Source organism: Halictus rubicundus, chromosome 10, assembly GCF_050948215.1.
Source record: "Halictus rubicundus isolate RS-2024b chromosome 10, iyHalRubi1_principal, whole genome shotgun sequence".
NCBI classification, from domain to species: Eukaryota; Metazoa; Arthropoda; class Insecta; order Hymenoptera; family Halictidae; genus Halictus; species Halictus rubicundus.
In genome coordinates this window covers 4888338-4960426 of record NC_135158.1, presented here as the reverse complement: position 1 = coordinate 4960426, position 72089 = coordinate 4888338, and the positions used below count along the sequence as shown (strand labels likewise).

General features: G+C 48.6%; 1 protein-coding gene across 1 annotated transcript; it reads right to left on the bottom strand.

The window, feature by feature from the left end:
- Positions 1 to 42874: 42874 nt before the first annotated feature.
- LOC143357667 (uncharacterized) lies at positions 42875 to 57080 on the bottom strand. Its single transcript, XM_076794193.1, has 2 exons — positions 56078 to 57080; positions 42875 to 45662 (listed from the first exon to the last, which is right to left on the bottom strand). The coding sequence occupies exons 1-2, from the start codon at positions 57006 to 57008 to the stop codon at positions 44809 to 44811; spliced, it is 1785 nt and encodes a 594-aa protein (XP_076650308.1). The 5' UTR covers positions 57009 to 57080; the 3' UTR covers positions 42875 to 44808.
- Between the last annotated feature and the right edge of the window lie 15009 nt (positions 57081 to 72089).

Genomic DNA, 72089 nt, shown 5'->3' with positions numbered 1-72089 from the left:
TACGCTCTCGTAATACTTGTGCCGGAACCGGCCGGGCCGCCTTGTGTTGTCCGTATTTTACTTTGTGCCCGGTGCGTAAGAGGATTATATCCTCGGCGTGCTAGGGGATGGTCGGGGAAGGGTGTCGGGGGTGAGAGAAACCTAGAGAGAAAGACAGAGAAGGAGACAGAGTTGGTCGGGCTCGCGGCAACGATCTTTCCGAGACGAAGAGAGCGAGAGAGAGAGAGAGAGAGAGAGAGAGAGAGAGAGAGAGAGAGGGAGAGGGAGAGAGAAACGGCATCTGGCTAGCGAGAGAGGGGGTAAGAAGATACCGGAGGAAGACAGAGACGAGCGCAAAAGGGAGGTAAGTGGTGGGTATGCTTCACTTTTCACGGGGGCGCCATTGTTCCCTATTATCCGGCGTGATTAGTCGATGATGCAGGTAAGCTACCGCAGGGGGTCCCATTATACTGCTGAGAGAACTACTCACTCATCCGCGAACTGCGTGAGTTTCGCCGGAATATTGCGACCATCCTCTTGCAGCTTGTGCTCCCTCTCTCTTCATCGTCGTCGCTTTATCCCTCTCGGGTACACGGGAGATCGGTATCCCTGTCGGTTCGTCTCTTTTCGACCAGCCTCCTTTCTCTGTTCAACCTGGACCGGCTGCCGGCGAGTCGGTTGCCTGTATCGCCGACCTGCTGTGAAATTTATACTCTTACCGTGAGCCGCAACAATGATCGCGGCCGTTTTTGCACGGCCGATTTGTATTATCGTTTCGGCCGGCCTTTATGCCCCCGGGGAACGCGAATCTGCTTTGCCGAGTAATTAGACCGTGCGCCGAGCCGAGCCGAGCCGAGCCGGGCCGGGCTGCGCCGCGTCGGCCCGCACCTGGAGATCGATTCCAGAATCGATCTCTCGCACGAATGCCCCGCGAGTCTTCTGGGAGGGTGGTTTTTAAGTCCTCGCGGTCGCTGGATACTTGAAACCGGAGAGTCGGCCGTTTTACACAGTTTTCGAGTCTTTCCCTTTGATCGGTGATTCTCTGAAAAATCGGCGAAAGATACGAAGGGGTAGGTTTTTCATCGATCGGAGACTCTGAGGAATCGATCAGCGATTGGTGTTTTTTTCTACGATCGCAGACCTTGAGGAATCAGTAAGAGCAACGGAGGGGTGGTTTTTCAAATAATGTACGGACTAACGTGTCCACAAGTACCTTCAAAAATTCACCGTTCGAAGGTTAGTAGGATTGTCAATCATTTTGCTGGATCAACAGAAAGCATAGTGTTAGATGTTCTTGTCAGATTTCCCTTCAAATAGAATAAAAACTTTTAAGCATTGTCCCACGGATTAATCGAACAAAAAATTCAATAATTATGTTTCCGCCTTAAAAAAATTCATCCCTGAACACAGTTTAATTCGATCACGCATCAGCAACACCGTGCCGAGTGGCGTTACTATAGAGAACAGTGACTCTATTGTTGTTCCATTGACTAGTCGCTCGCTTTCTTCTCGTTCCCCGTCCTCCGGAGCCCTTTTATCGCCAGCGTTACAAAATAAAGGGTCTCCCCAAAAATAATGTAATTACAAAGGGATCAACAAGAGACCTTGTCTAATTAGCGTTACTGCTTATGGCAAACGATCCACGCCAGGAATATGTGGAGGAAGGGGTGGGTAATGTGGCCCTCCAGTTTTATATTTCCTCGTATAATCTGGACCTCAGTCATTTCTGCATCACCTTCCAAAGTGAGGGTAATATAACCCCCCGAAAGAAATCGTACAAAATCATTATTTCCGATAAAATTTTAACCTCGCCAAGAAACATCACACGAGGACCTTACCGGGGATGACTTGTTGGTTCACAATCGAAATTGCGCATACCGTTGAAAGATCCATTACAAGGCCAAAAATGACGAAATAATCGACGGTGGGTGAGATGTGCGTTAGCAGTGCAAAAGAATCGAGGCAAGGAAGAGCGTCGCGTGATCGAACACTCATAACGCGACGCCCCCGCAGCGTAAACAGCTAAGGCACCGGTGACCGAGGAGGATCGATCAGCTGAACAGCCGTGACATAATACCCGTTTAATGAGGGATACACGCCGGAACAAGTAGAAATAAAGAACCATCGCGAGAAAGAGGGACAAGAGCGAGAGAGACGAAGAGTGAGGAGAGAGGGACGAGCCGAGGGGAGAGGAAAGAAAGTGGAATCGGAGGAGGAGCGGTTAGATAACAAGCGATTAACGGCGGTCGCAGCTTAAAACCGTGGAGGAAGGGCCGGGACATAATGGCGACGAAGGTAAACGAGGAGCCCCCGAAGGTCGTGGAACAAGGCAGCGAGAAGAAAAGCCTCGGGTGAGCCTGGTTGGCTGCCGGCTTTTAATACCTTACATTAAACCCGGCGAGTAAGCGACTAATTACTTGACGCCGTTCACAGTAAACGCGAATTAAAAGAACCCGTGGCTCATTTTCGTGGACGCTTTGTCTCCGTCGCTCGTCGCCCACTCCCAACCCCCGTTTTGGCACAGGGATGCAACCCCTCTCCCCCTCATCTCCTCGGTTCCCGCGCCACTTTCGCCGGGCTAATCTTCATGCGAAGACCGATCGAAGCCCGAAGCCCGGATCCGGCCGGGAAAAGGAACCCGAGCTTCCAATTTCCCGTGAAAGCTGCGCAAATTTTTCCCGTGGCCCGCGCTCCGCGGCTCCCGAGCAAATTAAATGCCCGGATCGAATCGATTCGACGATCGACCGCGCCGATTCGCCCTCCAAATGACGATGATTACTACGGTTTTGCTCTTAACTCTCCTCGGATCGAATTTTCATGTTCTGAATATAAACAAATTTATCGAGCCTGGAAAGAGCAGATATTACCGTCCAGATAAAAATTCACGATGAATTCACTGGGCAACTCTTCAGGATCGTCTGTGCACTGACTTAGCGTGTTCGTTACACAAGATCGGATTATTAAGTGCGATACACTTTCAAGCATTTTAGCAGCCTAAATCTGCAGCAAACTATGAATTACGAACTAGTCTTCATCTACCGATTTTCTTTCACATATTTCTTAATCTTCTGCATTGAAATCAATATTGATCCTCTTGTCGGATTTGATATAAATGGCCAATAATTTAAGCTTTATTCAAATTAGAATATGGTCCAAGGATAGAATGAAAATTTATTTCCTTGCTTAACATACTTAGCATTCTGAATGCCAGCTGTGCTTAATAAAATATAAAAGACGTAATGTGTATACATAAGTTCATATCAAAGGGATGAGATCTACCGTCTCCAATTCGCAACAGTCTTGAACTTAATTCCATGCAGTCTGACTTTAATTACCGTGTTGTTGGATGAAACTGTGGAAATTCTTCTCCACTGCGAACAGTTAATAATCTTAAAGACAGTGCAGCAGTAACCGCAAAGATATTATAAACCATCCTGTTATTAAGAGCAGCTAAATTTATTAAAAACGTAAGACGATTAATGTGAACATTTGAAAAGTTGACATTAATTTTTAGCATAAATGAAAAATCCAAAGTCTCTGTCAATCCCTAACTTACTTACCCTAAACGTCATTAGCAACAAAATCAGCTACATTAAAATAAAATTACAGTTGAAAAAAATTCTTACATTTCAATATATTCTCATTAAAAAATTTTAGATCGTATAATATATGAATAAATACTTTAATAGTTGATACTGCTTCAATTCCTTGCAATACATGTTATTGCACAGGAGATAATATGAATATTTACAATGGCCGACGCGTTTTGTGCTCTAGGCAGTATTCCGATTTACCCCTGGCCACCCCTAAGCCCACGGTCAACACAAAGTTATTGTGCATTATTGCGAAAGTTACTCGGCGGGCGTTTCGCGTCAACAAATAATATCAACCCGTCGATATCCCTCCGCGACACTAGCAGTTTCCGAAAGTTATCAGTATTTATCGGTGCTCGTCTCTGCGGCCACAAAAGGGGCGAGGGGTGGGTGTCCGAGGGATGATTCGCAAAGAGCCAACGACGTACATACAGTGGGGAGGCACGGCCATGCTCGAAGGAGTATAAATTAAAATCGTGGCTACGACACCGATGCGCGAGAGGGGTGATGTTGCGGTCAATAATGGCGTTTTCACGTTTTGACTGGCGACGCGGGGGATGCGATCTAAATTTCGGGGACGCGCGCCGGGGGTAGTGTTAATGGACGAGGGCGAGTGTATCCCCCAAGGACAATCGTGCCGGTCAAATTAGGTAACTTTCGTAAATAGCCCCGGCATGGTGCTTTGCCAACGGGGCGCGGGACAGTCGTGAGCTAAAGGACTGCTCTTCTGCGATCCTTCCTGTTCACCAAGGTGTCTTTGTTCCGGAAAGTGGCATAATTGTGGTAATCCCTGAACGGCTAAACGTCAATTACGTACCGCAAAAACTTAAGCGAACTTTTACAATTTTTGGTCATTTTCCATCCCCTCGCAGTCTTATTTCTGCGTACTGGGTTGTTGTAGTTCATGCAGTTTTTCTTTTTTAGGTCCTTGTGTTTTAACACACTCAGAAAAATTTTTAAATATTCCCGCATCTTTCTAGCTTAACTTTTCTGGGCGAAGCAAAATTTAAGGTATGAGAAATTACTTTTGGACATTTATAATCAATTACCAAATAGACATGTAGATGTGCACTTGTGGATTTGTACACTACTAGGCATTCATTTTCTTCTCAATGGTTCTTTTTAAAATTAATACTGCAGTTAGGGGATGGTAGAATTAACGTGGCTACATTACACCATTTATTTATTTATACCATTTGCCGTAATTCCTGTCAATATTGTCGCTGATTATTTCGCGATCCTTTTATTTCATTCACCAAATACTTTTCCATTTATTCAGCAAGCAGGCAAAGCCGGCCTAATGGTTACAGGTCGGCGAAACAAAAATGCATTGTGAAGATTCGGACAGGCTTGTTATCATCCGGAGGATTTACTAATTAATGCAACTGTTTGTTGATTAATATTAATAAACCCCTGTCGAGTCTTGGAATTTGATATTCCCGGGAGAGGCGGCGGAGGAGGATGGAATGAATAAAAAAAAAAGAAAACAAAACACGGGAAAAAGAAGGAAAAAAGAGAAACAAAAAAGACATTGTTATTCCGTCCGGAGGGTATAATGTACGCGGATTTATTTGCAGTCCTGGGATGCATTATGATTATTTTAATAAACGTCCGGCGGCCGGCGGGCCGTTCGATGAAAAAAGACGTATTTAATTAAAAACACGCGGCGGGTCCGTTTATGAGCGTGCAATTAAGTAAACAATACTTTGCGCGAAATAGGCCGGGCGAACGGGAGCGGCGCGCGTGCGCTCGCGCTTTCGGGCTCGTTACGATACGCAACAGTAATGTTAATACAAAAGGAAACAGAAATTGGCCGACATATTATGAACGCGATATCATTCCGCACGTAAAAGCGAGCCCCGCGTCCCTATCATCGAAATTCTCAATATCCCGGTGTACACGCGATTCCATTTGAAACACACAATGCCCCTCTGACCGTTGGTTCGGTATCCTCGACCGCTCCTTATTCGTCAATATAAACACGTAATAATTATTCGCGATCCCTTCCCCGGAACCGGTAACGAACGACGTATCTCACAATTAATTAAAAAGCCATTTAAACGGAAAATCCCTACTGGCTATCGAACGGTTGAAAAAGCACGGACCGAGATTTGTTCGCGTTTCGGCGCGCACACACATACACATACACGCAGAAAAACCAGCCAGAAAAGATAGGGAAAACTCGATCTTCGATATTCGTTCAGCGAGGAGGGAAAACATTACTACGCATCCATAATAGAGCACCTGCATTTCCTAAAACCAATAAAAAACGCGGAATAAAAGCAGCACGCATACACGACGCCGCCGATACAGCCGAGGCGCAATGGCGCAGATTGATCTGCTTCATACAAAATGATCTCGTTTTTTCTTTCCTTTTGATTCTTTCGCATGGGAAACGTTCGGGAATTTTCGTTCGAGCCCCACGCATTATTATTAATTCGAGATCGTTAATGAAACGCGCCAGAATGTTTCTCGTTGTTTGATAGCGTTCTTTTCACCCTTCGGTCTTTCGAAATGTCAAAAAGTAGAATTGTACAGGTAGTTCCTGAATTTTTAAATTTTGGACTTCGTTGGTTGAAATGTTACCTCTCTTCCATAGTTTTCTAGTTATGTTTAATGCACAGCAGAATATGATTATTATTTGTTGTGCTCGTCTGTAGCCTCTGAATACAATACCGATTTTTATCAGCACAAATTATACCGCATGAATTACTCCATAAATTACACCCAATTATTACAAAGCGATGGACCTCAAATCTCCTTTAATTTTCTCTAATTAAACATTGAAAAAATGTATCATTTTCTAACAAGCAATTCCCACATTTAATTACTCACATTTTTATTTCATTGAACTTTTTTTTGTCATTCTATCGATTCGATAAACTGAGTTTCGAACATGGAGAACACACGAGGGTTAAAAAAGTTATGGAATTAGGGGATGGACCCTTTCATCAATTTTACCAGTATTAAATTTTTATTTTCGGAGCCAGTGTTGCCTGGGTTCTCGGTGTGTTTGTAGCCTGGTGTCTGTGAAATTTGGAATCCTGTTCGAGGTAATAATTGCGGAGGGAAGTCGCTGGAACGATTTCCAGCAAATTAACCGCGTCTGTGAAGTTGCCACGCGTCCCCAGGCTCCCTCCCAGCCATTGTCTTTTTCCGCATACATTTTCCAGGTGTATTTTCGGCTGTTCTTGAGCCGGACCCGGCGGAAGCCGGAAAAATTCCTCGGACCGAGCGTTGGCCCACGAGAGATCCCACCGAAAAGTCGTAGTTTCGACCCGCGAGACTTGAGGCTTCGACGCACACCCCCGAAATGCGTTTCCGTCTCGCTGTTTCTGTTTGTGCCGGGAACACGCACACTTCTCCATGTATATCCACGCAAACGTTCCTAAATTTTAGATTTGTGATGGTCCCAAAAAATTAGTCTTTTATATGGAAATTATTTTTCAAGATTTTAGGGGTCGCATGTCACGTGGACGTTCCTAAATTTTAAACTTCTAATGTTCTTAGGAAATTAAAATTACAAATCTTTCGTACAAAAATTACAATACTTTAGGGGATGAGAAACAATCACCGTAGCATGAAAAGAAATTCTGTACATAAGGGATGAATTTATTTCGAAATCCAGCTCGGTATACTACCGATAAAATCTCTTTCCCGATGTGCAATATCAACTCAGTACTTCCGCGTAATTAGTCATGAAAAATCGATGAAGTTTTAAGCGAACTCGGGGGAGGAATCGAGCTAATTGATCCCTTCGTCTGGGACATTTCAGCGGTCCGTGAACTTTGAGGAAGGATAACCGACATAACTTCCAATACACAACTTCCATTTAGCATCTACTATATTTTCGAAACATCACACTAAAAATTTGATCTGGATAAGCTTCCTTTTAACATTTCTTTCTTCAATTTCGTTTTGAAACCTTAATATTTTCGTTGAAAATATTAAAATTATTCCAGATATTTATGTTCTCTTATGTTCATTTACATTTGACACGTAAAAATGAGAGATAAAAGTCCAAGATTACTCGTTGCAAGGATAAGGGTTGACAACCGTCTCTAACCTAAAATTCTTTCAACCCCGAAGTGCCCCGCGCAGATGCGCGGATAGAAAGCAATGATCTCTCGCTGTACAAAAGCAAAATTCACTCTGCTACAACGGGAGCAAGAAAATCTGGTGCTCGACGGCCGATTTCGTGATCAAGCGACGCCAACAGAGAGACATTAACAAGACGCGTAGCTCGGGTAGATGAAAAAGGAAAAATGTCGAGGTCGTCGCGGTCTCCTCCATTTCTTCAGCGGTCAAATGTTCCCGGTTCCATTACGTATTAATCCGCGGAACTGCGGGAGCCAGCGTTGGTCGTGCGGAAACTTTTGAACGGCGTTGTCTGTGTATGTAACTGTATGCATGTGTGCGGGACCGTGCGCGCGCGAAAGACAGTCCCCGGTGGATTTGAGTTTCGGGCCGTTTCTGGCAAACCGAGCAAGAAACAGGGACGTCGTGGGGTTGTTCGGGGGTGGCACGTCGCAGAAAGGGGGTTGCCGGGGGGGGGCAGGAGGGGTGGGCGACTTCTTTGGGAGGGTTGAAATGGAGTCTTGCGCTCGCGATGATTACGCGCGCGAAAGAAAGAAAGAGTGGAACAAAGAGGAGGCATGAAAGGAAGGAGGAGACGGAAGAACCGGGGGGGTTGGGACGGAGGGGTGAAGGGGTGGCAGGCGGGGGTGGTTGGGCTACACGAAGCTACGACTGGGTCTCCGTGATATTGCCGCCCGGCTAAATGAAACCGCACGTGAAAAAAACGCCGGGAGAGAAAGGTGCAAGAGCGCTTCGTCGACGAATCGTCGTCCCGACGCCTACCCGTTCGATTTTCTACGGCCCTGCCCCCTTACCCGCCTTTACCCGCTCTCGGCGCCCGCACGATTCGGAAAATCTCAGCCCACGGACCGGTCTGAACGGCTAAATCGAGCTCGAGGTTTCTGCCGATTAACGGACGATTCCATTTTCGCAATGCTATCTCCAGGAGCATGGTCTTTTCAAACCATTCATCTGCGGATCCTGTGGTCCTCCTCCATTTTAGCGGAGGAGCAATGAAATTCGTTAGTGGATCTTTGGGGAATGTTGCTTGAACACGGGCAGAGAGTTCTGGGGATTTTATTGACGCTGAGTGGCGCAGCGGCCAATGACAGAGCGCCACGTGGAGGGGCGGGGCTTTGCGGACGGTCAGGTGACCTGCGCAGGCGTGCTGCGGACTCTCGTTCCCTAGACCACACTGTAGAGTCATGTGTAACGCGTGTATAAAATAATTTTAACAATATATTTATCAGCGATGACTTAACAGGCTTTCCAAAGTCAAAGCGTAACAATTTAATTTTTTCCCCGTTTTTCTGAGATTAGACAAAATAAAAATTGTTTACATCAATTGCAAGAAAATGGAGCCAAGAAGTGGTTCCCCCTTTTTTAATTTTTAACCATTCATTTTCTCAAACTCATTTTTCCAAACCAAACGATACGTCCGTCTTCCCAAAACCATTTTTTGAGAACAAACGATGCATCCAGCTGCCGGAAAGCATTTCGCCGAAAGCAAACGATACATTCGCAAAACTGATTACCGTTCTCCAACGCAGAGGACGGACGTCAGAACGGGATTCCGCAAGAGACAGGGCAGTAGAGCCATCATGGTTCCGTCTGGCCGTTTGCGATGGTCGGCCGGTTAAAAGGCAGGCGATCAAATTTTCTCCTTTCCAGGGGCGGCTTTTTCCGGACGTTGCCGCGCGAGATAAAGACATTCTCGATGGCGGTCAGTGGCCGGTCTATTCTGGCGGCGAGCACGGTTGACCGTTGCCAAAGGACCGTTCATTGCGGAAACGAAAACGCGGATCGCCCGAGCAGAAGCGGGGAGGATAGGTTCTCTCTCGCAAAAACGGGCGTACAGTCTCGCGCGTCCGAAGAGAGGAAAAAAGGGACGGACCGAGAAGGAACGAGAGAAAGAGAGAGAGAGAGAGAGAACCGGGAGGAGACAAACGTGGAGGGACACGGCGCTAGAGAGAGAGAGAGAGAGAGTGAGAGAGAGAGAGAGAGAGAGAGAGTGAGAGAGAGCAAACGAAAGAGAACCGGAGCAAGAGAGACAGAGCGCAGAAGGGGGTGAGAGACGGTCGGGTAGGGGGTTGGTTCGTGCTTTGGAGGGGTGGGAGCGCGGGGGAGTGACGCGATCGATCGGATGGCTCTCTGGTTGCCTCCGGTTCAAAGAAAAGCCGGCGCGCGGAATCGGGTGCGGTAGGTAAAGCGTGTATACGCGCGACATCCGGCTAATCAGAAAATGTAGGAGCGCGGCCGACTAATAGAGAGTGAAAAGGCATCGGATAAACAAACAGCGGGCGGCTACGGAGGTATCGAAGGGGGTTCGCTGAGGGTGAGACACCGAGGAAGGAAGAAGGACACCCCAGAAGCGTGGCCAGAAAAGGGGTTGGAGAATCAAAGGGGGTAAGACGAGAGAAAACGGACCGGAAGAAGAGAAGAGGACGACGACGCCGGAGAAAATTACAGAAGGGTGGAGAAAGATGACTGAGAGAAAGAAAAAGAAGAAGAGAGACAGAGAGAGGGAGAGAGAGATGGGACGAGAGATAGAACGAGAGACTCGAAGAGGAACGAGCCTCGAGGAGGGAGAGAGGGACAGGAGAGACAGAGACGAGGGCGAGATAGGGCTATTAGGGTTGGGTATAGGCGCCGCCCCGGCTATTAGAGGGTTGTTTCACCCCTACCAGGAACGGTGAAACGCCGCGCTAACATACATGCACGTTGCGGGCCAGATTGTGTGCGCGTCGTTGTCCTCCTCCCTCTTCTCCGGCGTCGTCTGTTCCTCCGTTCGGCTCCTCGACGTGTGATCACGCTCTCGCAAACTCGCAAGCACGGGAGCGCGCATATACACACATACGGGCGCGCGCGCGCGCCCACACAACAACTGGCTCCACCACGTGTCTAGGCTCACGGTCGCGTCATATCGTGCGCACACGCTCGCACCGGTTGGGGCGCTTGTACACGTACACGCGTGGTCGAGTCAGGTTTCCACGGCAACGGGCGTGCTTGCCGCAGAGATGCCTTTAATAAGTATCTTCTGGATGGAGATGGACCCGCCGGCTTTCGTCCGCGAGCAGCCGCCGGCCGACCAAACCGAATCGGCATGGTGCAGGACACTATGATACGCTGTGATCTGCTTTGCTTCGCTCAGCTCTACTCTACTCTGTTCTGCGACGCTCTATTCTCGTCTACTCAGTTCTATTCAGCTTTGCTCTGTCCCATTATGCTCAGCGCTTTCCAGATCTACTCAGCTCTGCTACACTCTACTCAACGCTACCTTTGCTCTGATGCTCACCTCTGATCAGCTCTCCTACGCTCTGCGTAGCTCTACTTAGCTACTCCGATGCTGTAAAATCATATTGTTAATCTCGATCGTGGTAAGATTCGTTATTGTTCCTCGTCATAGTCTTCGGCCAATAGCGATAACGCGCGTGGTAGTAGGGGATCCTAGCCATCATTCGACGGACGAACAGTACACGCGCCCAAACCCGAACCCGAACCCGAACCTGGCCCGGACCGGCTCTCGCAGCCCGCTACAACCAGCGCACCACCTTCCTCCATGCCAGAGGATGGTTGCCGCGATAAACCATCCTCTCCCTGACCGTCCTGCCTCCTGTTCCTCAGCCACGTTTCCCCTCTTCCGTCCCCCAGCCGGGTTTCTTTCCCTCTTTTTCTAGCATTTACCAGCCGCGATCCGCCGGTAATAGAAGGTGGTGGAGTCACTGCTCTGCGGTTCCTCGTGTGCGAGGCACTAACACCGAGTGGCTGCGGGGCTGTGCGCGAGATCGTGTGTGCGCGCGTGTGCGTACACGCGAGCGGATCTCGAGGGCCCACGGAGGGTGGAACGGCGGGGGGACGGTGATACATCGGTATGCATTTCAGCTGCCGCGCCGCGCCACGCCACGCCGCGCCGAGCCGCGCCGGTCGGGAAAAGAGGGAAAGAGGACGCGGGAAAAAGGGCGGAGAGAAAGTAGGGGAACCTGCGGCGTGGCGGGCGCAAAAGAGGGGCCACCCTGTTGGAGGGACACCCGGTGCACAAACCGGGTATAGTTCGGTTGTCGGGGAGGGGCGGAGGAGGGCTGCGGGAGGGTGAAACGACGCCGGCGACAGCTCGTCTAAATGCTAATAGCCTTATCGACTGGATCTCAAAGTCCTCGAGTTTCGATTCTTGCTCCACCTTCTCTCTGCAATCCACATTCCCATCTGCGTCGCGTTCCCGGGCCTCTTTATAACGCGAGCCGAGCGAGAGAGCATCTCTCCACCATCCCCACCCCCCTACGTGCTCTCTTTCTTTCTTTCTTTTTTTCTTTCTTTTCCTCTATCTCCTGATGCTGAATTTTTCTGCTCCACCCTTTTCGCCTATTTTCCACCTTTTGTTCCGCTGGTGTTACCCGGTGATATCCGCGATTTTTTGGATAAACATGGCCGCGCCATCCCCACTGGTTCCGGGTCACCACTCCGGTGTTTCCCTTTTCTTTAAACTTTCTAGCGTAATACCGGAGCCGGAGCCGTGTGAACGCTTCCGGCGGAGCTGCGATCGGAATTCGGAGGGCTTTATGTTTCGGTCTTGAATCAAAAGGACCGTTTTTCTGGGCGAGCTACTGCGACGAAGGCGGATTTTCACTGCGGAGAATGGATGGGAAACATGGGCGGAGTGTTGGTAAATTTTGTAAGCGAGTGCGATTCGGGAATTGTAAACGGCGCGGCGGTGTGGTTGAGAGAGGAAGAGAGGGAGAGATTGAGAGGGACCATTTTTGCGTTCCGCGGTGTACTTTTAGCTGGCACATTTCATTGAGCAGTGCTTCGAGCAGTGTGTATCTTTAATTGATCAATGGATTGCAGATTTTTATGCGATTGTTCACTTTTGTAACGCATTTGGTTGGAAAGAAAGAAAATAAAATAGAAATAAAATGTGCGAAAGAAGCGTGCCATTTTATCAGTAGCTAAAACAAGGAACGCAGTGTTGTCCTCCACTAAATAACAACGTAACATTAAATGCCAACAAATGAAATTTTGATATTCACTTGGAGGATGAAAAACGAGCAACATCGTCCGCCACCAAAGACGGAACAGTACAAGAACAAACGACATTAGATCAAATTGTACATAGTTTCCATTCGGAGGACGAGCGAAGGCTCAAAATGGCGCTAGAATCGCGGGCACTCCGCGTGTCACGAAAGGAGCCGGTAAAGTTCGTATCGGCGAACGCTTTCGTTCTTGCTCGGCTCGCAGGCATCCGCGGGGGTTGATTCAGTGGCATAACGGAGAATGCAATTGCGATAAGTGCATCGAGGCCAGGAGACCTGGTTCATTAAAGGAGGGCGGAGGGACACTTTGCAATTTTCCGCTTTGACTCTCGGCCCCGCGGCGGGGAACGGCGGCGGCGGTGGAAGAGAAGGAACGAGGAGGAGAGGGGTGGGGCACGGGGGCCGAACGAGCGCAAAGTAGAGGCGAGTTAAGGCAGAAAACCCGAGGCCCGATAACTAGTTAGCCTGATATCGGATCGGGAAAGGTTTCTCGTGCCTACTATCAGAGAGATTGGCTGGCGCATTGTGACCGGGGCTCCGCATCCCGCGGAACGTTAATATTCGTACTCTCCGCGCCGCCACCGCCGCGCGTTTCTGATCGCAATAGCAAGTAATACCGACGCGGAACGCGGGCCACAATGGAGCAACCAATCCTTTTGATAGATCCTGATCAAAGACTCGCTGCTGCTGCTTCAAAGTATTCCTGCCCTTTGCCGCGGCCGGACCAGCTGCGCCGCCGATAACACAACACATCGAGCGTATTTGCGGGATACACCGCCGGACCTACGCTCCAATCCGCTCCGCGATTCCGCGAGCACACGCCCGAAAAACGCTCCGCGACTCTTTGCTTCGCGATTCGACGGCCCCGCATCTCGAATATTAACGCACTCGCGAGAATCGAATTTTCGGATGGACGGCTTGCCGTTGCTGCTCTTTGCGCTGCGGGCTTTTTAGCTCGGCGTCGGTTACGGGGGTCGATGCTGGCGAAACAGGGGAATTTACCCTAGAAATTAATCTAGTGACGTCTGGAAGTTTTTTCTGGATTTTTATCTTAATATTCGTCCGTGGGCAATCAGAATTTTTTATTTCACTGGAAGAGGGTATCGCTATTTCTGGCTGTGGAGCCTCAATTAAATTTCCCCGCAATCGCAACTCGTAAAAAATGTTTGCCAGTCCGGGAATGAAGTCAGAAAGTATTGAAAACGTAACGCATGCACTTCAATTATCCCGTGACGAGCGGACGACGGTCAAACTAGATCACATATCGATAATAACTTCGCTGTCACGCAATTAAGCCGGGCGAATGTACTAATGCAATTCGCGGATAATCGTCGCGTGACACTCGCCCGGGCAGCCTTTCGTATTCTTCGGGGGAAACCTGTCGAGCTTTCATCTCGAATATTAACGTTCCCCGGCTATAGAAACGGAAATTTTTTTTCCCCAGTAAGGGAATTTCATGACTGACGTATTGTGTACGATTCGGTATGGTAACCCTTTGTACGCGGAAGCTTTTTCGAACCAGAATGTAATATCGGATAGAATCGCGGCCGAATCGGTATTAATCGAGTTTCGATCGGAGATAGTAAAAAAGTTGTATAAAAAATTTCTCTTTCCCTGTGCCAGTGGACACGGATAAACCGGCGTTCCCTTCAATTAATTAATCCGGAGAACCGAGAAGTCTGGCAATCGAACCAGTTGATGAACTCTCTATAACTTTCCAATAAAGATCCGAAGAAAATTTCGCTTAATCTTTTGAGACATATTTTTAGGAGTGAAAACACTGATCGTTCGAAGCAGTCGATCTGTTTATCTTTAATAAAGTTTGATAAAATAGGATATAATTGGGGATTCTTTTCTCTTGTACATTGAACTCGTATTATTCTTCAGATAATTTTCCGAATTTTCTACGTTGCGAAAAACCCAGAAAAATGATAATTCTTTAAGACTCCCACAGACCAACTCCAATCTTCAACCATTGACTGTCAACAACGATCTCGCCATAATCGCGCAGCAAGCTCCACCATGCCGACCATAATGGTCAACAATGATCTATTCCAGCTTCAGTGCGGCAACAACGAAAATCCCCGAGCCAATACGAAGCAAGACAGAACCTCGAAGTGAACGAAAGCTAGAATCGTGACCGGTGCTCTTTATAGTCGCGTCGCCAGTCCCGAGCAAGCAACTATACCAAGAGAACGCTGTCTATCTACCAATAGCGAGCTCGGGAGTCCAGGAAAACTGTGTTCTCCCTTTTTCCCGAAAGAATCGTCCTTCTGCAACCTGCGTGCACCACGTATTAAACCCTTTGTCAGTGATTTCCGCTCGGAAGTGGTTGGACGTTCGGGATCGATATGCGGGCTCCGGATGATAGAGATATCCGGACGTTTCGCAATCGGGCGAAAGAGCCACGAGGTGTAACTCGCGGTTCCAAGGAGCTTTGCCAACCGTATAAGGTTTCGAACATTCGAACGGAACAAAGCGGAGGGAACGGACCTCTGTCGCGGCAGTAAACACCGAACAGTTATCGCACGGAACTAACGACGCACAAAGTTGGCGTTGGGTTTCATGAAAACCCCACCACACACCCGCGCCGATGGTGTCTCTTGTTTAACGAACAACCGACGCGGCGACAAATAAATAATCCGCAGTGAGACGCGCGCCCGTAGAAAAACGCGGCGGAGGAGCCGAGCGACGGGGTAATCAGTTCGCGTTGCGACGCCGCGACGTTTCATTTTTCATCCCCGCGGCGGCGACGACGCCCGGTCCATTGTTCCGAAGATCCGCCTTGGATCGCTCTGAACCCCTGAACCTCTGTTACTCCCTGTTGTCTACACCCCAGCTCGATTTAAAACCGGTTAGAAAACGAATTTTACCTTTCGAGACGCGCGTTTTCGTACGGGGGTGGGTTTTCGCGATCCTTTGATTGGATTGCGTTCAAACGGCAGAGTTAAACTTTAACTAATTAGGACGGCCAACTAGTCGTTGACTAGTTAAATCTAGTCCAGAAAATTTTTCAGAAGTCTAATCACGTGAGAGACAAACTCATATAATACAAATAACTTGTGATTATCCTCAGCTTCCCAAATAGCTCGTTCTACGTATTAAGCCAGACAGTTTTGCTTCTTTTAATCTCACCGGAAACGAACCCTCCACGAGACTGCACCTCGGGAATCATCTCCTACATCCCGAAATCCAGGTCCTTCATTTTACCCACAAAACTCTACAGAATTAAAGAAACCGCGAATTAAAAGTACTTTAATCCTACGCACACACAAGGTTGCAGCCCTTTTCCAGTCCCACGAGAAGCAAGCCTCCCGCAGACAACTCCCCAGTTATGATCCAGATCTTCCGAAAAAGCTGGTCGAAGGGCCGTGGAAGCTGGGTCCGAAACGGCGCCGTTCCGGCGGAAATCAATGCAAACCGAGCGTGTTGCATGACGCTCTCGGCCCGGACAAAAGGAGTCGTATGAAAGGAAGACAGTAGGGAGATGATCGCGCGAGTACGTTGAATGAGCGGCGAGCAGTTGGCGTAGGAGGACGTTGGAGTCGGAGGATGAGAGCGGAGAGAGAAAAAAAAAGAAAACAAGAGAAAGAGAGAGGAGGGGGGGGGGGGGGGTGGGGAGAAGAAGAAGAAAAAAATGGTAGCGCGACGATCGTTAGAAGCGTCGTTGGTAGAGGGGCAAGGGGATCGGGGACGTTTAGCGTCGGGTGTACACGGAACAATCTCCGCGGCGCAAAGTAACTCGGCGAGGAGGACGTCGACGGAGCGGAGCGGAGAAGCGGGCTCGAGCGGCGCGGAGCGGAGATGAGCGGAGAAAACGTACGCTTCGGCCGTCAAGTCGAGAGACCGGAGGTGTAGGTGGCTGTTGGTAGGTGTGTGTTTGTTTCCTTCTGTGTCGGTGGCGCGGAAACCGAGCGGAGGCGATGGAGAAGACGAGTGCCAGCCCCGGGCGGTGGTCGTTTCCCGGGCAAGTAGCCGGAGTGGATGGATAACTTGGCCATTGTGACGAGCGATGGCCTCCAGCAAGAGTAAATGATTGCCGGGGAAGCGGATACGGTAGAGAGGGTGCCGGCGGGTCTTTGTTGTTTCGAATAACTGAAGGGTTCTTCGATGGGCCCCATCGAAACCACCCCCGTCCACGCGCCGCACCCTCAACCCCCTTCGTTTCTCTGTCTTTCTCCCACCTTGCCGCAGCGCTCGTTCCGTCTTCCTCCAACCACCCTGTTTTCTGACCCTTTGCTGCCGTGTTCTCTGTCTTCCTCCGTCGACCTTTCTCTTGCTCCGACTAACCACCCCCTATCACACTTTGACCGTTCTCTTTACCGCTATTATCGGTAATTAGAAGTACCCTTCTCGCCACGCGACCATTCCGGCCTGATGAGAACCCCGGGTTTGGCCACGCGATCGGTAACTACTTCGCTAATTCGGCGCAGGAAATTTCGATGAAACATCCACCAATTAATTGGGGAACATTGTGATTTGTTTGCGGCTCTTGTTATGGAACCTGCCCTCCGCGATTCTCTGCGGACCGTCCTTTCTGTATTTTAAGCGATATTGTGCTGCGATTCTGCAGACAATGCGCTCTGCTTATTTAAGAAAAATTGCGTAGTTTATTTTATGACATCTTGATTCTCAATTCTTAGAATGTTTGTCTTCGAGCAAACTTGAAAATACAATGCTTTCTTGATAGTTAAGAGCGACGTAATGTTGCCACAGCAATGAAAACATCGTACTTCAGAAAATCAGAAAACACCCTCTTGATCTCTACACTAACAGCAGGGGATGAAACGACAATAAAGGACGTGTCTATCCAAACATCACTTTTACACCAATAACGCACACACCGATATTGTTTGTTTAAGGATAAATCAAATAGAACTGACCCCCTTGTATAGACTACCCCCTTGTACGAGTGACAAATACGCTAACATCTGCCACCCCTATTTAGACAGTCCTACAGCAAGCCTTACAGAATGTTCCTTTGCAAGTCAAGAGGATGAATAGATCAATCATCAGTTCCAAAAAAAAAAAAAATAAACACATAAAACTACCCCCCCAAATTCAAACTACTTTACAGCAGGAAGGAAGGGAACTATAAATTTTTAGGAGTGTGTTCATGGCACTTGTTAGGTTTGTTCGAATAAAATTGTATAAAAAATGGTTGAAACTGGAAAAATCGAGAATCTTTTTACATGGTCCACCATTTTCACCGATATATAAAATTTATTGAATTTGAGCCGAACATTTTGATATCCTTGGAAGCTCCAACGTCCAAGGGGAAAATCCGGGGAGCTTCTTGCATTTTCCCCAGCGTCGTGTCCACCATCTTCCGTTTCTTTCCGTGGAAAGGGGCGGCATTTGTAATTTACCTCGTCCCGCAAAAAGGAGTATCGTTCCAGAGAGACTGCCGCTTAAAAATTTAGCATCCGCCTTGCCGGGCAATTCCACCCTCTTATCAAAAGACACAACCTTCCCTTCCTCTAGCCATCCCTTCTCCTCCTCCTCTCTCTCTCTCTCTCTCTCTCCCTTTCTCCCTCTGTACGGTTGCGGTAACGAGCGATACGGAAGCGAGAGAAAAATATCTGGCGAGTGGATGCGCGGGTAATGCGATCCGCGGATAAAAAACATTTTCCGGTGGCGTTGGCCGGCGCTTCCAGAGACGCTTTATCCAAACTATCCGCCGGTTGGCCGAGCGAGGAAGACCTCGCCTCCCCTTTTCACTCCTTTACGAGATGCACTTATTAGACAGTGGCCGTATAAAGCCCGGAACGCAGTTTACGTCGGTCTGGGTTAGTTGGCAACAAGAACGGCCGAAACCACCACGTACACCAGCCGCAGACGGTCTACAGGCTGATCCATCGAAAATACACCCCTCAGTTGCCATAACGCGAACAAGATTCTCAAGTCAATATCCTGTGACCTGTCCGGTTATAGCCTGTCTGGCTACGACCGACTGTTTCTACTTTTTCTAATGCAGTAGTAGTGCTTGACGAATTCTCAGACACAACAAAATTGCGTCCATCATTTCTCACATAGTTGTTTAGACAGATTCGTCCCGTTGTACTACTTTACTGGGAACACCCTGTACATCAACACGATTTTTAATCATTGCTTAATCCATCTGCTGATACAATGACCCTTGTTTCAATTAATAAAATCCGAGCAAAGTTGAACCATTTCAAAGTTACCGTTCAAAATCACTTGTGAACCAACCTAATGCCGAACAGGAATGTTATTAACTTTTTTTTATCTAACTTCAACCTAACTCGAAATAACTTCCATTTTAAATTAATACAATAAAGTTTGAACAATATTGTCGGACAAAATCGATGAAAAATTTTGTACGAGACTAGTGTCATCCACGAACGTAATTTATTTCTGTTCGACAAATAAATTTTAGGCTAGTTGACCTCGCGGATGCAGCAGCCTGTACAAGCATTGGTGTGCACATTGCTACACAGAAGAGGAAGAGAGAGGAAAGCGGTTAGTTCCAGCGTGAAACTGACCTCTCTATGCGCGCACAAGCCAGACTGCAGCGGTAAACTGCACTTTAGTACTATGGGCCGGCTTAAACGATATTGAAGCGAGACCCTTTACACACTTAAAACATTTACCGTCATTACCCGGCGATCGTTCACCCAACGAGCCGCGAGGCGATATAATTTCGGAATTTTGCACCGGGAACGCTTTTCCCAGGGACGCCGGGCTCGTTATCGTCCGGACACCGGCGGAGGATGTAAAACGCGTTTTTCGGGATACGTTCCCGATTCCCTGCGTCGATTCCCGTTGGATATCGTTTACACGGGCCAGAAATTTTCATAATTCCTGTCCCCGTATCGACAGGTTATTATCGCTGGTAATGGATACCAGCCGCGCTTCACTTCTTCCATTACGGAGAACTGGAACTCGCGTTGCACCGGGAAATGGCGGAAACGCGACAATTTCCGGTACCGGTCGCTGATTTTGGCAAATTATACTTCGGGTTGCTGTGGCTAAAATCACCACACCGTGGGCTTGAACATTCTCGCTGGGGTAGGGTGAATTTGTGGCACCCGTGTTTGATTTCGTTTCGGATTCGAAAGGTTTGTTGGAGGGAAGTGAGGCTCACTCTCAGTATCTACTAAAATGTTTTACTAAATTGTCCTACTAAATAGTCAATCTAAATTATTCCACTATCACAATAGTATAGTTCCACTCCAAATTTCGTTTCAGGTACTATGACCACCTACGTCACGCCCACTCAGATCCCTCGACTAAGCAGCTTCCAGAAAAATCCGAAAATACAAAAAGCGCCAGTCACAAAGTCCCAAGCGAAAAAAAAAAGATAGGTTCATTGTGGCACGAAGTGGCCTAGTCAAAACAGGGGGCGCAGAAAGGGCCTGGTGATCGTACGATAAAAATCAAGGTGCCCATAGTTGATCGATCGTCGGAGTCGTCGAGTGATCATCGTCTGGCGTCGAAAAAGCGGCGGACCGCGTAATACGGGGGTGGATATCGAGAGGAGGATACCCACGGGTGAGCCATTAAAAGGACGAAAAGAAGTCCCCGAAGGGATATTGTACCGGGCTTTACGCCGGGTTGCGGATAGATGGATGGATGCTGTCGCACCTACGACACCCACGGTTCCCGTGGTGGTTTTGCTTCGGTGAGCCCACATGTCGTCGTACAACGTTGCCCTAAGAGATGGGACCATGAGTCGCGCCCCAAATGGACCATACTGGAAATGTATAGAGACGCCTCTAATAGGAAGCAACCGAGCGCCAAGTGGTTTCCTGCCCGGGGGGACGGAGAACAGAGAGAAAGAGAGAGAGAAAGAGAGAGAGAGAGAGAGAGAGAGAGAGAGAGAGAGAGAAAGAGAGTAGGGAGCCGACTATCTGTCGGCATTTATCATCGATTAAATTGTAACCGCCGCTATCCGAGTCCATCGGGGCCACCGGCAGAATGGACTTTCGAGTAAATGGCGGTCGGCCTCGCAAATCGCTTGCCAATTCGCTCGTTAATGCAACGCTGACTTCTTTATCTGGCTCTCGGGCGTTCACGGTGAAATGCGGCGGAACCACTGTGGTTTAGCTACTTTCTCTGCGATAACACTGCCTGCTGCTTGCTTTTGATGTCGAAACTGCGGGGATCCGCTCCGCTGAAGTCGCGGAACCTGCTCGATGAAACGTTTCCCAACGATTCGTTTAATTGTCCCCGAGTCGAACTGGTTGTGTTTGCTATCAATTCAATTTTAGCGACTTTGCCATAATTGGACTGTGAACTTGTAGTTGCAAAAATTTTGTTTCAAATTTTCCTAGTTTTTTTTTGCGCCCCCAAGATTGGAAGCTACGATCCGGGGCCCCTTTGAGTAGACTGTCTTTACCGTGCAATTAAAAATCTTGCCTACTTCTGCGTGCGATACTTGATTTTTAGAAAGACTAGAATATAAAGGCAATATACGAATCAAGTCCAAACTGAAATCTCAAATTTTTGTAATTGTTTTCAGCGCCCTCGAGTTCGGAAGCTACAATCCAGCGCCCCTTCGAGTAGACTGTCTTTACTGTATAACTAAAAATCTAGCCTTCTTGTGCGTGCGATACTGGATTTTTAGGAAGACTAGAATATAAAGGAAATATACGAATCAAGTCCAAATTGAAATCTTAAATTTTTCGAGTTCTTTCCAGCGCCCCCAAGTTCAGAAGCTGCTATCCAGCCTACGCTAAAGTCGAACGTTAATTTGGGGCCATCGATCGGCCATGTTTTCGGCCGGGAATGTTTCGCGGGCAATCCAGAACCGCTTCGCATATTAACGTCCTCTTCGTCGAGATTAATTGTCGGATGACAGCCGTTGATATTCCGTGGCCGACATCCCATTTCCGGGTATGCGCGCGATCGCTCGCGGAATCCCCGCGCGTGAAACATTTTACCGTGTGATAGTGGCGCAATAATTGCTGGTCGGTGCGGCCAGTTTAACGTTTCCGACCAATCGTCAATAACAAGGTCACTCTACAATACTTCACGTTTTTAAAAACAGAGGAAAGAGTGCCGCGCGAGTTACATGATCGCTCGTTGGACGGTTTGTAAATCGTGCAACCGAAAACGCGTGCGATGTTATAAAGCACCTATGCACGCACACCAGCGCGAACAACACGAAAAAAAAAACAACGCCGCCACTTCGATCTACATTTACCCGAATGCGAAAACAAAACAACGTTTATTTTCGCTACGGCATAATAAATAGACTCGGGGCCGGTGCGCGCATTTGCACTCCCTAATTATCCCCGGAATCAATAAACTGGAAAAATCTGCCCTCTGGGCTTCCAGGATTTTTCATCAAAGCGACAATTTTTTTAGGATTGCGTGACTGTGTTTTACGAATTGCTGGAAATTGCGACCAATCTTTTAGGTGGATATATTTTGTGTATTTCATTTTAATGTTTCCTGCTCGCAGACGGTTTTAAATGTAAAAGGTTAAGCCATTAGGTAAGACGTAAAACAATTTTATCTTGAATCGTGGAGATTCATTTTGTATTTCTATATAGCGCATGGTGTATCTACTATTATAATGTAATTTTTATACATTGTAAAAATAATTCTACAAGTTATTTCATTTACGTTTTTTGCCACATTAGAATGGATTTTATTTATCTTTATCCGTTTTGCTTCACTATATGTACCCAATCAAAAATTGTTTCAGCAGCATTTATGATCTTTGTTGAATAATTTTATTGATAATAAACAATAGTAGGCGTAAGGTTATTGTAAAGGTCTTTCGGTGGGCACTGCAACTTCGAACTCTGCTTTCTCGAGTCTAGAATTTTGCAATTAGAAGTCTCCATAAGACTAACAACATCAGGCTTGAATTTGGTGATTAACCAGACAATCATATAAAACCAAAATTATATTGCCGAGTAACCAATAATATTTATCAGTGACGCTGACGTCGATTATGATCGAAGCGAGTGATATTTACGCGAAATGCTTAAAATTCGGTGCTCGGCGTGTTAGCGGGGGAAACTAATTTCCCTTTGATTCGAGCTTTCCAAAATCGATCCGGCACTAGCAGAGTCGAGTAATAAAGGTCTGAAAAAGTCGCTGGTAATTGTCTGTCAAACGGTCGGCGAGCGATTCCCATCGACGCGAGTATCTATCCGCGCGGCGCTGTCGTTCTTTTTCGATTTTGATTAACGCAGCTTACGTATGAGGAATTTTGAACAGAAAATTACTCGAAATCGCCGATACCGACGGTGCTCCAGATACGCTTCAGACGTTTCCTGCTGGGATACGGTCGATCCCGGGGCTCGGGGCTGTAATTTTTATTTAGTGCGCGTTTATTTACGAAGCTCGTCGACGTGTGGCTGAAACAGCGCCAAGGGGGAACAGAGGGAGAGAAAAAGAGAGACAACTAGAGAGTAAGAGGGAAAGAGAAAGAGAGAGAGAGAGAGAGAGAGACCCGGTGATATCCATCCGTTGATGGTCGGTGATTTTGCACGTGAGGGAAGAGGGCTGGGGATCAGACCCGGTGTAAAGCAGAGAAAGATATCGGCATGGATGGCAAAGGCACGGCCGGAACGAACGGGAACGGCGACGTATCCGTCGTATCGGCTCTATTTATGGCGCTACTTGTCACCGGGCTGGCTTTTGGTCGCTCTGAAATTTCCCTGGGAATGTTTTCCGCGGAGAATGGAAAGTCGCCGGGATAGAAGTTCGATAGATTGGAGGAACTCCGAGGGAAACGAGCAGCGCGAGGCTACATTGTACCTGTATCGACATAAACAGCGCCCCGTGCACGCTCTCTCCGTCCCGCGGAATGCTTTGAGACGCTCCGTCGCCTCCGTTCCTCGCGAAAATGCCGCGGATTTTTTTCCCGCGAATCCGCGAAAATGCACACATTTTTATGCCAAGCAGCTCGCTCCTCTACAAAAATTTTAGGGCGAGCCGAAAAACGTAATAGGCTAAGCTACTGGCGCTGCGCGCCCGGAAATTTCGAAGGAAGCAGAGAAACTTTGAAACAGAAAAATGTTGGGGGTTGTTAAAAGCGGTGTTAAAAAATATACCACCGCAGCTTGTCCAGATATTCAGAAGAGAGCGGAGGTATTATAAACACAAACATTTCACGGGTGATTAAACTTGTGCAGTGTACCTGAAAATTGAACAACAAGTAAAGGATGGAAGGAATATTTGCACATTAAAAAGCCACCTCTCTAAACGCCAACATCAAATCGAAGGAACCAGAATATTAAACTCATCCCCATATTTTTCGTTCGCTCCAGCCACCTCATTTCGGAAAAACGAATCAACCCTCACAAAGATGTTTCCATGCCCCTTGAACTTCGAATTCCAGCTAGCGTTCTCCAGAGGACCAGGTCCGGTGTTTCCCGTAATCGAATCGGCAGCCACGTTGTCGGGACGCTGCGTCGTCTGCGACAAGATGGCGGGGCGAAAATTCATAAGAATCCTCCGGCAAAGCCCCTCGGATAGAAATCCAGCCGAACGAGCATAGACGCGGGTTAGGCTCTGGTGTGTGCGGAGCATCATCGCGCGATTCCCCCTTTCCGTCAGTCGTTCTCGGGAATAGAAGTCCCGGGGATTCTTTCGCAGCCATATCGCCGGTAAACCAACAGATTGGAGCTTGCCGCCTTAATGCTTCTGTCCGGAGGCTATGGAGTAGGATAGGAGTGGGGTGGAGGGGGATGGTGGAGGACGTGTGACAGGGCAAACAAATTTATAGGTCTCTTATCCGAAAGATACACGGGATTATCCCTCGGGTCGCGCAGCAGTGGCGGCTCGCCTCGAGGACGAGGTCGGTGGTTGGCGGGTAGGCCCGTGGGGTGGCTCCGTGGCTGGTTAGGGGACGGGTGACTCTTGAGGCAGAGCTCGAAAAATCGTAAAAACTTTATATAACTCGGCTGAAGGAGCAAGATATTCAGCGGATGCCCGGAGAAGGGGGACACGAAGAAAGAGAGAGCGAGAGAGAGAGAGAGAGAGACTTGGTAAGGTATGGGAGGGGGTTTGAAGGAGAAGAAGAAATAGCGATGGGGGTTGGCCTGAGCGAGGGGGGTGTTGGGTGGCTGGTTGGAAGAAGGAAGGAAAGACAGTTACCAGAAGAAGCCAGCCGACGGAGTTTGTAGCGAGGGTGGTGCTGAAGCGTTTCAGAAAGAACGGGAAGGAAGGAGTCTGAAGGAAGAAGAAGGGAGGAGAGGGCCTGATTTGGGAAGGAGAAACGAAGATTATCGGGCTGGAAAAGGGGGTAGGGAGGAGACGACGCCGGCGAAAGAGGTCGGTCGACGTCGACGTCGACGTGGTGCGGTGTGCCGTGGAGGTGGAGGAGGTGGAGGAGGATGAGGATGAGCAGCGGGGGTGGAGAAGAGGGTGGCGGTGGTGGGCAGGGTAAAAGCGGCGCGTAAAGAGAATAAAACCGCGGGAGAGAAGGCCGAGAAGGGAGACGGAGGCAAGGGTCGATTCATTCTAATTCGGTTGTGAAGGCTACAGCTTGTCCAACAGCTCTGTAGTATCTGTGGGGTGGCTGCCTGCCGGCTGCCACTGTTGCTGCCAATGTGGCCGGTGTACTCACTGTTCCTCCACCCCCTCCGGCCCTTTCGCTCCGTTCCTCCCTTATTTCGCTTCCCTCTCTGGTCCCCTCTGGTCCTGCATCAGGCCGTCTCGCCTCTTCCCTTGGCTACCGGACGACTATCTGTCTCCCGGACCCGTTGACTTCTCGCCCATCGGGGAGCGAATATTTTTCAGGAAATTTCCCTGCCCTGCCCTGCCCTGCTCTGCTCTCTGCTCTCTGTTCTGTGCTTCATGCCCTGGCTCTCTGCTACGAGCTCTCGGATGGATACGCCGGCGATATCATACTTGCCCGCGACACGTTCCGCTGACTTTTGCGACTTGACAAATTGGGGGCGACGTTGTCGGCCCCATTAGCCGTCCGCGAATGAGGATTTCTGGCGGAGGATGTCCTCTTCGACGCGGTCCTTTCCAACCCCCAACCCGAAACCACCCACTCTTCCAACAGAGAGAGAGAGAGCGAGAGAGAGAGGGAGAGGCGTACACATTCCACCGGGGCGGTTTCACGACGAGTATCGACTTTCGTCAGCTCTCGCACCAGCGAAACCGCGGCGTTTCATTTTTTTTTTTGGTTTTACTCCCCGCACCAACCCCCTGGTTTTTGTAATCGAGCGTCGATACAGACGCGATTCCCGATCGCGCGACAATTGAACACTGTTAGGAACCAACTATGCGATTGTGTTTATGGGAACAGGACACCGGCGCTACTGCTGGTGCACGGATATTGTAAAGTAGCTTCTCTTCTCGCGCCAACTGGTTCACTACAATGTTGGTCCATGCTGTGTACGGATCATACAAGTTTTTGGTACTTTTTGAAAATTCGTTTTTGTGTCGTAACCAATTTGCTTTAAGCAGGTTTGCCTCGGGATTTTATTCGAAGACTGCGGATCTTATGCATTTACGATAGAAATGAGTTGGAAACGGTTACAACATTTGAAGAATTTAATGTAATTCAATTTGTGATTAAGATTTACATAACAAATTGTGGTGCAAGGTGTTAGGAATACTGCGGCACTGCTTTCGCCCCTAGAAAATTATTAAGAAAAGAAATGCATGTCTATGTAGCTTTTATATCTCGGAGTTAATACAGAAAATTTTTATTTCGCATGAAAGTACGCAGTCTCTTCAGTCTAAAAGATTTAATATACGTTATAATTCAAGGGCGACAACATTCCAAAACGCGAAGAAACGTTTTCCGACCCTAACCCAGACCTGACTGTTTCCCTTTATTCTGTAACAGCCACAGTAATCGGATCTTTGTCTTTTTGATATTCCGAATGAAATAGTACTCAATTTTCAGCTTGGAAAAGTAGTGCACACATATTCGGTGGATGTTCTAATTCAAGGGATCAACATTCGAAAAGCGAAGAAGCGTTTTCATTTAAAATCCGAGGACATTCGAGGGACCCGCGGCGGCGATATTACTATCGGGCCAATTTCAATGACGCATTCACGATCGTCGACTGAGGAAACGGCGACAATGACGGGACCGAGGCATGCGAAAACCGGCTTTGACGCAGATTACTTGTTCGGGAAGCGGCGTGCGCGGGGGTGCGGGTTAGGTGCTCGTTCGGAGGTCGAAAAGGGCGGGCGCGCGATTTTCCTTTTCTCCGCGCATCGATCCGCCGCCGATGAGGAAGCTAATTGCACGTGAAAACGGTGCGCCTTTAATGCGCTCACTTTGCCGGGGCTTGTGTGTGCACTTCTAGCGACGCAATGCACCAATTCCACCGTTTTCCCCACCCCCCCTCGTTCCCGCACCCCCGTGAAACCGCCCCCTTCAACGCGTGTGTTGCACCGTTGGTGGCGTCCGTCCTCCCCCCCGGTCGCCCCCTCGATTCATTAATACGGTCCTCCAGAGACCGACGAGGAGAGCCCGTGTGCTAAACGACCTCATTAGGAGGCACGCCAAATGCATTTGTTGTTCCCATTCGTGATTTTCCGTGATACTGGTCTCTTGTTATGCAACTCTATACGGTTTCCCGTTGTCCCGTTTCATTCTTTTATTATCGGAGACATCGCCTATTCACGACGGTATTGCGCGGAACGGGAAAATTCTCTCGTATAATAGAAACTTTTTCAATGATAAAGAAAAGAATGCCGAAGCCAATTTGCGGGACTAAGAACCGAGAGAGGGCAGAACTCGGGGGAAGGGGTGGAGGGGTTTCGCGGGAGCCGCTCTCAAACGGACGCATTAGAATAAAGCGGAAGATTGAAGCTAACGCGTCCCGAATCGAGAGATACACCCCGGCAAGCAGGCGGTCTTTCTCTGTTCTCGATTTCGATCGAATGGGTTATACGTTGTCGGGCTGCGTGGAATTTACGGCAATTTCTCAACCCCCTGCAAAGCTACTCTCGCGAACAGTTTATTTTTCGGAAGCTGCCGCTGCCGCGGATTTTCCCAGACAGCTTGAAATTCCACCCCCCTCGCCCCGCGTAATTTATTGGAGGGAATAAATCCTCGCGGCGGCAAGTGTCGCCGAAAAATTTGTCTCCGTGACGCGTGTCTACGCTCAAAATTTAACGCTCACAGGGATTTTTACGTTCCCGACTGCACCACTTTTTTTGGGGGGTGAGTTGGGAGCGCATGTCGGAACGTCTGCTAACGCCGCTGCACGGCGAGGTTGGCAACTGAGGCAGGAAATCGAAGGGGATGCTGTTGGAGGGGTTGTTACCCTTGCTCGGTGGGTTGCTTGCTGGTGGTCAGCTACCTTCGGAGGGTAAAATGTTGGAAGGTTCATGTGACAGGATAATCCTTGTATATATTCATTTCAATTTAAATTTGAATTTAATTTCAATTTAAATTTGGTACCTTATATTGAAATCTAAATTTAGCGCCAATGTACGTAATGGCAAAATGCTCAAACCGTTGGCCAAATGTTACCGACAGATAAACTTTTTCTTTTCATTGATAAATAGCTTCGAATCGTCTCTGATCCATATCTCTGAACATACCAAACCTATAACATAACCCATAACATTTTGTAATGCTAGCCACCTTCCCAATAAAATATGTTATTCAATTTGGCTCATTTGATTTTTGATTTCTTCGAGTAATTACTGTCACTTTTCTTACGGTTGGTGGCATTTTTTGTTGAAAATAAATATGGAAGTAAGTTGGGAAATGCACAAAACTGTACCGTCAGATGGGCCAAAGTTGATTCGATTTTGAGGGGATTCCTCGGATTGATTTTATCATATAATCATCCCTTATCTTGTGTCGGTAAGCTTCCATCGATTGTTGGTAGTTACCCGCAACCAGTGAAACAGCATATTTCCTCATCATCTGCTAATATCCTTTAGATTTAGGAAACTATATTTGTTACAGTAGGTACCTATCTTTCTTCACACAACCTATCATGTGAAAGTAAAACCGAATGCAACATTATCTATCGCAGAAGGCACTATGAAAGAATGTCACACAGTTCGTCCCCTTTCAGCAGCTGTGTCTCCAGATATCCTTTAGATATCATTCTAGTTTTCTATTTAAACATTCTCCGAAAAACTAAATGCAATCTCTAATCAGCGATCGTTCTCAAGTCTTTCGTTCAACTACCGGAGACTGGCTCTCAAAATTTGTCTATAAAATCAAGGATCGACGGGTACAATAGCGTTCAACGCCTGCAACGGGGTCTAAATCGTAGGACAAGCATGTTATCGCGAGCAGACGGTTCCAGGGATCGCCATCGACACGAAAAGTTTCGATGGCGTCCTGGCCGGGTCACGCTCGATTGAAGCTCCCTCGACTGCGAACTGTCCGGACATAATTTCTCTGAGTTAGGGGCCCCCGGTAAGAAAGGAGAAGAGAATAGAAGAGAAGTCAGCCCATAAGGAAGGATCTCTGCCGTACTCTGTTCTCCCCCTCTCGTTCACGGTATCTCGAAAGGGTTCTCCACGGTGTAAAGCCGAGAATCCCCGATATAAATGTCAAGTTCGCCTTTCGGCTTTCCACTCGAGCCTCGCTCGCTCCTCTCATCCCGTTCGGAGTCGTTCTCTTTCGTCACCGGGGGTGGTTTCGGCTCTGGTTGCCCTTGACGTGGGCCGTATCTCTTCCCTCACCCTCGTTCTGTCGTTACTTCCACCCCCGGTTCCTTCCTTCCGAATTTCCACCCCCGTCTCTCGGCCTATCTCTCTCTTTCACGCGCACTCTTACACTTTGCCTCTCTGCCCCCGTTGTCAGGACCAACCCCCGATCTTTCTCTCTCTCTCTCTCTCTCTCTCCCCTCTGGTACTCTCCGGTTGTTTCTCTCCTCCCCTCTCGGCCCCTCGCAACCCCTCGGAGATCCGCTCTCGGTTCGTTCGATCCTCCTCCGGCCGCTCCTCAGCCGGCGAAACAACAAACAAAGTGCAGAGAAGAGAAACAACGGGCCGATCCGGCGTAATCGCGGCGATCTTCGCCCAGGAAGTGAGAAGGCAATTTAGGCGAACCGCACACCGCTGGCCAGAGGGTAGGTCCGACGGATAACGAACGGCCCACCGGGAGGTAATTAACGGTGTTTTCCATCCCCCGGAGTAATGCTCCTCGTTACGACGGTTTCTACTCGCGCCGCCGCCGGGGGTGGGCTCTCTGCGAGAACGAGGAAACGGGACGGATGCCTCAGACCTAAGGAACTCTCCACGGTTCTACTCAATTTTGGAACTACTACAGAGGTTTCCAGGTAGTTACTGTGTTGGAAGCACGTTCAACGTGAACATTTGATTTGTGAAATTATTTCGAGTTTTTTTACCGGAATTTTCTATGTGGGATTGCACTGTGTTCCTCATCCTTCTCTTTTTTTTTTTTAAATTAAAGATAGTGAATTCTTTCTTTTATTATCTCCTTCATCAAATATAGTTTGTAAATGTGTTTACAAATCATGAAGAGGGAAGTAACACAACGAAAAGATCGAAAGAGTATAAATGTCGGAGTAATTATGTGAGACTTTTACTGTTAAAGAAAATGTTTCTAATATTCTTTATTAAAGAAAATACATGTATCTCCTTTCTAAAACATACTGGAAAGAGTAATGTACAATAGAATGCCTATTAATAAGATCCTCAATGATTGCACTACAACAAAAAGAAGCATAAAGGTAAATTGAGCATACACGAAATTGTCGACCATCGAAAAATTTATTTAGAAACGCTTACGCATAAATTACAGATTCTTAGAGACCATTAAACAATCGCAGACACATAATGATGGAACAGGCCAAGATCGTTTCGTTCAAGAGCACGAATCCTGAGGATCGTTCACGTGCTCAGACAACACCGTACACACGGGCGTCATCAAATCGCATAATGAATCCCGCAGTCCCACAGACCCAGCAATTACTCCCGAAACCGTGCCTTCACGCCGGAGCTGATCTACAATTCATAGGAATTAGAGCACAGTCCCAACTATCATCACCTCCGATAATCCCGAAGGACACCGATACCCTCTAAACCCAGCTCTAACCCCTTCGCTTCAGTTAGCGAAACGATCCGAAAAAGTGACATTCTCATTAGCCTGACCAATAACCATCCTTCCAAAAAATCGTCGCTCATCGACTGATGCGATTAGAGTCCAAACTTTGAACCCAATGAGCAAATGCTTATTCGAAAAAATTCTCAAATTAATCATAGTTCGTTTCCGATCAGCGTGTGCTACGAGCACGGATTTGTTTAAGCATTTATTTCAATAGAAGTACATCCTCTGTCTAGCAAGAGTCAAATACTTGATCAATAAAATCAGAGGTACAGAGACAAAGTTTATCACATGGATTTTTTTATTGAAGTCTTTTATGTGCTACAAATCCTAATGGTATTCGGGGAACATAAATTCAGTTGCACGACAGAAATTAATTTTCAAAGGTGAACAAAGAATCGTGTCATAAATATGTGCGGTGATGTGACCAGCGCGGCAATCAACGTGTTAACGTGACAATCCACATACGGTCAACGTGGCAAACAACGTTTTAATAGCAAGACTATGTTGATGCTTCGCTGTCCTGCTAATGAACGAACGTTGGCTAATTACTTGCGGATTTTATGCATTTGTTGCAAAAATGGGTAGGTGCAATTTGAAGGAGTACAAAGATTTAAATGATTCAAAGGCACAGCGACATATTATTTCTGAAGTGGTTCAAGAAGGAAAGAAATTTCAACAGGGTTCCAACTTCTTGCAATTAATACATACAATTTTTATGTTGCTCAAAGTTCCGCAGTCTACAAATTGCCGCGCGGTACAGTGCCAGTTTTCCACTTTGTTACCCCTTGAACGACCTAGCCTCGAGACATTTACATTGAAACATGAGCATCCCACCTCTGGCTCCGTATTTTTAAGAATGCTGAGTACCCGGCCACGAAGTAAGCTCGATCGCGTCTCGCAGCAATTTCCGATCGGATTTTCGCAAACCGGCACGAACTCGAAGAGACGTAGAAATGGTTAGAGCGTCAGTTCACGCATCGGGACGGCGATCGTCCGGCGAAATCAACGATCAGGAGCCGTTACAAATGATCTTGGGCGGCCATCCGGGGGCCGATCGAGCCTCCTGCCCCGATTCTTACAGCGTGTAACCAAGACGACGGGTCGTTGTGGATGAACCCGGCGGGTACGCTTCTGCATACACACCATTCGAGCCTGGGTACTCTTGCACACAGCCTTCCCGTTGAACGTGTACACACGTCGGACACGACACGCCTACCTAACGCCGCGACTGCGGCGGAACGCGGCCAGAGAGTTGCCTCGCACCGGTAAATAATGCAAGCCGGGGTAATGGCGCTATCTCTGCGCATCTTTTATTAAACGTTCGCTTCGCCGACCCCCTCCCCGGCACCCGCGCACCCCCTACCCCCTCGACCGACACCCTCCTACGCCTCTTTCTCCGCCGACCTACCCGCCATCACCCGGTACACCCCCGCAGCCGGGTTATTGCCACCCTGACTGCTCTCTTCTTCGCGGAACGCGAGCCTCCGGTTGGTTACAAGGCCGACGCGATGCCTGGCCGTCGCTCATCGCACCCCCGGTTAGGCTTGTCGACATCCCTGATCCCCGTGTACACGCCGTTCGCCTTTTTAACCCCTTGCCTTGCGATTTATCGCGTGCTCGTGGCGATTAGAACTTATTTTCCGGTCCTACGAGAGCCAAGAAATTGGTGGCTCTTGCGTTCAGATGCAATGCGGTCCCTTTCATCCCCAAATTCGCAACCCTTGACCGGCAGTCTTCAGCGTTACTGAATTTATGTTACCGCTGCGGCGATTAGAACTTCCTCGCCGTTCCTAAAATAGAAAGAAAATTGCAACGTGTTTCCTTTAAACCAAATTACCACCCCTACAGTTTAGATTTTTGTGGGAGTTTCTCTTCGGTGAGCAGTCTTCATCTTACGAATGCGGTGATTAGAATTTCCTTGCCGTACCTGGAAAAGAGGAAAATTTATGAATTTCCATTCACCCCCAAAATTGGCACCCATAACGTTTAGATTTTTATGGGAGTTCGGTAGTCAGTCTTCGGTATCCCCTCGGCCACTGAAAATCTATAATTGTATCAATCGCCATAGAGAGAGAGTTAAATTACATGCGTAGAGATTATTGCTGCAATGGAAATTGCACTGTAAAAGGTTAATTGGAAGTCTGCAGGTCTCAGTGCACCGCGTAATAAGAGATTATTTTTGTAGCCGTGGTAATGAGGAAATGGAGGATACGGGTTCCGCGAAGGCACGTCGGAAAGAGGCTTCTTCACAGAAATGAAATAGGTGCTTGTGCTTTAATGTCCCGCGGTTTGCATTCATTCTTAAGAGAACGATGCGTAGATCACCAGCGAAGGAGTGAAGGGGTGTTCTTCCTCGATGAAGAAGTTATCCGGCGATTCATAACGCGGAGACAGTGCGTCATTTTAGGGGAGGTTAACCTCAATCAACGGAACAGTCGTATTTTTTCTAAACTTTGTGCTAGAATCATTTATTTACCGTTAGATAGATTGTATTATCAAGCCGAGGATATTATGTATTCATAGCATTTTTAATCTTCTAACACCGGGCACGGTAAAATGTTTATAAAAGTCCAATGAGATTTTTATCTTCTTGGAGTGCGCCACTCGACCCGCGGTGGAATAACAAAATCTTTGTCGGATTCCAGTTTTTATAAACTAGACTGTATAAAGTTTTATGGGATTTTTAGCCCGCGGAGAACGCCGCGCCGCCCATAATATGATACAGACATTAGTTTCGGCTTCAATCTCTGTCAGACTGTCTGAAAAATTACATAGAGACCCGCAGCTCCGTTATTGTTGACAGGGTTGGACCCCTGGAACGGTAAATAAAATATGATTCTCCAACATCCCTACTCGCCATTAATAATTTTAATATGTCGAAAATAGTTTATAGACATTCTCAAATTCTTTTGATCTTCCTACTGCCTCGAATTCCACCTACTCCTGTTCATGTGCACTAAAGAATAGTGGAAAACTCTAGTTTTGTTAAAAACACATTTTAATCAAATTGTCGAAATTGCCTAAGAAATCATACAGAAAAAGAGATCAGTCTACATTGCGTTGATCCTATACAAGGGGGGTCTGAAAATCTTTTGAGTGCTTGGGGCCTCTGAAGGTCTCACTCCGGCACTGATTTCAAAGATCTGAACACGATAAGAAATTCCTAAAGATCCGTTATTTTCGATGCTCCGTCTACCACGAGCAAAACTAGGAGCGTCGCAATAAGCATCGAACGAATCGTGATTTATTCGCAAGCTCGCGTCTACGCGCCGCTCACTGTAGTTTCTTAGTGCGATAGCGGGGCAACGGTAGGGGCCGCCTTCCATTACCTTAATTCGCGCATTAAATCCTCGGGAAATTTTCGTTCGGCGACTCGTGTCAGGCTTAGATGGAGAGAAGACGGCAACGTGATCCGAGTCGGCAGCTACTCGAGCGTGGAAACCCGAAGGGCTGGCGCCGTCGATTTTCGCGGGCGTGCTGATTTCAATTAGCATTATTATTAGAACCGCATCGGCGACAAGGAGAGAAAGCGAGAGACCGAGAGACAGTGAGAGAGGGGGGCGGGAGAGAGGAACGAAGAGAAACGATGGCTATCCTCGTCGTCGGTTCACGAGCACACACCGAACCTGTGGGCCGCGTTTGAACGCGCAGGTCCCTCACGCACACCTACAACGGGGACAGGGACCACCCCGAGCGACTGACGCTTTGCTAGGGGGTGTTTGAAAGCGGTGAAATCAATGCTTCTGTTTGCACTGTTGAGGTCGAACCGAATTCCGTTCCTGCCTGCCTCTGCCTCTGCCTGACGATGATCGCGAGCTGTGTGTGCGTGCAGCCAGATATGGGAGAACGTTCACCGACATAGTCCCCCGATCCTGGCTAAGGTGAAAGTGCACGTAGATGGTTGCAACCGAGCTCAACGGTTCTACCAATTTCGGTCAAATTCGTATCAACGCCGATCAATTATCCCCGAATCACCTCGCCCATTCGTTCTCCGGTTGTCTGGACAGAGGACACGGGACGGGGACACACTTTCGAGCGTATGATCGAGACTGTCTGTTTCTACTGGACGCTAAAGAGGACTGCTAACTTTTCTAGGAACTGAGAGGAACTGAATTCGATGACAGTGGTACTGGACGGGTTAACATGGCAGGTTTCAATTTATTTTATAATTGTGGAGGTTGTAAAGGTGGTTTCATGGTAAATTATTTTTCTTTATTTCTTTATTTTTAGGTACATGTGGTGCGTCTAGGTAGATGTAGACTACCCCCAGAAGAAATGTTAATATGTGCACGCTTAACCCTTGGACGGCGGTGTCTGGGTCCATTCTGACCCAGTGGTTTAAAAGCATCATCTCCTTAAGGCCTATATAAATATTTTAAATTGTTACTAGTTTAGAGTTAAATAACAAGATCAAGGTGTATGGAAGAAGTATCCTCACAAGTACTGTAATAATGATTGCGGATTTTATACACGTATGATAACAATGAACAGCTGCAACTTGAAATCGAAGGAAGCTTAAAAGAATGGAAGAGCGTCGATAAAATTGTACCTCGGAGTGACAGTTCGCACTCGAGTAATCACAGACGATACATCACCCTCGACAGACTTTTTAACAAGTCCATCTTTTCGTTGAAAAGCACACCGAGGGTGCCTGGCGGCGCAATCAGAAATTCTCCAATTAAAGAGCCGCAGCCCGTTTCAACCAAATAATCGAACAGGCATACAATTACCGCTTAATTGGTCCGACTCCGTCCCTCCGGCTGTCCAGATAATCGGCGTTCTACGGTAATTGCTCGCCGGGTCGGACGTTTGCGCTCAAAGTCCAGGTTGCCATTAACGCTTCACGCCGAATATCACCGACGATTAAATCGGGCACCGGCGATTTGCGACGTATCGCGGCGAGTCTGTGCCCTCGGCTCGAGCATGGGCCGAAGATGCAAGACGGGCTCTCCAATAATCCTCCGTGATCTCGTCTGAGCCGGCTCTCGGCTCCCAAAACTCTGCTCTCGGCTCCCGGTGCTCTCAAAGCTCTCGGATCTCAATTCTCGGTCCACGGTTCTCGGCTCTCAACTTTCGAAGCCTTTGGATCTCAAGTTTCGGAGCTCTTGGCTTCAATTGTCGGAGTTCTCGGGGAATTTGGCCCCTGGGGGCACTTTGCTCTCGGAGCATTTGGCCCTCAGAGTACTTGGCTCCTGGGGCACTCAGCTCTCAGGGCTCTCGGCCCTCCAAGCCCTCGGATTTCAAAATTTTGAAGCTCTTGGCTCCAATTGTCGGAGTTCTCGGAGCATTTGGCCGCTGGGGGCACTTTGCTCTCGGGGCATTTGATTCTCGGATCATTTGGTTTTAAGGCAATTGCCTCTCGGGGCTTTTGGCTCTTGGATACTTGGCCCTTGGGACGCTCAGCTCTCAGGGCTCTCGGCCCTTGGTTCTTAGCTCTCGGCTCTCGGAGCTCTCGTATCTCAGGGCGCTCAGAGCTCTCGTGTGACTCCAAGCTCTCAATTCTCAGGACTCTTGGTTCTCGGCTCTCGAATCGTGGAGCTTTCAAGGCTCCCGGAGCTCTCGTGGCTCCTGGGGCTTCTGGCTCTCGGCTCTCGGCACCGCTGATCGCGCGCTCACGCGAAACAACCGGCGGGACGTGGCGGAACAAGGAAAGAGAGAAGCGCGGACGCGAAAGATAACGGCTCGCTGCCAATCGATCGATTCGCGGAGGCTTTTGTTCCGTCTACGGTCCCGCTATCCGATTTAACTACGAGCGGCTGGGATCCGCTCGGATACCGTAAGAATCGACGTTATCTCGCGCCACGTTCAACCGGCGCAAGGTACAAGCCACCCCTTCCTAGGGGAACTTGGAAAAATATCGCACAATTGCCAATGGTTCCCGTTTGTTTGCTGACACAAGCTTTGTCAACAAGCGGCTGGATTTTGGACCTCGAGAAATTGTTGGAATTTATGGACCGTGGGTGTTAGGAGACGATATACAGAGACATTGTTTCGGACGTATGATCAAGTGTCCTGGTAGATTTCAACATCATGATTCGAATGAGTCTCATTAATTAGCGAAAGAATTCGAACGTGTTGACGCTTGGATAGAACGGGACTCTGTTGGTATTCTTGAAGCGTTTTGAAATTTTCTTCTCTTCTGCTGCTATGATATGAGACACCATAAATCGGTGAGAAATAAAGTTGTAAGGAAGAAATACGCTTTATGAAAATTTATAAATAAAAATTCGATTGAACTCAGGATTCCAAGAGGTCCATCCTGTGACAGTTAAGTATACAAGAGACTATGTTCTCCTCTAACCTTAACATCCTGCTGCGGGAAATTGTATCCACGAATCCACAAAACTTGGAATCTCCGTAGCAACGAGCTTCAAATTCTCCTTATAAATTAATCAAACCTTCCGAATACACCAAGACAACGTTGTCCTTTAATTCCAGGTGGACGCAAGACAGCAAAGCGAAAATCGCGTAGCCCACAATCTAAAACGTCCGGCACGCTCCAATCGGAGCGGCGTCGCGCTATTCCCAGCGGTTCGATCGACCAATTAACAGATTAAAATTAGTCCTCTCGACCGTCGGCGCCGTCCGCGATCATATTGAATCGACACCCGACTAATTAACCGTCAACAATTAACCAGCGAATGGGTTTGCTGGTCTCGACGTAGAGGGGGGAGGGGAACGTCGGCAGACAACATCTTTCTCGGGTTAAGTATTTCGGTCGACGCGCAGGTCTATAAATACATGTGCAACGGTGTGCACGCTTGTGCGAAACGCAGTGGTGACCCTCGGCGTACTCGCAGACACGGGACCGACAGCTATTGAGCTATTACACGCCTAAGTGGAACAGCCTGACTGCAGTGGCGTGCCTTGCTGCTTTCGGTGCGTGCGACTCCGCGACCTCAAACTGGTAATCCGCTGCGCGCTGCATCCGAGGACTGCGAGCTCTCTCTCTCTCTCTCTCTCTCTCTCTCTCTCTGTGTGTGTGTTCGAGCGGTTGCAGGCTGCAGCCGAGCACGTTGCGCCGGAAGTACGAAGCCAGAATCCCCGGGACAAAGGGAATACCAGCCTGAACACCGGCTAATTGGTGATTTTCAACGGAATTCCCTACGACCGACGTTCCTGCAAGACAACGGGCTGGTTACTACTCGCGATCTCGTACAATCAGAATTTAAATTAGTCGAGCCGTTGGCTTTCCTGTTTTGCCCGCCCTGATCCCTCTGGTAATAACTGCCAGCGATTTCGAACGTGAAACATAAACTCACTCGATAAATACCCATTGTCGGGGCTGTGGCCACGGACGTTTGTGAACATTTCGTTCACAGCAAGTGTATCCAGGGTAATTGTTCCAGGAGTTAGCAGGCTAGTAATCAGTCGTCTTAGGCGTTGTTGTTAATATTAATGCACTAGTTTTTATTTAATATTCTATCCCCTCAATTCTCCAAGATCTTCAACCTTCGAAAATATTCGCACAAATTGTCGAAGGACCATTCTAATCGTTTAAATCGATTCGATTCTAGTTTGTCAGCAATTTATTTTCAGGAAGAAGAAAAGTCAAAATCATTCAAACAACGTGTTCAAAATTTGTCAATACTTTTAACCCGCTGCAACAAAAAATTTCGCCGAGAAAAAGATGTCCAATGTCCCACAATGAAATCTCTATTGTCCATTCAATTTTCCAAGATCCTCAATCTTCGTAAAAAATATCCGCTCGAAACGTGAAGAATCTTTTTTTCCCCGGTCACACGTTGCAGTATCGCGGGTGTCGAGCCAGCGGCATTGATTTTCCCGATTTTTCCGGGCCCTGCGTCACTCGACGTCATCGTTAATTCGCGTCGCTAATGAGCCACGGTCAGGAGGTACTGGCCGGCGGTACTAAGAGTCCCGAGACAGATCGTTAATTAGCGCCCCTGTCCACCCCCTCCCCCTGTGCCCCCTGACTCACCAACCCCCCGTTTCGCGCACAGGTACCGGTGTTCACGAAGTTTAAGCGTCCTCGAAAAGAATTCTTGGGCGTTCACGGTGAGGTTACGCCACTGCCGGAGGTTCCCCGAACCGTGGGGTGTGCGAGTGTCGCGCGGGGGTTGGTTATTTCACGGTCCACTCGCTCCACTCACACCCCTTACAGGCGGCGGCGGTGGCAGCCCCTTTCCAAATCCACCCCTAAGAATTAATTCGAGAGAATCGTCCGGCGGCCGAGCGACAGCCATCTCTTCTGCTTCCACTTCGGATCATCTTCCTCTAACCCCCTGAAACCTACCCCCCGATTTCCCCCCCCCCCCCAATTCGCTGGATCCTTCTTTTCGTCTCTCCTTTCGCATTACCGTTCGCGTCGATCTAACTTCCTCCTGACTCCTGGCTTGATAACGCCCTCGTCTCCCGAAGGGTCGACAGATAAAGAAAGAGGCCTGAATTCGGCTGCGGGGGTGGTAGCAGAGGCGGCCTTAAAAGCGGGGACACGGTTTTTCATTGTCTCCGGATGAACGGACGATAAGACCGATTCCAGGGGCCGGCTAATTTTTCTACCCCGATAGGCGGCTGATGTTAGGAGACCTCTTATCTAACCGGTCCAGACAATTAACGACGCTTTCGGCATCGCTCTATGATTCCTTGACTGTCTAGATGGAGGACCTTCACCTTTAACCTCTTCGGAGACCAATTTTCTAAAGCGAAAAAGAATCAAATTTTGGATCGATTGAAACATCACCACTAGACTAGCGGATCTTCACGCAAAATCATAATAGACCTTTTCTTCTTTAACAAACTTAATAAATTGACAATATAATGACATTCTTAGATTCTTTCAATGTCTCTGCTGTTTTAAATTGTTCCAACTCGATTGTGTTATATTTTTATCGTTATCGGTTCAATATTGATCCAATTTCTCGGACGTTAACCCCCTGCGCTACGATTTGTTGTATGGTTGCAGTGATTAGAACTTCTTTGTCGTTCGTAGTTCCTCTAAAAAGGGGAGGAAGTTAATTAATATGTACGGTCCAATGGCTATATCGATAATAATATACTAGAATGTCGTTTCGATTTAACGTAAATGAATAACATATATTTCTTGCTCGGCGTTATGGCGCAAGGGGTTAAGGAAACGTGTCACTGGCCCCACAAGTGTTTTAACGAAGCCCCGATGCAGCAGCAATTATCGCGGGATTTTTCGCGAGTAAAATGATAACGCGGAGTTTAACCGGTCTGCGGCTGACACGTCGACCGTCATCCAGAGCCCGGTGCTCATTACGTTGACCGACGTCCGCTGACGATGACAGACGACATCGAGCTCTTCTGGAACGCATCGAGCGATATTTCGGCCGTCGCTTGTCGAAAAGTCATCCATCAGCTCGCGGGATTCTGCGGGATTGCACACGCCCGGCTCGAAAACCACGATTTTTCACTTCCCACGCCGCTTTGTCGGCCAAAAATCGTTTTTCGCCGGGGGGAGAGGGGAAGGTTACGGTTAATTGTAGGAGAACGATGCGCCATAGCTTGCGAACGGCTGCACTGTTCGCCGGTAATTCACGGGATCATCGAGCCCGTTCGCTTCTAATTTCAGCATCAAACGGAGCAATCGAATGGTACGCCTTTTGCGCCGACAAGCGAGCGCTGTTTTGAGGGAACCGAGCGTGTCCGAGCGAGTCCCGCGAGCTCAAAGCGAGCGTATATAATAGTATACTCATTCGACTAATGGCTCGACTCGCTCACCGGCTTCCTTCCTCCCTTCTTCCACGAAAAATCCCGGCTACTCGCTACTGCAACGACCGACACGGAGAAATCGCCAGGACCCCGCAAACTGATAAAGAAAAAGCACAGGAAACCGAACCCGGAACGCAATTAGGCTTCTAATCCTAATTCCACCACCCCAATCATGGGGTGTGCTTCTTCCGACACGGGAAACTCGGGACGGGAGATTTTTCGGAGGCGTCTGAATGGGTTTTGTCTTCGGGGGATGATAATCCCTTGCGTCGCTGCCAAACACTGCTTTGTTTTCCCGTGATTGCGGTATGGCTGTGATTTTATGCTGTTCCAAATTGTGTTTTTAAATCTAGCGTCTGTACGGAAATTTCTTTTAGAAGTTCCGTCATATTTTTTTAAACAGATTTGCCATCTTTAGAAATTTGGTTTATTTATTTGGTTTTCTCGATAGGTGTTCGTCCGAGTTAACTTATCGTTCCTACAACTTAAAGCCGTATTCAAACTTTTTGAACCTTCATTCTTTAGTAATTTTAAAAAATATTTAATGAGTTACAAGTCGTAAAAAATCTAGAGTCTATCAGAACCTAGTATATGAATGGTAGTGTAATTTTCGATGCTTATGGGAATAAATTTGAGTGAAAAAAGAATCAAATGGTGGAAAGATTCCCGCTATTTCCCACAAAGTTTCAGCAAGGATTTGTGGAGTACCTAACTTTTTAATAAATTAAAAAAAAAATAGCAGATAAAAGAGTACGACGATTTTCCATGAGGTGCCAACAAGGATTTGAGGTGTGTCGATTTGATCCTGTCGCCAGGGAGACGTCAGGGTGGCCGGCAGGGACTGTATCCTTGGATAATTGGCGCCATATTGCAAACTAAACGATCGATCTTTCCTCGGGCGGCGCGTATGCTCAGGGATTATCATCGTGTATTTACTGGCAAAGGCTTACGAGTGTAACGTACGGTATTTATTTTACACAGGAACGTTTCATCGCGTCCCGACGTGGTTCAGTTTTGCGTTCAGCACAAAAAATTGCTGGCTAAATCCTCTCACGCTCATCCACTCTATCGTCTAGCACGAACATACATACTGTTTCTCGCTCTCTCTCTCTTCCTATATATCTCTCTGTCTATACTCTCCACCTCTCTCTCTCTCTCTCTCTCTCTCTCTCTCTCTCTCTCTCTTCCTTTCTGTCACATTTAGTCGTTAATTTTCACGCGCGCCTTAGAGCTACGAGCGTTTCCCCGATAAAATCTACTTCGTTTTACAACGATCCTCTCTTCGCAGCGACCAACGGAATATGTTACAATGGCGGCGAAAACGTTCGAAGTTTACCCGGTCCGCTCGGAGGGAAGTACAGTGCTTTCAACGTTGATTTGAGGTTTCTCTCTCTCTCTCTCTCTCTCTCTCTCTCTCTCTCACACACACACTCTTTCACTCTCTCTCTTTTGCATGCATACGAACACACCCACGCATAGGAGAAAACGGTACACAAGCGAGAGAGCACGCGAGCGGGCGCGCGCGCGCGAACACAAGCGTCCCCCTTTTTTTTCTTTTTCGTTGCACGCGCATTTCGTTACTCGTCATTGCGGCTCGTTCAAACATCATCGCGGATATTGGATTGAAACGCGAAATAACGGCGGAACGCGGTGCTCCGACGGGTTTATACACGGTTACTCCGTCCGTTTAATTTTTTAATTATATCCGGCCCGCTCCGGGGTTTTACGCGCGGCCCTGCAATCGACCGCTTGTTATTCTTCGTTTACGTATCACCGCGTATTTATCTTTCCGCTGGGACGATGGATTCCCCGGCTCTCACCCCTTCTACATACTATCCGACCACCCCCGCGACACCCCCGTGCCTTTCTGCTCCCTCCCCCTTTCTACCCCACCCTTGCCCCTTCATCGTCCCTCCATTCCTCTCGTCACGCTATTTTCCACCACCATCCCCCTTCGCGAGCGGAATTTAAACGCCCCGACAATATCCTCGAAGAGACGCGCTCGTTTTCTGCACGTCAACCCCGCGTAAACCGATTACCCTATCGAGGCGACCCACGTGCGGGACGATCGACGGCCCGAACGGACCGAACAATCGGCCGACACTCTTTTGTACATCGCGCGATAATGTTCGCTCGGCGACCGGGCCGCGCACGATACCCCCGAACCCCGAGAACCCCGGCAAAATTCTCCGTTTTCATCTGCAAAAATAGTCGAACCCGTAGACCGTTCCCCAGAATATCATGGTTTCTGTTCGTCACGCTTAATTGTAATTGCAAGCCCGTTTCATACCGCGCACTGCAAACTGCGAGTCTATTTTTGATCATTTTTAAAATAAATTTAATATTCTGTATGATAGATGTTCGTTTCAACCCTATTCGAACATATAAAACAACCCCAAGACAATGATCCTTCATAACACATTCGCTGTAGACCCACAGAAAGATATTTAACACTAAAATTGACTACTTTATTTACTAATTACTTTACAAAAATATCGAACATGTACTCATTCGGATTTTTAACGAATCTCATAATAATATATGTCCAAAGAAACACTGAATAAATTCTTCATGTACGTTTCTTTATAATTTCAACGATCGTAAATTTAAAAAATTGCCAGTCGTCATTTTGGCTCGTAGTTGTAGTGTTAGAAAGAGATTGAGAACTTTCTTCTCAAAGTCTATGCAACAGAAAAAATAAAAGAATGCTTTCACGTATTTGTTGCCGAATGAAATTGCTTGTTTTTCGAATTTTGCCAAGATTTCCGGATTCCACGAGAAATCGTGCTGCGTTTCGCCCCGTTGACGATTTCACCGTGGAAACTAACAACGGTGGATCCACCCCCGCGTCGATTACTTTCAACGGGGGTGGTGTCTCTTCTGTCTCGTGTTTCCGGTGGAACTGTACGGGGCCGAAGGCTGAAGAATACTTTCAATGAATATTTACAATCGTCAGGCACGCTCGCAGAGTGCTCCACGGGAACTTTTCCCATGGAACTTTCGCTGGTTTATACTGTACAGAGGGTGGAAGTGTACCTTCGGGACACGACAGATTAGAAGATCACCTTTTAGGGAAGGATCCTCGTCTCATAGACTCAAGAGGCTTCCATTCTAAATATGCGGCTCCATTGGAAATTCCCGTGGAACACTATGCCAGACGTCATCATCCCCTATTTACGCTCGCGTCAACGCAGCCTCCGATTCCAGGGTCGGAGAATTAACAGAAGCAACCCTTCTCGCCCTTCAGCTCCACCATACGATCAACCATACCAACCATACCAAGATCGAAACTTAACATTGCACGTTTAGTTTAACCCTAGCGAGAAAGAAAACAATATTTTCATCCTATAGAAAGTAACTCCGCTCTCGAAAGTATAAAATAATCATAAATACAAGATAGTCGCGACTGAAATTTGCGTCGTTAGGGGTGGCAGTGTTTTCCGAAAGGAATATTCTTAATTTCTACAAACATTAAAGTCTGAATTGTGAAAAGCATAGTGATGCTAAAATAAAAATTATCTGCAGTGATTGCAAGATACAGGCAGACTGTGTAGCCATTCATTCTTTTGTATTAAAAAATTATAGCTGGTCTATATTTGATGTGCATATTTTTGTCGTAAATGCATAAAATCCACAGTCTCCTAAAGGGGGTGCCTTTTATTCATTCATCAGCTCTACCGATGTATTTTTTGTACTGATTGACTCATTAATATTCCTGACATTACATATTCTCTTTACATCAGTATCAGGACATTTTAGGATTCCTGGCGAAGCTAAATCTTTATGTTAGTTAGCTAAATTGCACTGCACACAAAGGAAAGGATTGACTCTATTTTGAATTGCAACCCTAACGTTTCTTGAATATATTGCCTAGATATGAATTTTTAGGCTGTCGGAGTGACAATGCTTGTCCTTTGCCGGAGGTTAACAAAAGTTCAGCTGGACAGAAAAATAAATATCAAATGCACTGCAATGGACCGTGGATTTTATGCAATTGTTACTTCGCGAAAAGCAGACCAAGTAAAACAGCTTCCCTCGTCCAACAGAAAATTACTCCGAGTGAAAATAAAAAAGAAAATACTGTTACCCTCTTCCAATATAAGCGTCTCCTGATTTACAAATTTGCAACATCCTCATGGCAGGTCAGGCGGGTTAGATGCACGAAGATCCCCAGTCAAGTAACCCATCGACCCAACAAAACCTTCCAACTAACAAAGCAACCCCATCCGACCAACAAATACATCTTCCCAAGAGCATTCCTTCCGGTGCCAGCACCCCTAAGAACAGATCATCGAACCAACCCCGAGTCGGTAGGATAAAAACAGCACACATCATTCTCAACCGTCATCGAAGCCACGCTGACCACGAGTGGCATACTTCTCCCGATCGGGTCCGAGGACTACGAAGGCGAAGACGACGTCCGCGAGTGTCGAGTTCGCTACGCGTGCGGGTGCGTGTGTGGGTGTGGATGCGTGGACAGTGTTAGTCCGGTGGATGAGGGTGTGGAGGTGGGTGGTGGTCCTGCTGCGGTTACTGGTGTCGCGGACAGGTGGTGACCGAAGAACGTCGGCCCGGTTGGAGGATAAGGTGGCGCGGCCGGGTGATAATAGCCAGGTGGTGGTGGGGGGACAGGTGGCGGATGATGGACGTGGGCGTGCGGATGTGGATGTGTGTGCGAGTGGGGCAGGGGGTGTTGATGGGGGTGGGTGGCGAAGAGGAACGCGGGGGCGTAAGGCGGGGGGTGTGGCGGCGTGGTTGGCACCGTGGGGCTATTGACGTCGAGGCCAGGGTTCTGCTTCTTCCATTTGGTTCGGCGGTTCTGGAACCAGATCTTGACCTGGGTCTCGGTCAGCGAGAGGGACAGGGCCAGATTCAGACGTTCGCAGACGGACAGGTATCTGGTGGTCTTGAACTTGTTCTCCAAAGCAACCAGTTGTTCATATGTGAACGCAGTCCTGGCTCTTCTAGGTTTGCCACCGGTGCTGCCACCCCCGCTGCCGTTCTGCCCGCTCTGGCTCTGGCTCTGACAACCCTGAGCCTGCACGCTGCTCGACGACGAAGAGGACGAAGACGACTGCCTCTTCTTGCAGTTCGACGACTGCACGTTGCTCGACGCCGCGCCGTTCTCACGATCGGCGCTCGAAGACTCCGGGTCGGTCACCCTCATCTCCACGTCCTCGTCTTCCTCTTCCTCTTCGGGGTCCTCGTCCATGTCCTCCATCCCCGTGTCCGGCGTGCCCTCCTCGTCTTCCTGGCCGCTGCCGCAGGCGAACTCGCCCCGCGAGTCCCCATCTGCAAGCAATAACGAGACCAGAGATCAACGGTGACGTCTCGCCATCGCGGAGGAGATTATCAGACGGAGGAATGTGATACGGTGTTATGTGACGAAAATTGATTACACCACGGGTAAAATTGCGCCGCGGGTGTCGGGTTGCTTATAACGGCACACCGGTAACCGGAGCCCGGCCGCTCTGCTTCACACCCCGTTTCACCGGACGCGGAGGACGCAGCCAGCGGAATGGACCATTTGCGGCGCAACGCGGTGGAAAAGTACGCCGCTGCGGTGCAGTCGCGGGGAGAATGTGCTGGAGGTATATTGAATAGACTAGGAGGGGCGTTAAAGTTGCTGATGTATCTCGGGAACGGGGCGGATCGAGTACCGGAAAAATTGTTTTGACGAGTCTCTACTGTGTCTGATCAGTGGTGTACTCAATCTACTGAGTCTGAGGGGTTGGACACCTGTGAGCTCAGATTCCCACCTGTCCGACACTGGACTTTAGACGAAGAAGATTAAGAAGAATGCTTTCAGTATAAAATACTGTACCAAACAACTACTTAAATATACAATATAAAGAAAATACTAATGACAAAAATACGACGATACAGAGGGAATGCTACTATAGAGTAGGAATACTTTCTACAGTAGAAAACGAACCTAGATCACACGGTTCACTCTCGGCATCCCTATAATAAGCGATTAACAGCCGGAACCGTGCAGCAGGCGTGCACTTCCAGCGCAGCGTTTCCGCCGGTGCCGCGCACCGCCGCGACGTTATAGAGGTCCCGGCGAAGACAGCGAGCGACCGTCCGCCCGACCGCGGCTACAAACGATTGAAACGTGGCGACCTGGACGCTATACGCGGCAGAGAAAGAGCGAGAGAACGAAACAGCGGAGGGAAAGAGAAAGAGCGGCCAATCGTTCGCTCAATGAGAGAGGAGATTGGAGATTCAATCAGCACGCAGATGTCCCGGGGACAGATATTCCCTGGCTCCGGTCCGTGGAGGTTGGGGCGCCCCTAAGGGGGGCAGGAGGGGCGTTCTGGGGATAGGTTGCCGGATGGATAAAACCAGCGACAGAAAGAGACAGGTTGCGAGACTGAAAGAGACGGACGAAGAGAGAAAGAGAGAGAGAGCGAGAGGATATAGAGAGTATCGGTGCCCGGGAGGAGAGAGGAAGACATGGGGGGTAGCGAAGGGAAAAGACAAGAGTGACAGAGACAGAGAGGGAGAGAGAGAGAGAGAGAGAGGGAGAGAAGGAGGTGGGACTTTATCCGAATTGCCGTGGCTCGTGGCCCATAGCCCGTAGCCGAGCACTGTGCCTGGGGCTTGGAAGTCCGTAGGGGGCGACGGATCGAGAAGGTTTACGCCGTAATGGGATTTGTATCTCGTTAACGCGCGATCGTTCTTGCCCCGACCGTACAGGCCGCGCCGACCGGCTGCCTTTCTCTTCTTCCACCGACCAACTTCCTCTCTTTCCTCCTTCTTCCGCCACCGAAACTCCTCTCGGACATGACCGGCACACATCCGCGAATTGATTGCTTCTAATTGAATCGCGTAATTTATATTGTTCCGCACGGACGCCGAGGCTGCGCGACCCTATCTGCCTTACATTTTTTTTTTTGGAGACTGGCTGCACTGCGATGCGAATCTTCCAGTAGGTTAGAGGATTGTTTAGGAGTTTCGGCGACGGAGGAAGGCAGTTTGAGATTAAGAAAGTGTTTTAACCCACTTGGATACTCTTGTACCATTTTCTTTGCGGCTACTAAAATTTGCACTTTTTTTTGCATAGAATTTTCTAAAGCGAATGGACAATTTATATTTATTGGCTAGATATTTAGTCAATTTTGTGAGAAATTTTCTTCGTGTGTCTAACTTCTCAGTTTTATATGGGGTTAATTTTATTTAAACTATGTATTATTTGGAGGCACATTTTTAAGCATTTTCAATAGCAGATTGAGACAGTTTAAGAATATTGATGCATTACTTACAGTCTATTGGGACTGTTAAAAAAAGAAATGAATTTCTATTTGATTAGTGGTTATTATAGCGGTCAGTAGGTTTAAGGGGGTGCGAAGTTAGTTTACACTCTGCAGGGTTAGCAATTTATTAATTGAGATGAACTTGTTAGAGCAAATACAAACTATGTGAAAATAGTAGGGGATGCATTGGAGCAATATACGTTGCGAGAAGCGCTCGAACAAGCTTGATGATTGGCAAAATATTAGGTCGAGTCATAAATAATTTTCGCTACCATTTATCGTTCTAATGACGCACCACGTTCAACCTACCTGATGAATGACAACAAGTCATTGCATGTAACGGGAACTATATAATTGATTGACACGTTAAATGTTTATTTTCTTGATAAATGAAAGTAGTGTATTGAAACGAAATTTATGTATGGGTTGACCCAATATATTAATATTCGTGATGTTGCGCTGTAGACGAGTTAGAAAAATATTTTTAAAGTCCTGGCGATTAAAATTAGCGAAATTTCTATACTATAACGAAGAATTCCGAGCAATAAATAATGCAGTTTGTGTAGCAACTGGGCGAGTCTTCAAGATCGTAATGTTATCTCACTGTGTAAAGTATGTGCTTCTGGATCTCTTAAAATCCTGACAAATAAACACTGCAATTTGTGTGACATGTGGACGAGCTATCTTCCAAATTGCATACGATCACGATGAATACTATGTGCTTCTAGTATTATTACAATTCTAGCAGTCTGCGCTTGCAATTTCACTCAAATTCTAGGTAATAAATATTGCAGCGTATGCATCTAATTTTATTAAAATCCTAAGCAATAAATACCGCAGCGTGTGCTTCCAATTTCACTACAATTTGAAGCAGAAAATAGCGCAGTGCGTGCTTCCAATTTTATTGCAATCCTAAGTAATTTATAGTTCAGTATGTGCTTCCAATTTTCCGAAAATTCTCAGCAATAAATATCGCAGTGTGCGCTTCCAATTTCATTACAACTCTGCCCAGTAAATAGTCTAATTTATGTAACAAGCAGATCTGTTAGCTTCTAAATCGCCGCGCTCGCAGTTCCGCTTCGCGTTCAACCAACGACCAGCGCAGCGCGCGTAACAATGAAAATGTTGGCAAAACGGTTAACAAAAAGTGGTCAGGCGAGTGATAGGGTTCAACGAATGGACAGACCGTCTGATCGGGCCACATGGTCGACAGAGGCGTCTCGCGCAATTAACTCGAGACGCGTTCGTAACGAGCCGGCTCTTATCGCGTTTGTCGAGGTTTTATAGCGTTGGCCGTGCAGCATTTATCTCGCTTAGATCTTCTTCATTAACCACGATCCGACGGGGCTTTCTGTTCGAGCCGCTCGAATCGGGGTCGAGGGAACGGAAACCTCCCTTGGGACCCGGCTAAGGGTGCACCAGGGGGACGCAGGATACCGAGCACCGTCAGGGATACTTATTTCGGTTTTCCTCATTAGGCACAATGACAACGAGTCCGGACGTCGAATCTGGGAATCGGCAAACAGACGGTCGCGGCGCCGGAGCGTGCCAACCGTCTTGGATCGAAGCCTAGGAACGTTAATAGAGGGACGAATGATCAAGTGTCGTGGGATCGACGCGGGACCCGCCTGACGGTAACGGAGAAAGATAAAGAGGAGAATGATGCCCGCGTGATTGATTCAATGGGGCCGAAATCTGCTTCGGAACGGCTCCTTGCAAACTGGTGATAGTCAGCGGGAAAGCTCGGTACGTTTATAAGGTACGAGAATCTTTAGAGGATCGTTAAATACGAATTTAAGTGAAATATAGCGTGGCTTCGTTTTATTTTTGGTTCGGCGAGGTTAACAGCCAAGAAAATCAAATTAATTTCTTTGAATTCTTTTTTTTTTTTGGAAGTGAAATCTACTTCAGAAACGCTCCGTGCGAAGTGATGACGGCCTGCGAGAGATCCTCGTGCGTTTATAGCCTACGCGAATCTTTAGAAGCTCGTAAAATACAGATTTAAATGAAATATGGCGTGGCTTCAGTTTATTTTTGGTTTAGCCGGATTAATAGCCGACAAAATTGAATTTACTTTCTTTAGATTCTTGTGCGATTTTATATTTTTAAGATTCTGTCAACATTCAATATTTTATGTACATGTAAATATAATTGCAAGATACGTTTAACGAAGGAGATTTCTAGTAGTCAGCATAATATTTTAGCAGTGGATATATAGTAAATATGGTAAATATAGTTCCACCTCGGTCTAATTTGTCTATACAGTACGACGGTTTAATTGTGAATCCGAGCGAGCTTGTAAAGAGATCGACGCGGCACGCTTGTAGGGAGGTAATACACTACATTAACCTTACTATTGTGTTCTCCAGATTGCTACGCTTAAAACCCTCCTAAAACTGCATCTAAACCAAGAGAATGATTAGAAAATCTATGAATCCTTAAGTGGATAATTAGAGCCGCATATTTAGAACAAATGTATGCTCGTAATTATTAACTTAAAAATTCACTCGAGGACTAATCAACAATCCCATTACCATAAAACAAGAATAAATAAAAACAATTCTCCCAAACCTAATACCCAATTCCAAACATACTCTCCTCATCATTCCGCCCTAACGCCAGCAATTCCCACATCGAGCGTCATTTCAGCCACCTCAAAAGAACACTAGCTATCAAATCCTTATCGTCCGAGCATTCTCCATGAGACACCGGACAATTATCATATTATTTCCGCGGGCAGGAACAATGGCCACGGTCCAGGAGCGCACAATGCCCAGCGCAACGAGTGGCGTGCTCGTTCCCTTAACGGCCGTGTCCCCCGATAGCATCTCTCTCGCGTCTTGATAAGAAAAACCATGGGGCGGGGGGAGGGGCCGGCGGCTACCAGCAAAGGGGGATCCGACGTTTAACGGTATCTCTTTGCGCCGCGTCCCGTAGTAATTACAATTTTTTTCCAGAAATCTAGCGGAAAATCCGGGGAGCTTTCGAACGCGCGCGCGGCGAGCGAGACCGTACGGGGGGACGGGACGGGAATTTCTGAGCGCGCGGCGTCGCGTCGCGTCGCGTCGGGGCGGCGCGGTCGAGCGAGGAGAGAAGCGGGATCGTTTTGGAGGGGGTTTTGCGAACAGCGGAGCTTGAACCCCCGCCGTTTGCGGGGCCAGGGGGGAGCAGTGGGGTTGTGAGCGACGTAGAGAGGGGGAGAGAGAAGTCATTATGATGCAGAAGAGCCAATTTTCTGGGCGGCTTGGCGCGATGCGACGCGATACGCCGCGCGATGCTGCGCGATTATCATAACAACCGACGATATTATTCCGTCGGCGGATTTGCCGTTCGGCAGGGGCTTGTAGCGGGGGGGATGACGCCGGCAGGAGACTCGTCGCTGCCAGCAGTCGAAACGGATTTCGCCGATCGGGGCTTCCCGGGCGCCCTGATGCACTTTTAATGGGGCCCACCCCCGCCCGAGAAAGATGGATGGCCCGGTGGAGCCCCGTGTAATCCCGATTTCATCGGCAACGACGATCGATCCCTCGACCGCTGTCTGAACTCGGCCCTTGTCGCGTTCTTTCCTCGAGATCGGGGCTGTCCGACTTCTTCCCCGCTTTTTCCCTTCGATCCTACTCCTAGGCAATCAGCGACCACACTAATTGTGGTCCACGTGCCACCGCTTAGGACCGTAGGCCTCCTTCAACTCTAGATCGTGGCTGTCCGACCTTTTCTCCACTTCTTCTTTGCGATCCTACTCCTAGGCAATGAAGTCTCTACTAATCGAGGTCCACGCGCCCTCACTTAGGACACTAGGCCTCCAACTCGTCTGGAGAATCAGGGGAAGTCAGAGACAGAGCTATTTCACTATCTCTGCCGTTCTCTAAGCCATGAGAATTCAATGGAGTGGGGGAATAGCACGAAACGCGAGGAAGTAATGTAAAATAGTCACTTTTAGTGCTCACAGCGCACAGAGAAATTTGTAGGCACTTATGCCCCACTACCTGGTGCCCCTACTTCTTAATACTAGTCGAGGCCCAAAGTTCTAAAAGGGGACACCTAAAGGTCAACTAGTGGAGTGGGATCGAATAGAGAAGATGAAGTAGGGTAGGTCTAGAGAGTCTTCTGGACTCTAGAATCTAGAAGGAGGCCTAAAGTCCCAAGTGGGGGCACTGACTGCCGAGGAGTGGGGAAATAGATTGTCCCTGTAGATAGTCTTCTAGATCCCATCTTGTCCTTCCGTGGACGGAGAGACAGATACCGGTTTTTTTGCGAGTAAGACAGGACAGTCGCCGGTTGATTTGGTCCGCGGCAGCCAGCGTCCCGTACCGGGATAAAGGGACGACAATGATGGGGTTCAAGGACTGGTTAACGCAGATTAGCGGAGCAATTTGTCACGCTCCGACAAGCCACCCTCACGACCGCCCCCGCCGGCGAACCACCCCACTACAGCTAGCCCCGACAGTGGCTCCTTCGTTCTGTTTCTACGTCGATTCACCCCCTTCGCTCACGACGCTACTTCTTCTTCTTCTTCTCCTTCTTCTTCTTCTACTTCCGAGAGGTAGCTCCTCGTCTTCCTTTCCGAGGACCTTATCGACGACCGGGATACTCCTCTCCCGGTCTCTTATCTGGCCGCCAGACTCCATTAAATTCGAAAGTCAACTGTGAAATTGGGATCCCGAGGACCCGCTCACGGATTCGATCATCGCGCGCAGATAAGCTTTCCGCGGCAGATGCCCGGATGCCGATCCTCGCGATCGGAATTTTGCTGGTCGAGGGCTGCGGGACTGAACCGGAACTCGAGGCGGGCTTAGTGGAATCATCGAGCTTCTTTTTGTTGTGGAGAGTTTGCTAACAATGTGGCACCCTTGGAATTTGCGTATTTCTTCTTTTGTTTTTTAATGCAAAGTCAAGCAGAGAGCCTGTTCCATTTGTGTTTGGTTTGGGAGTGTGCAAGTTTCGAACCGTCACGACATCCATACTTTTTGTATACACCTTGTATAACAACCATTGAGAATTATAGTTTAAAGATCTGACGTCTTGCAAACGATGAGTGGCAACAGATGTTTTCTAATGGGACAATTTTGAGCTTGTGCAAGTTTGTAAAATACGAGGGAATGTGTGTATTGACTGATATTGAAGATAGTTTTATTTCGGTCTGGCTACAAGGAATATTCCACTGAGGGACATAAATTTCCGACTTCACTTTTATAAAACGACACATTACAACGAAAATTTGTATAGAAAATTGTTATATAATTATGAATAATACTGTCTAGCAAGTACACACTGTGCAAATGTATCTCTGTATATAGAAAAATCAACTACCATTTAGTTACTGATTAGGACAGTTCGAGTAGCGGATACCAAAAATTAATGCCCTATTTAAATGTACCACCGCATTAAATCTGCACCACTCCATTACAGCAAACGTAAAATATAAAAGACCGAAGAAAGTAGGAAAATAACAATCGAGAGTAAAAGTAAAAATTCAGCCCGCGATTCCAGCAAACAATTTCCTGATCCTTTTGTCAGTTGATGATAGAAATAAAACCACGAGGATCTGGTCGCGTGACAGCGGAGCCAACGGCGAAACCGACGGGAATTTTTGTTGTCACCGGTGGGCCAAGATGTCGTCTTTCGAGCGGACAGTCGTTCCTCGAACGAAACGGAAGCCGGGCCGTCAGGTCTTGTTTCTTTTTGGATGGAGAAAGACGCGACGCGACGGGGTCGCTAATTAAAACGTTCTAGCACAGAGCGGCGTGTACCGTGGCAGCGTTTAAGCAGATCAGAGGCCGGTCGCGAGTGGTCCTCGAGAGCTTGCAAAAGCTCGGCCCCCGTCGTCCCCGTGTTCCCGGTAACGCCGTCTACATCATCGCTTTTGTAGGAATCCCCTAACAAACGCAAATAACTCCGAAATCGCGGGTAGATCGTGGAACGGGGCGATCCTTTCGTCTAAACATAGAAACGAGGAAGAAGAAGCGGCGAGGGGCGGACGGGGAGGATCGACGGGGACGCGAAAAAATATCGTTCAAGATCACCGGAACTCGGAGAGTCCCATATGGCCGGGCCTATGGGTTATGAATAAAGAAAAAGAAGAAAGAGCGGGAACGTGTTTTGGCCGGTTACGTCGGAACGCTCGCGAGCAGGAAGCAATAAAGATGCGTGCCACGGGTTTTGGCAAGAACAAGCCCGAGGATTAGGGGATTTGCTAGCGCGGACCAGAGCCAGAGAGAGAGAGAGAGAGAGAGAGAGAAAGAGAGAGAGACGGGACCGTTTGAAACCGCGTATTCTAGGAGATTAATCGGCCGTTGCGGCGAGATCAACGACGATTACCTGATTACGCCCCTCTTCTGCCGGCGTCTCGCGAAATTGGCGGACAAGGCGCACCTTCTTCGAGAATGTCACTATCCCTCTCTCGGATACCCGGTATTACCCGGCGACTATTAAAAGAGGTTGTTAACGGATGGTTCGTGAAACTTTGTTCTAAGAACGCTTGCCCGCGATCCGTTATTGTGATTCATCGGGCCTCGCGCGGGACACGACGGTCGCGGAAATGCAGTCAGAATGCAGTCTGAAGGTTGCTGTTTCCTTCGAGCACAATGTGTCCAGTCAATTAACCCCTTGCTCTGTAATGCCTTATAATACGCTGAGCATGTACCCCAATCGTTTCCATTACATTCAAATGAAATTCCAATTCTGCCATCAGCATTTAACTATTCTTCTAAACTATGAAGTAGTTCTAGTCTTCGTAGATGCAAAGAAAATGGTAGTACATGGGGTTCAAAGGGCAAATATGGATTTGTGACTCGTCTACTGGCTAAAATGAATCGATAAAAATTTGCTACTGCTCTTACAACCTATTGGAACCATATGAAAATTTGTTCCTTCCTTTAATAATTTTAATAAATTGTTGATCATACTCTTAAATCTCATCTCATGTTTCAATTTCATGTTTCATCTGCTCAATGTTATCGTACATGCATAAAATCCGCCCAGTATCTAAACACAAATTAATGGAGACAGTCTACACCCCCTAATAATATGGATGAACTGCGCCACCGATTACAATTCATCGGTGTGTCAGCATAAACCAACGAAGACTGTATTAATGAGAACTTTATCTCGAAACAAATTGAAGAACTATTAGCCTCGATCGAATGATCACTTAACACACGGAAACGTAAGCTCGTCAAGCCGCGTTTAGGCTGTCTGCACCAGCTCCGGAGGCCTAGCAGACGCAGGTCCCATGGGCGCAGGGTTCAGACGCGCTCAATCAGCATAAAGCGAAGGGGGTTCAAGCGAACCGGCAATTCAGCTCGCGAAAGTGGACAGTTATGGTGGTTTACGACCGACAGGCTGTCTCTTGCGACTCGCGAGAGATCAGCAGGAGATGGACAAGGGAACCGAGTTGCACCGTCGCCAAGCTACAATTCCACTGGAATTTTTTCCTGAGTAAATGAGCTCTTTCCCGTCGGAGCGCTCGGAGACGTGGATACGTGCACTGTTTGTAAAACATAACTTCTCGAATGCCTGTTGCTTTTAGCTAAGAAAGTATCGACTGGTCCAGCGGACTAAGGGTTTTGCTCTTGTTTATATTTCAAACTCCCTTCTCGAACCGAACGCGTATAAATGTATCAATAAACGATAATTAGACTGCGGATTTTATGCATTTCTGACAGAAACGAGTTCAAGCAATTTAAACCGGTAGAAACATTGAAAAAATTTAAGAATGTCAATATATTGTCTTCGACTTATTAACGCGTTCGCGATCTCCATCGTTCGAATGTTTAATTAAATGCAGGGTACCTTCTTTATAAAATATTGAAACAATTTAGGAAAGTACTCGGATCACGACCGAAGTATTCTTCGTCCACGAGAAGAAGACACGGAGAAACTTGTAGGTATCTATGCCCCACTACCCGAGGTCCCTACTTCGCGTTACAAGTATGCACAAGTATGTACTAGGGCAGTGCAAAAGTTCGTGCCCGATTTCGTATTAAAGTACTACAAGGAATCGAACACGAACTTTTGCACCAGCCTAATATTTTGCTGTAGCCCGAGTGGCTTGATGCAAGGAACAAGTACAGTCTTTACTCGATATATGTCAGAAATATCTAGGCGACAAAAGTCCCAGAACAATCCCCACTGCCGCGGGGAATACCCCGTGAGGCTTGAAGAAGCTGTCCTTTTCTACGTTCGGCAGTGTATCAAAGAATAGTATCTTCTATCCAATATATGTATACTCCTGGGTGGACCCGTGTTGTGGACATATATCGAGTAAACACTGTAAGTCTTATTGTCCCTCCAGAACCTATAATCCCTACTATGCTAGCGTTAAAGGTCTCGAAGAAACCCAGTTGATAAAATTTTGTTCCTCGTCGACGAAGAATACCTTGATTTCCGGATTTCGACGGGAAAGGGCTAACCGGCCAAGTACGCGATTAGGTTATCAATTAGAATCACCTTCGTGTACGCTATCGGCCCGCCGATGCCGGCGATGATGGACGGTACTGTGCACGACCCGTCCGCCGGTGAACTTGTTAGGGTCGAGGATATTTTCCACGGAGAATGCGAGACACCTCTTCTTGGCCTGCACGGTGCTGGCGGTGGTGGTGATGCTGCTGGTGGCGGTGCCGGTGGTTCGTGCCGGGTTGCCGGAAGTGCACACGGTCATCACGGTGGATGCGGCTGCGGCTGCAGCGGCGGCGTGCGCGGATATATACACGGGAGTCCCGTGGCCAGTCGGCTGGCCACCGCTCTGAACACAGGAGAAAGGGTGCACGCCGCTTCTCGCGAAGGGGTTGAGGAACTGTTCGGAGCCAGTACCCCTGGAGGAGGGCGCGGTGAGGTCTACGGGACTGCTCGGGTTGCTTTCGTCCACCTCATCGCGGCAAACGTCGACCTCGACGTCCTCGTCGTCCTGGTAATTCCCGTTTCTGCTGCCCGGATGCACTTCCTCCTCCTCCTCCTCCTGCTCCTCTTCATCTTCCTCGTCCTCGACGTTTCTTCGTGGCGTCGCGTTTCTCTCGGGATCGTCCTCTTCCTCCTCGTCCTGTTCCTCCTCTTCCTCCATCTCCGCGTCGATCCGCTTCTCCCGCAGGCCGGTCGTCGTCGTCGCCGTCGTCGTCGTGGTCGTCGCCGTCTGCGTGTCCATCTCGTGGAACTGGTCCTTGTCGACGGCACGCAGGATCGGCGAGACCGGTGGCGAGTGCTGTTGCTGCTGGCGCACGCTGTCGTATCGCACAAAAGGCTCGCCGGTGCGTACGTGGAGCAACACGTGCCTCCTTTCTTGAGGCGGCAACCCCGGCAGCCCCGCACGCATCTCCGCTTCCTCCCGCGGTAGAACGACCGGTCCTAGAGGCGACACGGTCCTGCCTTCCTGCATCCTCCACATAACAGCCCCGGGCTTCTTGTCCTTTACCTGACCCCGCGATGCTTCATTCCCCCCCGGAACGTTTAACGCACTTGTCCCTTTTGACTCCGTCGCAACGATCTTATCCCGTTCAGTGAGGTTCCTCGCGATACATCCCCAAAAACCCGGCGGCGGGCAGCGGGCTACATCACGGACACTGTCTCCATTCCGGCACTCTGGTTATTCATCACTGAATCGGCTAAATATCCTGGCACACCGCGACAACCGTCGTCGACGACGCGGCGAGTCGACTGCTGCGGGGGCTCGCGAGAGTCGGGGCTTTACAATTGCCCCGGGGACCCGGGGTTGGTTCTCGCCGTTCACTGAACCGGTCGGACACACTGGGACAACAAACAGCCGTTCACCGGGTCAAGAGAGAGATCAGCGTGGCCGCGCGATTAGCAGTGTCTTCGGTAGACAGACGCGGCGGCGCGCGTCCCGTAAAACCTGCTCTCGGGACCTCCGCGTAGAGCCATGGTGGCTGAATAGGTGGTATATCGGCGTATTATTAGTACCGAGGAGCCGACGTCGGACCGTAGTCACGGCGGAAAGCGGCAGCGGAACGCGACGGTGGGGGTACCGGCTCCGCCCACAGTGGGCGTGGCCAACCCCGGCCCGCTTACCAGAAAGCTCCGGCCGTGGTGCGGTGGGCGTGAGCCGTAGTGTTCCCGTCGGGGGTTGCGCGCACACACGTGCTACCCTCTTGTCCGTGGCGCTTGCGGACGTACACGATCACGAAGATGCACCCAGACAGAGAGGGAGCGGGCTGAATGGACGGGCACGAACACGAAACGGAGCCGCGTGCAGACGTTTCGCGGCCCCACGAGCGAGCTTTCGCCAGATACTCGGGTATGTACACACAGAGTCTACCTTTTCCTCCCTCTGCTCGACTCCGACCGACCCACCCTCGCCTCTCTACCGATTCCCTCTCTCGCTCTCTCTTTCTCTCTCCACCCCTCCCCCGGACGGCTAAAGTGGTTTGTCTTTGATTTAACCACCACCGCCGCCACCGACGCAGCCGCCGCCGCCGCCGCCGCCGTTGCCGTTGCCGTTGCCGTCGCCGTCGATGGAGGAACGGTTTTCCCTCCACGCACGTTGCCGTCGTTCAACGGTGGCCGAGAGGATGTGTGGAATCGTCGCACGCTCAACTCGTTCTCGGCCTCCGGTATCTATCCGTGATCACGAAACGCCGCCGGGTTTGCCGATCATCTTGGTGTGTGAAAGGCGCCGTCGATAGATGGCAGGGAGGGAGAGAGGAGGGGGCGGCGCATTCTAGGATCCGTTGTGTACAGTAATCGTGCTCGGAGTATAATCGCGTTGGCTAGGTAGGTAGCTAGACCAGCTAGGTAGCTATCGAGGCAGATATCTGCGGACTTCGTCTTCATTCTCTCTCCAGAAATCTCTTTCTCTCGCTCGCCTCTGTTCCGGCGTCCTCCGACGGTCGCTTCCGATGCCAGCAGCCAACCTGGACCAACTCCATCCGTCTGACCGACGGATAGCAGAGCCAGTCAATGTAGCCGTTGCTCCCGGTGTGCTGGTAGTGTGCGCTGCTGCTGCTGCTAGTGCTGGTGCTGGTGCTGCTGTTGCTGCTACCGCCGCCGCTCTTAACTCGGCGCACGGATATTGTTTACCCGACCATTTAGGTAATTGCTGGCCTACCGCCCTGCCAGCCAATCGAACGTAACCGGCGGATGAGCCTGCAATACCGAGCCCTCCCTCTCCACCCCTGTTCCTCTTTGTCTCTACCAACCGCTACTCACTCTCTCTCTCTCTCCCTCCCTCTTTATTTTTCCACCCTTTGTCTCCCTCCACCGCCTCTTTCTCTCTCTTCTTCCCTCTGGTTTTCATTTTTTCTCTCCGTTCACGTTGGATATCGTCGATCTCTCTCGCGGCACAGGCATGTGCGTTCGGCTCGTCCTCGTCCCAGAGCTACCCTCCGATCATCATCGAGTTAGCTCAGGGCCAATCGCTCGGCGAGATTGACGCCGCTATTCTGGCCCCCCGATGATCGATTCTTTCCACGAAATTGAAGAGATACACGCCGGTTCTCCGCCCATTCTGCGGCCCGACCGACCTGTCGTCCGATCGTTCAATGGCCGATCAACTGTGACGATCGCGTCCCGCCAGTATTAATAGCCAGCTGCCGGGGCGAAAGTTACGCAAACGCTCCCGCCGGACTTTCCAATTAACGGGGACGAGCTGGGTATCTTAAAATTACGTAACAATCGACGGAAGGAGATCGCCAGGGAGAAGGTTCTATACAAGCGTGTCTCGTAATCGAAAGACAAGTTCTCCACCCACCCCGAGGGTTGGTTGTTCGATCTGGCCAGCGAAGAGGACACCAGGAGATAAGGTCGTTCGATGATCGACACGATCCCATGGTGATTTCCGCTGGAAATATCGCCGTCGTCTAGCAGATGCTCGTTACACGTCCTTGAATGATTAATGCACCGTTCTCTCACGAGTCTTTTATTCCCCGATTCCGACCGTCGTCGTCGGTTAAATTTAGAAGCGTCGTCGTCTGCGTCGTCGGCCGTGTCCCGAACATGAATCCCGCCGCTAATAACCTGTGACGATAGGCGTACCGCGCGGGCCCCGCCGATTGATAACGTAATGAAGCCGATCAAATATTTATAATCCGACCGACCGGCCGGCCTGCCCGGTCGATCGGCGCGTTTTACTTTCGTGTACAGATGTTCCCGGCACGTCGGTGGGAGTAATCGCGTCGCTCTCCTCTCTCACTCTCTCGCGGCCATGATTTCCCGGTTGGACGATGTGTATGTATGCTTGGAAATTTGTGTGCGTCTTTGTGTGTACGCGTAGATTTGGGAACTTGCGTGCGTGCGTGTCTGTGTGTGTGCCCGCGACTAATTTCCGCGTGTGCGGACCGCGGCCGGCTAATGAGCATTATCGTAAATTTATTTCGCTGTGCCTGCCCCGGTCGGTCCGCCACCGCATAAGAACTAACAAATTAATTTAATTCGTAAATGACACGTACGGCGTGCACGGTGCATTTACTGCATTGAATGCCGGCGCGCCGGCTGCAGCTCAATTTGCAGCCAGCCACCAAAGCTTAATTAAAAATTTACACCGACAATGTGGCCGTGCGCGTCCGCTTCGCCCGCTCGCCCGCGTCCTCGCGTGCCAACGCGGCAACGTTGATGCTCGTTTTAACTATGTCTACCCGCGACAAAAGCCTTCTTATACGACCGAGCGACAGCGGAGGGTGCACCGCAGACCTAGGCGATGATTGGGGGCTGCGTTGTACCCCCGACGAGATTAAGCACAGCGAAACACTTTTACAGCTGGACACTTTTTACTAACAGAGGAAGATTTACAGACAGTGGTTTGATATCTCATTTTTCGCCAGCTTTCGGGATGAACTGTGGTCCCAGAGGGCAGCTCAGAGCATGATTGCTCATGTTCAGTCTAGGGTCATTGCTGGCTACACTAGTACATACCGGCGATTATTCTATAATTTTTGGGAGTTTATGGCACATGGTTGATCATTTGTTAATAGAAACAGAAACGTGAATCGTAAACCAACAATTCACCCTCAATAACGTAATCCAATAATTTCATCTGGGGTTGTTGCGTGGAGAAAGATTTTTCAGCTTCCATTTGGTACAACACAATTATTGCAAAAGGAAACTAGAAAACTAGAATCAGAGTAAACGTGCACTGAGGTTTGTAAAGAATCATTTTTCAAGACTAATTCAAAGTAAATCAGCACGGTAGTCTGTTGTCGAAAAGTAACATCTTTCAAGGACGCGGTGCCTAAGCCTGCTAAGGGTGCAAGTGGGCCTGAGGAGCGACGATGACTTTACGCTTCGCAACCTCATTTTTGTTGCAATTGCAGAAAATCCGCAATCTACTCATCACGACTGTCAAATTTTTGCAAAATATGGAGTACAGGGTACGTCGAAATTGTCCTAAAGGGCACCGCCCAGCCACCCCACGATCCCACCCGCGTCTATCCAAAACCATAACCGAAATGCTCGATAAGGAATGCACACAGGTCGCAAACAATCGCTCAGTGTCCCGTGTGCCCCGCTAAAGAACGAAAAGAAGCGAGCCGGCCATCAAGTATCGAGGAACCGAGGCGGAAGGGGTTGCAGGTGAGCACACCGCCGGATTACCCTACCTGGCAAAGTGATGTGGGTTTAGGCGAGCGTTCCTAATAGTTCTGAAACGGTGCACGAGTCGAGGAGCAAGCTAGCTGGTTAGATAGATGGCTAGACCGGCTAAAGTGGAGCGAGAGAGGGTGGCAGCGGTGCTAGACTGTAGCTAGAGCAAGATAGATCGATAGAGACACCGATGGGGGGTAGGAGCTATCCCGGAAGAGGACACCGCTATTCTAGCTGACGAGGCGACAGAGAAAGACGTAAATATAGAATAAGAGATGATAGGGAGCGGGGACGAGAGGGGGCTTGGTGCCGTAGAGAGAGGACGATAGAGAAGGTAGCCCGAAGAGGGTGGGGTGTAGTTTGGAACGGAGATCGAACAGACCAGCCGTGACCAATTTGCGCCCGTTCGTGCTCCCGATTCTGATCCCGATCCCGTTCGCTCCGCGTCCGTTCCCCGCACACACGTGCGCACACGTCCTCCATACACACGGGCACGCACACACACGGACAAACCTGGGGGGTTGAAGAGGAGTACAGGGGGGGTTGGTTGACACATAGGCGAGCGTTCGCGCGCGCGTAACAGCGTCGATCTTCCCAGCACGAGCCCCTAGCAGGGCCAGCGATGCCAAAAGATACTCTCGTCAGAGAGAAAAGTCGCGCTGTGTTGTCGCTCGTTGTACGCCGGCCACCCCAAAAGTTTCACGCCTATCTGGACCGACGGCACCACCTCTATTGGCGCCACGATAATTGGCCAATTAAAACCGGCCGAGAGCGTTCGAGGTACCTGGCATCCGATAATTATACGGTATCCTCGCGGTGGTTCGACCACGTATCCACGCGACCAAGGGGGTGTCGGAAAGGTGGAGAGAGAAAGACACGAACAGTGAGAAAGATGGGAACAGAATGGTAGAGAGGGACACAGAACGAAGAAGAGTGAGAGAGGAGGATACGAAACGAAGAAGAGAAAGGGACGAACGGTGAGGTTGACGGCGAAGGGAGGACCAGGAAAGAGGGCGGCGTGCCTCCGGAGGAAAAGGGGGATGGAATCGACTATTCCGATTACGTGGCTTCGGATTCTACGGACTCCCTTTTCTCTCCACCTGTTCCTCGCGTTCCCCGTGCCCCTCGAACCCCTCTCTTCCGCAACGAACCCTCCCTCCCCCCCACGAACGGTCTTCCTCCCGACGTCCTGTCCTCCTCTCTACGTAAATCAATGCGGCCAGCACGCCCTCTCCTTAACCCCGTGACGCATGACTGGAATATTCCTCCGCCGGTCTCCACGGCGTTTATCCGCGGTCTGTTTACCCGGACTCGTTTTCCGGGCATCGATACCGAAGACCGCCTTTTCTGGCCCCCGAGCTCCGAACTCGGAGCCAACGGCCCCCCTCCCCCCCCCCGCGAACATCCACCGGTGCACTCGTTAGGGGATGCTAATTGAGAGAGACGCGAGGACTGCTGGCTTGGAACCCCGGTATCTTTCACGAGGATTTTTTCGTTGGATCGGGTCTTAATTGGGTGTTTGGACCTGAACGGGGTAATCTGTTCGAGCAGAGGGGGAAGATGACCGCTTCCGGAATTCAACGAAGAATGGGACATGATCGTGGCGCTATTAGCATTTGCTCGCAATTAGGTCCTCGTTATTACTGGACCGGGGTTCTTCGTGGAATTTGGACAATATGAAAATCGCTACTCCAACAGTGAGAATTTCTCCGTCTTCCGCTTACGAGTGCTGTTTTTTTTTGACGTCAATATAGGTCAATAGTCTTTGTCAACAAGATGTTAATCATTTATAGACCGAGGATCTTTCTGTATTATTGCATTCGCGCATTTTTACAATTCAAACATTTGTGTATATTAACACTTGTATGTTGCTCGGGGTGAAAATTTATCCATTTTCTGGGATTGTTTGATTTTATTACATTTGTATTGCAAGACGTGTTCCTCTTATCCAACATTTTGTATGATATTTAATAACACCGTGTTTAAAACGACTGTGCCCACGAAAGACAGATTCACCCCCGAAGCGAATTTCCGACATGACGATCGGATCTGATAAAATAAACATCTGCGGCAATAATCCGTCGGAATACGGTTATGATTAAAGATCCATTATCGGGCACCGAGAGCAGGAGAAATGGATCGTGAAATCGTTCGACAGTTTTTTTCTTCCCTCGTTGCTCCCCGTGTCCAATTATTTCTTGCTCGATCGGGAACCATCTGAAAATGAAAACCGAACCCGTGGTGTCCGGACGGCTCTCGGTATCGGCCACGCGATCCGTGATGTATGTCTCATTAAGAATGTTCCACTTTGATTCATCCCGCAGCCGAGTGATTGATCGTTTACCCCTAATTAGAGATCGGGGAAGTCTTGAAAAAGTAGATGAAATTACGCGTGACACGAGCGGAAATTAGGTTCGCGGAGAACAGAATGATGTATGACCGTTATACTTCAGTAACCTTAGCGACAACCGCGCTAAGATACTTCTGCCTAGCAGCCGCCGCTCTATTTCCGATGGAGCGGCTCCTCGCGGGAGGTAATTATCCTCTTAATTAAGAGCTTAGTTTCCACGGACCGCTCGGCTTCCTTTTTGAGAGAAAAATTCGAACCGGGGAAACGTTATTTTCTTTACGCCATTCTCTCTTCTCTCTCTCTCTCTCTCTCTCTCTCTCTCTCTCTCTCTCTCTCTCTCTCTCTCTCGCTGTCTGTCTTTTCTCTTGGACAGCTGTATAACACTTTTCCACGATCGTAACAATATAATTGACCTGTAGCGCGTAATCACGGCCATGCTAATTGCCGTCGATTACTCGCTCGCAATTACCACTTCCTATACTGTATCGAGCATCGATTAACATTAATTATTAACTGCCCCTTTGCGCACGATTATTGCGCCGCGATTGACGTTGACAGAACGCCGTTATCAAACAATCAACGGGGTAAGAAGAAGTCAAAGCGTGCAATTACGACTGCTATAATTCTCGCACTGATTAACATTTCAATTAATTCGAAAATTTTCCACCGGTGCAAATAATACTGCAAAAATGCTCCGTAATTTATGATGCTGGTGCTTTAAAGCGGACGAGGAAATTAAATGCAATTGCAGTGGTAATTATTTCACGAACTATATCAATTGTTCTCGACATCACCTCTTCGGGAACAGGGAAGCTAAAGTAACTTTTGCAGATATTATTTTCACTAAAGCGATACAAATATTTTCTTATTGTTACAATACTTCGAGTTTTACTTTAGGGGGATGGAAGGGACTAAAGGGACTAATAATCACTGAAAATCTTTTTCGGTATTCAGTTCTTCAATTGATCAAAAGTGTCAGGCACTCATTTGCATATTTTACAGCCAAAAATTCGAAGCTCAGTGACTCTCAATGTGCAATTATTTTCTAACGAAACCGTGTGCAATTTGTTCTTAAAACAAAAAAGGAAACTAAAAGCCTCTATTAATTTACAATCTTAACACGATCGATCCTCTACTGTTTCAAGTTCTACGGACTCACAGAGGTTCAAACATTCATGCACAATTTTTAATTGGAGGTTTCAATTACTAGTGCTCAAGCAGGCGATTAAATATTTTCGATCTTCAAGTAAGAAAAGGAATTAAACTATAGTCTACTCATTCATGGTCTCCGGCTTATCGCATGTCTTCAAAATGTAACCTCAGTCCCCAAGTTTGTTAGTCCCCAATCAAGCGATCATTTTCGAGCCGCAATCTGTCGTATCTTACCCTCGGCGATCTCGCTCGCAGATGATGCTCGGCGGCCTTCAGGTCGCGACAATTTACACCCTCATGCGATCAGATATTCGTCGCAAAGATATTCGGGGAGGGGTTGGCTACGGTGCCAGCGAACAATACTCGTAACGGGGCTCATAATGGAGCTAATGACGACACAGCTTTCCGGATAAATCGACGCGAAGGTGGCGGACGATTTCGAAAGGACGCGTGCTAGCTAGCGAATAGGGCCCAAAGGAGGTGATTACGGTGTCGGTCGCGTCGACTCTCATGTGTATAAATGCCGCACACCCACGCACGAGTGTTATACGTGCACGGGGGTCGGGTGGAACCGCGCAAAAGGGTCGTCGGGTACATATATAATATATCGCATTAGGCTACGGGGGTACGCAGGGCCGAGAGAGAGTATCGCTTACGCGTTATTATTGCAGCGATACGACACGCTACGGTGTCACCCGTGACCTCCCATGGGGGGCCGGGCAGCACCATATCATATACAATGTAGGTACCAACTGTCACACCATCGGCGAGACCCGGGGATCCCATGGAAACCGGCTAGGCGTGCTTTATGGTGCGTCAAATTAAAAGATTCCCTCCTTTGCGTTCCCTAACTGCGATCTGATCCACTTGCCCGATTCCTCCTCGCCCATCCCAGGAGCTAAACGGGACGCCGGTCCTGGTCCTTGGTCCTTACGGGATGTATTTATCGCGACTCTCGATCCGAGATCGACCGGTAATCGTTGCTCAGCCTTAATTCCACGCAGACGCCGACGGGTAGTCGCTGGAGCAAGGGATGTCGGTCCTTTGGCCTCCTGCGACGCGCAGTGGACCACTTGGCTCGAAAAGCTGGTCAAAACGTGATTTCACAGAGTTTGTCGAAAATGAAAAATTTTGGTTTGCTAAGATAACTAAATATACCTGAAAAGTAGTACCTAAGAAAATTGGATACACTTGGAAAATTAATTTTTATTCTCTCATTCTTGGGACATGCGGCCCTCAAAGTGTTGAAACGCTTCTCGAGGAAAACGCTTATTGCCAAAAGAGTCCGAATTTTAGGAAGATGTTCTAGACGATATTTTAAAGCAATTAACCAGAATACAAAGAATCTCGACGTACGAAAAATCCACAAATCTCCGAGCAAGCACCTGCTTAATGAACAGTAAACCTCCGAAAATGGTCGATTATATTCCCCCCAAGCGTTCGCGCAGGAAATGAACCTGGAAATCTCGAACTCTACCAAAGATAATGCCGCTATCGCCGCGCAGAGAAATGTGTCGCGACTCTCAGGGGAGTCTGTGATGTTAAATCCGGAAGGATAATTGTCGCAGCAGCGGAAGGATTAAAGAGGTGCTAAATAGGATTCTCGGTCGAACGAGACACGGGAACGGAAACGCGTTTGATCAAATTATGCGACTGTTTGCCTCGATCTTTCCCGGTTTCGTTCTCTTCTCGCTGGGGCAAAAAGCTCGACGATTTCGCTCCTTTGCGCGTGATCCCGAGTGTGAAAGAATGATCAAAAGAAACTGGCTTTGTCGAAGAACTTTCTCTCTCTCTCTCTCTCTCACTCTCTGTTCATAACCAACGAGATCGAGTCAAGAATACCGTCGCGCAGGACAACTCGGCTGATTCTCCTAAAACTGAAGCTGCACGGCGTGTTAGCTGGCGTTCGCCTTCATTAATTCTCGGCGAGCTCCCCTCTCGAGCGGAAAATGCCTCTATTATACGCTGGAACGTATCGCGCGAAGAATCCGATGGCTCTCGAAATAGGCTGCGGCCGCTGCCACCGAGGTTTTTACGTCGCGTTAATTAATAATCACAACACCGTAATTAACTGATACGTTCTCGTGCCGCCTAGTCAATCTTTGTCTCGTCTCCGAGAAGTTTCCGTCATTTTTGCAAATCATTTACAATCTCCTGTTAAAACGGGCTTCGCGAAGACTTGTGGTGTTAGCATTGGGTCTGTACAGACCCAGGTAGACAATTTTTTCCATTCAGCTTTATCCTGGAAACTACGGTTCCAACATTCGGTTTAAACAGTGTTTATAAAAGTGGAGATTGTTCGGTAAAGGATACTTGTGCACTGCATAATGTGGATGAGTTGATCATTCAAGATTATTGTAATCGTAATACATTGTTAATGAAATTACAGGGTGTGCACTGAACGAGTACAAGAGTTATACCGTGCAGAATTTGCAATATTCGATTTTGCTCGACCAGAAGCACAGCGGGAAGCCCCGATATAGTAGCACCGATAATTCCAGCGCGTTCATCTCGCGGAAATAGTAGATCTTCGGGATACCCCGAAGGGTGGTCTGCATTTTCTCTAAATGCGTACGCGGATCGTATCGGATTTCGCAAATTTTCAACAAAGTATCCAAAATACTGCGCTGTAAGCGGCCGGCGCCAGCTGCTCCGGTCATAATTCGCGGCCGGGAGCCGAGCTAATACTAATCAACGACAACGATGACCGGGGATTTACGATTGTTCGGTACATTGTGCACCGGTATCGCCTGGATCTGGCTGTAAGAGAGCTAGAAGCGTTTCTCGCGCGGAATCCGCAAAGCGGCCGGGCTGATCGACTGCCCGACGAACGGTTTGCCGAATTTTGGCGACGATTCCTGACTAATCGGGCCGATTCGCCACGCGACCGGATATATTTATGCGAAACGCGGAAACCCGCCTGCCCAGGTTGACGGATGCCGCTCGATTCTCAGGTATCCGCGATAAATCATGGTAACGAGCGGCTCCGGCACGTATGGTGCTTGGAAAAATTGGCGATTCGCGATCCCCGGTGATCGAGTGGGGCGCGCGAGATTAAATTGAGTCTGAAATTTGAGGCGGAGGGAGCGGCGGCTTCGGATTTTAATTAGTCGGATTCCGCAAGTTTTGGCTCGCTAGATGGCACGCGCGTGTCTTGGCTTTGTCGACAGAACCGTTCAATCTTTTGCACTGTTTGATGCTCCTCTTGTGCTCGTTTAATCGTTGCGTTCGTATCGCGTGTGTAAATCTGCATTTTATGTGAACAGATTATTCGACATGGACATTTTGCTGTCATTCTTGACTGCATTTAAATGTATAGACTTTTTCTATTAAAATTTTTTGATAGTTTATAATTTATGAAGAAACTTCACAGTGTGCTGTCCTTTAATTCTAACGCTTTAAGCCAACGATCATCAGACAATATTTCTTAAAAAATCGCTTCAATGAAAGGTTCGAAAAAGATGTGAAAATTCTATCCTGCGAAAACAATAAAAAATTTCACAATCCATCCTGTATGATCAAACAAACACCAAACTCCCAGAAACGCTACGCGGCATCTGTATCGTTCAAAGCATACTTTCATCTCCGCGAACCGGCGATCGCTGGCCTGGATCCTGAACGATTTCCGAGTCCCCTAAACGTCAGGCGGAATCAAAACCGTGGCTTTGCGGTGTGGCAAACGAGCCGCCATCGGATCTTAATTCGCGGCTGCGAAAAAGAATCGCAAGAATGAGAGTAATCGCGTGCAGAACAGGCTGTCGGTGTTGGTCGGGTACGCGCTCCGCGTCGCGTCGCGGCGACGACGGAAAAAAGGTCGCTCTTGAAATCGCACAAAGGCGAATCTCCGCGGCGTCTCGTAACTTTCAATTCGTCCGCGGTACTGGAAGACGTTCGGGGACGCGGCGCGGCGTCGGGACGCCTAAGAACGTCGGCGTCCGCGCGCTCGCGTCTGAATTCTTAACGACTGTACGCGTATTAACGGCGCGGTCGGTGGCAATTCCGCGGCGAAACTTACGGCCGTGGGCCATCGCGGCTCGTTAGTAAAAATAATTCTGCGCGTTCCGGGCCGGGTCTTCGCAGGCCGTTTTCTCTGGTGTTTCGCTCGTCGCCGTGTACCGCCATCGGAGGGGGTCGCGAAAACGCGAATAAGTTCGCCACAGGCCCTGTAAACGAACGAGTCTATAAGTCCGCGTCAAGCCTGCCCGAATAAACCCGGACAGTTCTGTCTTAGGCGCTGCCGCTCCCTCGCACTCTTCTTCATGGTATAGCTAACCGCTTCTTGCCACACGCTTCGCGAACATCCGAGTCGCTTCTACTCGCTTCTACTCGCTTCTCGGCTCGCTCGAACAGCCGGTCCTCTCCCTTCTGCCACCGTTGGACGTTCGCCTCTTCAAAGTGTCAAGTGACAAACGGTCCCGCTACCGAGTAGGCGTAGTCGTCGGGGTGGATATAATTTGTCAGGAAATCACCCAATTAGCCTCCCAGTTATGCGGCCCAACAGATTTAACCAATTAGTTTAGCTATGCGAGCCCTAATACATTTCCACGCCGCCGCCGGCTACCAGCCGCAGCCTCGCTCTCTCCTCTCTCTCCTCCCTTTCCTCTGCTCGCGTTTCGCTCTCCTGTCCGATCCGCGATTCCTCTCTTCTGCTCTTACACCTTTTCTTCTTCTTCTTCTTCTTCTTCTTCGTCGTCGTCGCCGTTGTCGTCTTCTTCTTCTTATTTTTCGTTTTCTTCTTGGGACTGTACGATTTCGTAGCTGGATTTCACGGTTGTTGGAGCGGTTTGAGACATCATTTTTGGACGCGGAGATTTGTATCGTGTTCGTCATCGGTCAGAGGGATGATGATTCGCCGGTACTGAGATGCTGGAATTCTAGGGAATATTCCTCCGGCGTCTATATCTCTTCTTCTTCCTCTGACATATACTTTTACATATTACACACGTTTATAACAGAAAAGAGTCGAAGAAACACAAAGAAATAAACACATTAGGAGAATGTAGAAGAGGTGTAGCAATTTTATTTTCTTTCTCCAGTCAATCCCTTACGTTCGTCCTCCTTTGATATCCACCTTTAGTCTTCTTTTTCTCGCGGTACCAAGTGTTTCCTCTTTCCTGGTTCCATAATATTCCACCTCCGCTTTCCTCGCTACTAAATCTTCCTCCTCTTCCCTCCGCCTCTGTTATTCATTCCGTATGCTTGTAGCGTTTCTTCTTCGCCCTCGGCCAATAATTCTCGTCATCGTCTTTCCTGTCACTCTCTTAGCTTCTCGGTCCTTTGATATTCATCTCGGCACTACTTTTTCTCGCAACACCGAGTGTATCTGCTTCGGCTAGTCACCAAATCGACGTTAACCCGGCGGTGCAAAGATCCGAGCGACGTGTGCAACCGTTCGACAAAGATGACACGCACACGCACACACGGACACACGTAGGATATCGGGTTGATCGAATTGTCCCGTTGCGTTCACGCGTTCTGCACATTTTGAACGATCTCCCCGCGCACCATGCGTCGCGGGGGAAAGTGGTTAGTATCTATTTATAGACCACTGTCGCGCTTCTCTGCCACAGGGCGAATCTGTGCGGATCGAGGAGAAAGGGAGAGAATTCGAGAGAGACGGAGGAGACAGCGGGAGCGAGGGAGAAAGAGGAACTCCGGTATACAGAGTCGAGAGGTGAAGCAATTTGTCTCCCTAATGAGATGTCACCCCATCCGTACGCGTGGAGCCGCGGCCAGTAAGGAGGCGAACGGACCACGGCGAAACCGATCGAGCAGAAATTCCGAGCAGGCTCCTGCGCCCGTTCTTACGCTTTTTTTCAAGACCCTTCAACGCGCCGTCTCTATTTCCGACGACGATCCCTTGACAGTGAACGATCGACCACGTAGCACGCGAAATTCCCTTCCACCAGTCGCCACAGGTGACTCTTTCGAGACTCGTTTCACCCGCCCCGTCTGCTCACCTGCGCGATCTTTAAGTCGTAACCTCTGCAACCTTATTTTTTATCGACGTCGTACGGGCACCGAGTCATCTTGAGTGTTAACAATTTTTTTTTAATTTTTCCGTCTCAAATATTCATCCTCAAATATTCAAATATTCCTGATCCAACTATCCCACGCTTCTAGCATATCGTTCAATTATTTTTATTGCCAGGAGTTACACGGGTACAATGTAAAATTTACCTTTATTGATTAACTGCGTGCTGCACATTGCTCGCAGATAAAAGTTACCGCACAAAAAGAGTATAACGCACACAGTAGGGTAGAATCGATATTATGCGTTCATAAAAGGCGCACTATCTATCAGAAAATTGGAATAAATACTCTTTCATGAATCCGGAAAAATAACAACAAGAAATTTTCGTTAAAAATACTGACCGCCTCATTCAATCGCATTTGATGCACATTAAATCAAACCGAGCACGATCGCCAATTTTTCAGCCATCCCTTATTCGGCTGCTTTTTATTGCCTCGTACAGTTTTCATTAGAACCCAATTAATTTACCCCCGGGTGCAAAACGAAAAGAACTTAAAATCGAGCCCCTATACGCTCCGAAACAATTTCCTTTCTTGCTGCTGGTTCGAAAGGGGCAACGGTCTCCGAATATTTTACGAAATTCTAATTGCTCGGCATAGTCGCAATAGTAATTCTGAATGTCCTACTGCACAGGATCTTTTACATCCCTCTTTATCAGTCGCGAGCGTACAGGTCCAAAAAGTCGATTCTTTTCTTGCATGTATCAAAAAGAAATTTATAAACACCGTTCAGAGACCAGCAAATACATACGAATAGAGCTTATGTTAATAACATTTACCATCACACCACACTACCCCCTAAAAGGGCCCAAGGGGGTCCGGGGGGGTACTTTTTACAGCCGACACGTGGGGGGTCGTCGATTTTACGCGCTTTTACACGGTGATCGGCGCTCGGGTATCGCGGACGGGGACATTTAAGGGCATGAAATCGCAAAATAGTTGTGAAACATTCACGGAGGCGACGGCGCGCGAAAGGGCGGCCGGCTCGCGGCGTTTCGGTTATGAAAATACGATTAGCGCGCGTGAAACATTCACCGTGGCCCTGGAACGAAACCGTGCTCGAAACGAATCGATTCTTAATTATTGATCGCGGCGAATTTTCGACTCGCGAAAAAGCTACGGGGGAACACGTTGCTCCGTCGGATTCGCGGCATTATCCGGAGCTTTTTTTCCGGCTGCAAATCTCCGGCAACGTTTTAATCGCGGCGAGAGAGGCTGGCAGGTCGATCGAATAGAGTAACATGGTACGGTTATAGTGAGCGAGGGAGGGAATGAGAAAAGGAGAGATAGAGGATGGAATGGAGACAGAGAGAGGGCGAACGAGAGAGAGAGAGAGAGAGAGAGAGAGAGAGAGGGAGGGAGAGGGAGGGAGAGAGAGAGAGGACGGTCAATGGGAGCAGT

What these genes read in the sequence shown, in the direction of transcription:
- LOC143357667 (XM_076794193.1), bottom strand. Translation starts at nt 57,008, where the DNA reads ATGTGGAGGATGCAGGAAGGCAGGACCGTGTCGCCTCTAGGACCGGTC. An exon ending in GGCCGATAGCGTACACGAAG is followed by an intron (nt 45,663 to 56,077) that starts GTGATTCTAATT and finishes TATTGCTTGCAG; the next exon opens with ATGGGGACTCGCGGGGCGAG.